Here is a 72,089-nt window from a genome sequence, read left to right on the forward strand (position 1 = left end):
TGTTATGGACACAGAAACTGAAGCAAATTTTAATAATAATAATAATAATAATATAATATAATAATATTATTATTATTATTATTATTATTATCTTTTGATGCAACAAATGTGTCTTTATTTTTTAACTGTTAATCTGATGATAAAACTGCATTTCAATGGATCACGTTTGATTCATTTTATTTCACTTACCTGACTACGTGCCTCTATGTTTGCACCAGCATCAATCAGAATCCTCAACACTTCTTTATGGCCTTTCTGTGCTGCATATATTACAGGAGTAGACTTGTTCTATGGTAAAGAAAAAAAATGATTAAAGTACCACTCAGAGAAGCACTTTTCAACATTATTATGTTAGTGTATCGTATCCTTTGATGCAAAATGACAACACTATATTCGCCTGGACCACGTTGATTTCATTTTATTTCACTTACCTGGCTACATGCCTCTGTGTTTGCACCTGCATCATCAGGATCCTCACCACTTCTTGATGGCCTTTTGTTGCTGCCCAGATTAGAGGAGTATACTGATTCTATTGAAAAGAAAATAATGGATTAATTAAAGTAACAAACAAAACGCTTTTCACTATTATAATGCAAGTGTATTGTATCACATCATGCAACTAGTGTTAATTTAATTTTTTTACTGTTCATCTTATTGATAAAACTACATTTTTATGCGCAACATTCATTTCATTGTCTTTCACTTACCTGACTACGTGCCTCTTTGTTTGCACGAGAACCAATCATAATTTTCACCACATCTCTATCGCGCTCCGGTGTGCTGCCCAACATAAGAGGAGTGAACAGGTGCTATCGGAAAGGGGAAAAATTATTAAAGAACCAATCAGAGAAAACACTTTTCAAAATTATAATGTAGGTGTATTGTATCCTTTAATTTTTCTAATGTAAATGTAATTTGTTACTGTAAATCTGAATGATACACTACATTTCCATGCAACTTGTTCAATTCAATTCACTTACCTTATCACATGCCTCTTTGTTTGCACCCACGTCAATCAAAATCCTCACCACATCTGCATGGCCTTCCTGTGCTGCACAGATTAGAGGAGTACACTGGCGCTGTGGAAAAAAAGTTCAGAAAAGTACCACCCAGAGAAACACGTTTCAAAATTATTATGTAAGTGAATGTTATCATTTGATACAACTAACAGTTTTATAAATTTTTTTACTGTAAATTTGAATAACAACAGATATTCCAATGCACCACGTTTGATTCGTATATTTCATTTACCTCACAACGTGCTTCTTTGTTTGTACCAGCATCAATAAGGTCATAACCACTTCTGGATGGCCTTCTGTTGCTGCAATGATTAAAGGAGTACACTGGTGCTACGGAAAAGAACAAATGTGCAACTCAGAGAAAACAATTTCAAAATATCTTTGCAGTAGTATTAAATCCTTTTACGCAGCTAATGTTAATGGTGTGTTTTACTGTAAATCTAAATGATTAAACTATATTTTAATGAATGACGTTGAATTCATTTTTAGCTCACTCGTTTGAACATGTGGGCTAATGTAATAGCGATGTATGTCTGTCTGTGTGACGGATTCAAGTCAGAGTTGGTGCACTGGTACCATATGCTGCATTTAAGAAACTGATTAGATTTTGTGTTTGTGTGATTTACATATAATAAAGTTATGCAATATCGGTTTTTTTCCGTACAATGGTTTCTCTATGGAGACAGTAATGACAGTATGTATATATATATTTATATATAATCCCATGGTATTTTTCTCTGTTTGACGAGCCGAAGGCGAGAAGTTGTGCGGCTCCGCAAAAACCACGAGTATACGATGACGTTAAACAGAGAAAAATACCATGGGATTATATATTTATCACATGAACAGTCTTCTTATTTTTCTTCTGACGTGAATGGATCAAAATTATAGTAACAAATTGCACGAAGTTCGTCGCGATTTGTTTTTACTTATGCGGATTACTTTCATTAAAAGAGTAAGCGGCCCATCACCCAGGAGATACTTTCATTCATAAATCCCATCAAGCTGAAATTGCTACATTAAATGGTATCTCCACCAACCAGACATACGGATTCTGTCACGTGAACCTGTCAATCATTGTCTCGTGCTGTACTGATGCCAAGGCAAGTCGGCCATCGGTACGATGGACATAACCTTTATCGTGCTAGCGACGGATAGCCATAGTATTCAGAGTTATTCAGAATATTTACAAATAGATTTATGAAGTAAATGCAACGACACGATCGAAACAGTAATTCTCATCTCAGAGATTCCGTGGCTTTTCAAAATATCACACAAGTTTACAACCGTAGCGAGCGCGAAAGATTCCGTTCGATACACATAGAGTGTACCTCATTGCATGTTTATGCCCACAACGCTGCCGTCACCGGCCGGTCTCTGCCATGCCGTGTCAACTCGTTAATCCGATCGTCAATGTTTGACTTTGATGTTTGCAGGTGACATATATCTCACCCGTAGATACATCCTAATTTACTTGACGGAAACTCTGTTTTGTGTGCTGTCTGAGTCAACTTTCGAAGTACATCGGATTCCACAGCACTGCAAATGCATATACAGCTCAAAGTGATGTCTTCGTTATAGCGCTACAGCCTTACTAGTCCAGGTGGCTTAGCAACAAAAAACAGCAAGATCGTTACACGAATGACAAAAGTGCCAAATTTGCTACAGAGGTTTACATATGTGTGTAGATCAAAATTAGCTATTGCTCCAAAAATTTTGGCCACCGAAAGGCTCGATGACGTCATAAATTCAAAATGGCCGCCATTATAACGCTTAAAAATGGTAAAATACAGTTTATTCAGCCAGTTTTCACTATTCTTGTAAATAAAGTGACTCAAACTTTCTCGATCGTAAATAAACATTGAATTAATGCAAATTAAATCTTATGATGACGTCAAAAGCCAAAATGGCCGACCAAATTCAAAATGTCCGCCATAACATTGTCTAAAATGTTAAAACACTGTTAATGAAGCCTGTTTTCAGCATTTTATCACCTGAACTGAAATGAACACCCCAAATAACACACAAAGCAGGTAATTGATGCAAATTAATTATTAAGATGACGTCATAAAACCAAAATGGCAACCGAAAGTTACAAAATGGACGATTATGAAGTTTACTTTGCTTGGTACAGTAGCCCATTTACGTGACAAAATGATAGTATAAGGTAATGTACAATTTGCATTAATATTCCATAAACTTAAAATAAAAGATAAATGTATCAAAACTTAGCCAATAAGTTCAACACATGTAAAAACTCTTATGAGATTATTGATTACTAAAAATGGTTTGTGTTTGAAAAATCGAATCGATATAAAGGAAATGAAGGCAACTTCACACACTGATTCTACCTTTGCTTGTCAGTGATACGGTATAGTGGGTAGATCAATGTGGTTTCGTGATAAGGGAAAATGGTGAGAAACCAGTGAATCGATAGTGCTTTGACCCTCGTAATGTGACCTTGGTCCGGAAATAAGGTTTTATGTTGGTTATTCCTCCTAGCGGCGTTTCGGGCCAAAGTGGGGTCCCTTCTTCAGTCACTTGAATGGTTTTGTATTCCCACATGCTCATTTTAATGGTAGCCATTGTTCATCAAAGAGAGATGCTAAAATCATTATGTTTTGGTCAGAATTTTGCGTGAACTGTTGCTCAGACCGTTCTTTTGTACTCTCCTTGTGTTTGAATTTTGCTTGAAGGAGGATATATTGTATGTTTTTCTTCCTTTTATACGTAATTATAGGTTTTCTGGAAAACCATGGCCAGCGTTTAATCGCCCTTCATAATTTTCCAGATTCTTATCACATTGTTTGATTAGGCTGGTTTTGATGAGGTTGTGCTGACTAGTATTTTGTTACATCATTACTCTTACTTTCGTTGATGAAGGATGGCTGACGTTTTGTTACATTCTTTTTATACAAGCTATGTCTTTCTTTTTGTAATCTCTTTGTTGAAGATTTTGCGTTGAGAAATTTACCTTTTTATGAAGTCCATATTGTTGTTGCATGTACATATCTGAGTAATTCACCTTCAATGAAGCATTTGAAAGTCAGTGGTAGATAAATATCGCCAGATGGTTTTTTGTGGGTTTTAAAATCGAGCCATCTCTGTCAATGTAAGGTATGAGATTTTGTCGATAGAATGTTCAATTATGAATTCCCAAGTTGAACGTAGAGTACAAGGTGTTGCACTCCTCGACAAATGTTCTGAATGTTAAAAGTTGATGTTCAATTCCTGTGTAAACCATGAACATGTCACCTTTTAAATTTCCATACGAATATTTGACCGGATTTGGGATTTAATATAACTTTCTCCTTTTCATGGTATATGATATCAGCTATTTCTGGTGAGCCCATACTGCATCCATAGATTCGTTGTATTTTTCTAAGTTGAATTAAAATATGTTGCGTTTCAGAATAATCGACAGTTAAGGCTTTCATGTACACTGATGGTTGCTCTTGAGTTCATGTGTCATGTAATTGACCTTTTTTCTTTCTTTTTTTTCAAATCGGGTAAATAAACAAAAACCAATCATACCAGTTGGCAGTACTGTTTCAGAGTCCAACGCTACGATCGCTGCATTTATGGCTTCATTTTTGGCATGTTTTCCTACATTGATACCACGTCTTATGTTACAAGAATAGAGTTTGCTTGTTTTTTTAATTGGTTCTAACTAGAGAATGAAGTTTTTTGTGTCCCTGGCATATATAAGTCGTTTTGGACGATTGGTTTTATGACAAGGTCTAGAAATTCCGACATTTGTTTTATTGGGGTTGAGCAGCCATTTCTATTGAGACTTTTGGTGATGATTGTTTCTTCTGCTTTGGTTTTGTGTATTTTTGGCAGGAGATACCATCATGGTGTACAAATTATTCTACTTATGGAAATGGGGAAACTGTAAATCACTTCGTCAATGATCTTCTTGTCGCAGATAAATGATTTTGTATACAATATCCACTGTATAGTCAATGTCGCCAAGTGTATTAGTGAACATTTTTCAATTCACAGGTGTCTATAACTTTCTTTAATGTCATTTATCTTATTCATAATTGCTATGCCTCATCCTTTATTGATGGGTTTCATTAGATTTGTTTGTTTTTAGACAGATTGTTCAGGGCAGTCTTTTCTGCCAGAGTCATATTCTTTCTGAAGTGGGTTGCGAATGGAATTTCCTCTATCGATCTAAGTTGCTTCGAGACAGTTTTACAATTTTTGGGTTTTCCGCGGTTACTAGTGTTGAGCATGTACTTATCTTAGAACAGATGTCTGATTGATTGATTGATTGTTTCTCATGATATCGCATAATCTTATGATGCGAATAAATTTGTTGATATCTCATACGACAATTTTTCTAGACACTCCGGAGAGGGAATAAATATCAAGCCTTTACTTAATGCTTTGATTAAGGTTTGATTTGCAAGATTGTTGATGAATCTGAGAATCTTTCTGAGTTCTTATCTTTGTTTAACCTTCCATTTCTGCTTATGTTCTTCCTGGTGTTTTTTTATGTTTTTTATGTTTGGGTTTCCAAACAGCAAAACTCGTCTGGTCACGTTTTTTGCAGTTTCCTTCACCTTTGAATTCCTAACCAGTCTGGTAAGTGAACAACGAAAGGCAAAGACGCTTTTCATAAAATTCACGAAAGCTGCAAAAACGTAAGCTAAGCTAGATTCAAGAAGCAAAAAATAGTCTTCTTTTGGTTCATAAAACCCTGACCGAACGATCTTTTTCAGGCCGGCACATCCTCCAAAAAGGGAACTACAGTAACTGTAGCACAAAACTATGTCACCACACATCGAGACATAAAAATCCAAGAAAATTCAAACGAAAAAGGCTTCTGAAACAAAGGAAGCAAAAGTCTAGACCAAAATCACAAACATAAAACGCTTTTTCAGGGACCAACGTCACATGACCAGGGTCAGGCATGATTTATTTACCGGTTTCTCGCCATGTTTTTCGTTATCATGAAAACACATCACTATTGATCTACTCACTATAACGTAACACTTTCAAAGTAGAACCTATGGGTAAAGATAACTTTATTTCCTTAATATTGGTTCAGTTTTTCAGACAGAGGTCATTGTTAAAATAAATAATTTTATAATAGTTTGTAATTTGTGTTGGGCTTATTGGTTAAGTTTTAGTACATTTATCATTTATTTTGAGTTTATGGATTATCAAGACAAATTGTAGATTACCTTTAAAGTATTATTTTGTCACGTAAATTGGCTATTTTACTAAGCACAGTGAACTTCATAATAGGTCATTTTGTAATTTTCGGTCGCCATTTGCTTTTATGACGTCATCACAATAATGAATTTGTATCAATTATATGTTTTGTCTATAATTTGGGGTGTTAATTTCAGTATAGGGGATAAAATGCTTGAAACAGGCTTAATTAACAGTATTTGAACATTATCAGATGATAATGTGGGGGATATTTTGAATTTGGTCAGCCATTTTGGCTTTATGACGTCATCATAATAATTGATTTGCATCAATTTTATGTTTATTTGTAATTTGGGATGTTTGTGTCGGTTATTCAAAAAACATTGGAAACTGCCTGAATTAGACGTTTTTTACCATTTTTAAGCCTTATAATGGCGGCCATTTTGAATTTATGACGTCATCGAGCCTTTCCGGTGACCAAAATTTTTGGAGCAATAGCTAATATTGATCTACACATATATGCGAACACCTGTAGCAAATTTGGCACTTTTGTCATCTGTGTAACGATATTTTTGTTAAGCCCCCTGACTATACGCCGCTACAGGTTTGATTCCGAGCAAGAATTTACAGAATTGTTTTGTGTGATGAAGGAAATTTATCGTTGTTAGTCGAATGACTTTATGCTTGTGCCTATATGTCGCTTTCCCGAAGATTATACTGTACTCTTTATTCAGTTTAACTTTCGTTGTGGTGAAGATTTCAGGTTTATCGCTAACCGGGATCGCACGGTACGGACGTCCACATTGAGCCTTACGAGGCAACTCGACTGGATCGGGGGGTATCCCTATTCGATTCTCAGGAACAGCTATAGTTTTAGCGACTTGAAATTTCTCTGGACATGCCTTCTATATTTCCATGTGTGGATTTATCGGGTCACCTTTTTTGAAAAAGTGTCATGAGAGCAGGGCATCGATCACGACAAATCGGTCTATGTTCATGTCGCGACCCGCATGTATGAACGGTAGCATGCAAGAAAAAAGTTCTGGTTGATGACGTACAACAGGGGTAAATTCGGATTTCTTATCCGTCCTGTTCTACGTCACACAGGTGGGGAATTTGGCCAGTTCATGTGATATATATATATATATATATATATATATATATATATATATATATATATAATATATATATATATATATATATATATATATATATATATATAATATATATGTATATATATATATCTATACCAAAATTTCATGAAACTTGTCACAGATTACAATGTCAGAAGATTATCATGATGCTTTGAGTGTCATGTCAATTATCTGCTCATTTGCACATTTAATGAACCTTTGTTATTGGTGACATATAACTCTGAAATTCCTGCAACAAACGTACTGATACGTGCAACAAACGTACTGATACGTGCAACAAATATTGATCTGATATATCTAATTATACGTAGAAGCTTGCGCAGTGTCAAGTTAAGAAATAGCTCATTTGCATATTTAATAAAGTATTGTTATCAGTCATATTACTCAAATGCAACTGCACCAAATGTGATGAAATCTGCTGCAGATACTGATTCGACTGATATCTATCTGTGGTGTAAAGCATTTAGCGGTGTGAATATTGTTTACAGGTGAAAATGTACGTTTACCCATATGGTTCTAAATATGGCCTTATTTGATAGATCTCTGTAAGAAAAGGAGAATGCACTTTACCTGATGCAAATCTGACATTCCTTTCAAGAGATACCAGAATCTTAAACTTTTAAATAATGAATACTTATTTGGATGATAGTGTACAATTGTTAACCACACTCATAAAGGAAAGACAATGGCATTGAAGTGGCACTCATTTATATCGTTGTAATTCCTGGTAATTGTCAAGTTATTGTTGCCAAACTTTCTACAAATTCACACAGTTTGATTGTAATGACATTCATGATGCTCAGGTAACATAGAGTAGTAGGAAAATGTCCATGTTACCATGGAAGCAGACTAGGGTCACACATTAGAATCAATCAACTGCTGTTCATGTTTCTTAGTAATGGCAGGCAGACATGATTAAACCTCATACAACTACATAGTAGGATGCTGTAAAGTGAATTTCAAACATTTTAGCTGTTACTATGGCAACAAACATAACAATCATCAAAACAGTATAAAATTTTAATGTAGCAGGTAATTTTGGTTCAATGTATTTTACTGATAAGACTTTCTCTTCTTTTGCATAGGCAACGAGATCATAAATCTCACCCTTACTGATGATCTGATCCGCCATTTCTATTGTCAAAAATCTGAAATATAATAGATAAGCAATAATGTTACTTTATGATAGAATTAATTACTATTTTTTATTTTGTATATGTTAAAATAGAGAATCAAATAAAATAAAATAAAGTGGGAGAACGAAATTACCAATTTTAAATATCTTAATCACATTTGCTTTGACAAAAAAAAACTATACCCGGTGGGAAGGGTGAACAAAAACAAATTTAAAGTACTAAGAAACAGTATCTAAAAAGAAAATGATGACTCACAAAGTTATAGAATTCCGAGTATTGACACAGCACATGTTTTCTGGTGTTAAAATTAAAGAAAACCAGAATTGGACTTTCGTTTTTACACCTCCCCATAGTAAATACATGGGAAAACGTCCCCAGTCGGCCATAGGCATTCCATACGATGTACGCAATATCCATTCTCCCATAGAAAATGCATGGGCTAAACGCCCTAACCGGTAGTATACAAAATCAACGCTAGTTCTCCATGCTACTTTCAAAATGCTTGCTCAATTTCCTGACTGAAAATAGCCATGATATCCCACATTTAGACTCCTGAGTAATCTGAACATCACAGAAAATCATGCTATGCACAAATTTTACAAAGTTTAGCAAGAATTACAAAGAAAACGCTTACCGTTTTGTTCCGAGCAAGCGAGTGCTTCCACGCTTCACCGGCGGCTAGCAGTTGAGGTACCCGGATGTTGTTTACTTCGAACACAACATTTCAAAAGAGGGTCGTTTACGGAGTCTACGATCGTCAAACTATCGTCAAAATGTTGTCATTATATGAGTTTAATACTTAATAGATATCATATTGAGGGCCGTTACGCTACGATTATGTTTAAATTTCGTCGAAAAATGCTGTCAAATTCTTATTTTCAAGGCCGTTTCGTCAATTCTCGGCAGATTTTGGTATTGACCCCTCATTTTGAGGGCTTATGCCCCTCCCGCCAAATATCCTATTTTCATAATGGTATCAGCCCATCATAGACATCCGGCGGCCACGTTCAATTACGCGTATACCGAGTGATCTTATGCGTAAGCGAGGTCACGTCACGTCTCAGTGGAGGGGCCGATTTTTGCAGCTTTTGAAAGGTTTAAGTGCCATACCTCGAACTGACCACTTGCAGTAGGCTCAAACTGTCACAGGTTCGAATTCATTTATTTTGTTTAAAAAGTTGAGACGTCCTTGTTTTTATGAATAATGTTTTTGATCTCGTGAAAAACATGATAGAATAAAGGATCAGTGGTGTTTTGACATGGCGTCCAAACGCATTTGTCACGTAACTGAAATTGCTAGTGTGAAGTTAATTAAGGGTTCATTTGCATATTTAATGAACTTTGTAATTAGTGATATTACTCCAAAATTACAGCATTTCATTTGATGAAACATGCTACAGATGTTGATCTGTTATAGTATCCAATTTCTGTGTCTCTTTTAGTGTTTGGAGGGGAAGTTGTCATTTAATTACAGTTAATGTACATGTGTGAATGTATTTATTGAATTCAAACAGATTATTAATACTGTCATTTCATCATCTACATTGCTTTTTTGAAATATAACCATAGTGCTGTGTCATTGAAATTACACAAAAATGACAACTTTTAAAATACAATCGAATTATACTTGCCTTTACTTATTATAACAATAATATTTATTCATATGAATTCCAAAGTATATGACATAGTATGTACAATTGAAACTGCCATGCCAGAAAATCTGTTTTGTTAAAATAATTCTTAAATACTATATATATGATTCATACTTGGGGGTAATTGATAATATGTTATATTTCAATGCATAGAAATGTAAATAATTTGTATTATTGCATTGTAACATAAAGCCCATCACAATCTGATTGTAGGTTTATTGAATAAAACCACAAGGGCTATGACAGGTAAATATGGTCTGAAGTACACAGTAATACTGTTAGCTAGTATTTATGTACACTTACTACATAAAAGTATTATCTGTAACATAGAAATGTTTATTTTACAAAAAATGTACATGTAGATATGTGTGAATGATGCAAAATTGATTGTGTAATAAGTGATTTTGTTTTCAGAAATAAAGCGGATGAGAAGACACACAACTTAACAGTTAGGTGGCATGTAACTTCCACGAGATAGAAGAGTGAATGAATAGGTGTATGGAACACTAAAATGTTTAGATTTACTCATTTCATTCCTGCTAAATTTCTTTAGTTACACAGTGATCTCTTTTCATAAATATTTACTCATTCAAGTAACTTTGGGAAAATTACTGTATCACAGAAGCAGTAAGTTTGGTTTTCATAGAATCCCACAGATCTTTGTCAAATAAAGTTCTTTCAACACTTATATTTTTATTTGTGAAAAGCACAAAATCTCAAAATGTTAAACCAGTAACGCCCAACTGACCTTGAATTTGATAGTACCATTTTGAAGTTTCCTTTAATTTAACTCTGTTCTCATCCAAGTAAACATGGTATGATTTACCCTGTGCTGCTTCATTTGAAATTTATCTTAATGTTTAAAACATATTTAATTTCTAGCAACCACTCAACCTTACTGCAACAGGTACAGTTAACTTTGCCATCAGGCTTGCTCCAAGAAAGGGAAGATCAGCTAAGATGATAAACCCTGAACTTGATATTTAGTACCCCTGTGCCTTTCACAAAATAAATATTCATAATACACGTGTTTAGCTACAGATTCATGTTCTACACCACATCTGATTGCATCTGATGATTGACAATTGGAAGCTTTGTGAAAATTTTAGAAACTAAATAATGATTTTTGCCTCTCCCTGTATAATTACAACAGTCATAAAATTACTTGCAGTTAAATGGGCTTGTCTGTAATCAAACCAATCCTGTAATCTCTTTGACCAATGGTAAAGTCATTTACAATGGATATATGTTTACTGTCAATATTGTCTTTCAAGTACTCAATGAAATTTAACTCAAAAGAATTTTTAAAATCACAGACAAAGTCTAAAATTGTTTTGGGTTTTTCATCCAGGTCATCATCATTTGCAGTATCAAGGGTCTCTAGAAGAAGGGAATTTGATCCAGCACAAGTATATACTTAACAGATCTGATCTCTTCTGGTGTTAATAAGGGATTACTAATTGCAGGGTTATATGTGTCCATAAGTGGCTCAGGTTGTAATGGTGTAGCTCTATTGTTCCTGATGTCAATCTCATCAATAAGCAATGGAACTGACTCCCTCCTAGGTTTGTCCCACGTACATGGTGTGTCAGTTGCTACTTGAGTATGACGATCCCTATGACGATCTGTAAAACTGCTCAAGCTGAATAGAAGTGTGACACAGTGCTTACATGTACCATCATCCCTGAAAAATAAAACATACATTGTCACTTTTTCATACATATCTCACAACACTTATGATTATACTTTGAGATAAGTTTAGGATTTCAACTTATTAGATTAATCAGCTACATTTCAAAATTACATTCAATAAAATTATGATATTTAAGCATAATTTACAGATAACTGAAATGCCAATACTGTTTTGAGCTGTATGAAGTTGTAGCTTGCATAGTCCAAAGAAAGATTTAGGGGGTGTAGGGAGACTGGGCTATGAAGCAAAATAAATGCGCCCACTGAAGGTGTAGGGCTTCCTACTTCCATTGTGTCCATATAAACAATGTATCTATGGCTCATGAATATGCAATTGACCAACCCGAACAGGCGGGCGCAAATAGCGTGCTATTGTTTACATTATCAAAAGACACTTGTGACTGAAATCTTCGCCTGGATTTTCTGTTGTAAATCCCTTTCTGGAAATTTGTACCACCGTAGTAATCGTGTCAGTACATTTATAAGGCTTCGGTACTGTCAAATCATTTAATGAAAGAACTGAAATAAAGAACTAGTACTTACGCGACGCAACACAATCACAACCAGTTGACCATCAGCTGACATAAAAGTCCATGCTTCGTAAGGCTTGTCTAACTGATGCGTCTCACGAACGCAGCAACATTTAACGTACATGAAGGGGTGTCTCGGAACGCTGTGAATCTTCACACCGTAGACATGGCCGTCAACAAATAACTTGTGTCCGTTGTCCTTACGATAATTTAGGAATCGTTCTTCGGACAAGTTAGAAAAATTCCGAACATATGAACTTATTCGTCTCAAATCAACATCTGGCAGAATATTAAGGTTTTCATTTCAATTTTTGATGGATCGGATGTCGACTAGTACAACTTTGTCACCGTGGATATCAACTGTACGGCGTTTCTTCCGCCCTACTTCAGAGTCGTCCGGTTTCGATTCATTTGGGAGATCGACAGCATTTTCAGCTAGCTTTAAAAGAAAGGCCTTGGTTGCACCTTTCCTGGAAATACCTCTGGCTTTCAGAAATTGCAGAAGTTCCGTCAATTTTACCGTAATCAAATCACCGCGGACAATTTTTCGGGCCGCCATTGAGTCGCCTGGTACATATGTGTGGACGACGCTGTATCACCCCAAATGTTAAATATAACCAATATGTAATACTAACCCAATATGTAATAACACTTAACCCAATATGTAATACTAACCAAATATGTAATAACACTTAACCCAATATGTATACTAACCCAATATGTAATAACACTTAACCCAATATGTAATACTAACCCAATATGTAATAACACTTAACCCAATATGTAATACTAACCCAATATGTAATAACACTTAATCCTATATGTAATAAAAAATGAATTTGGGATATAATACTGACCAAAATAAGACTAAAATATGCATAGCAACCATGATCACGCCCCTTCACAACCTGCAGCATTTCTAAAATTTGATAATTTTTCAATTTTTTTTTTACCCATATGTAATACTAACCATGTAAGAACATTTCACCCAATAAGTAATAATATTCGATCCAATTTGTAATACAAAACGAATAGGTAATAAAATTCTAACCAATATATAATCCTAGCCCAGTACGTAATAGCATTTAGCCAAATACGTACATTCGCATACAAAATCACTTCAACGTCCAATCCTCGGGACATTTCTTCATTATCTTCAAATTAAATTCTCAACCTTCAAGTGCTTGTGACATATCAATGGAGTATGTTTTCAAAGTACATAACATTAATTAATGAGGTACTATGGAATCGATAGAGACCGTGAAGTTGATATACTGAAGATACACTGTGGTAAGCTTAAGTCTGGCTGTTTCGCGCCTGAGACGACTAAAATAATTTTGGCATGCGAAAGCCAACAAATGTGTCTGCAAACAATGAGTACAATACGACAAAATGAAACGTTCTGCAGAACATAGAATAACCAATGAACATAGAGTACTAGTGGCAATAATATAAATGCCAGCTTTTATATTTCCATTTTATTTATTGAGTTTATTTTTATATAACATTTGAGAGCTGTAACATTTGCAACAGTTAGTTCAACTTCAAAATTTTATTGTGAACCAAGTAAACTCGGTTCATTCCATCGATAAAAAATCCAGTAGCCAGTCATCCGCCAGAAGTATGTGGTGTTTTACGTAAACACTTTGTCATCTGTATCATGCATGGTGATCACTTCAAGTCTAATGCAATGTAGTGTTTCTTCATGAAATGTAATTAGGAAATCGTAATGTAATAAATGTAATAAAATTTCCATGCATTCTCTATGGGGACTTTATTACATATTGGGTTAACCCAATATGTAATAAAACGTCAATGCATTCTCTATGGGGACTTTATTACATATTGGGTTAACCCAATATGTAATAAAACTTCCATGCATTCTCTATGGGGACTTTATTACATATTGGGTTAACCCAATATGTAATAAAACTTCCATGCATTCTCTATGGGGACATTATTACATATTGGGTTAACCCAATATGTAATAAAACGTCCATGCATTCTCTATTGGGACTTTATTACATATTGGGTTAACCCAATATGTAATAAAACGTCAATGCATTCTCTATGGGGACTTTATTACATATTGGGTTAACCCAATATGTAATAAAACTTCCATGCATTCTCTATGGGGACTTTATTACATATTGGGTTAACCCAATATGTAATAAACGTCAATGCATTCTCTATGGGGACTTTATTACATATTGGGTTAACCCAATATGTAATAAAACGTTCCATGCATTCTCTATGGGGACTTTATTACATATTGGGTTAACCCAATATGTAATAAAACTTCCATACATTCTCTATGGGGACATTATTACATATTGGGTTAACCCAATATGTAATAAAACTTCCATGCATTCTCTATGGGGACTTTATTACATATTGGGTTAACTCAATATGTAATAAAACGTTCCATGCATTATCTTGGGGACTTTATTACATATTGGGTTAACCCAATATGTAATAAAACTTCCATGCATTCTCTATGGGGACTTTATTACATATTGGGTTAACCCAATATGTAATAAAACGTCCATGCATTCTCTATGGGGACTTTATTACATATTGGGTTAACCCAATATGTAATAACACTTCCATGCATTCTCTATGGGGACTTTATTACATATTGGAGAATACCAAAAATAGTTCAATGAATTTTTCTTTTTATCCAATAAAGTAAGACTTATATACGAAAGGCCGGTATTATCATTCAATCGAAGTTGGTCACTTCAGCCTTTCAGAGCTACCATGTATAGTTTCTTCTCTTTATTAATCCGTGGAAACATTTCTGTCAGGATAATATTCCCGTTAATTTGCCCATAATGTTGTGATATTACACATCATATTAATATATCGGTAGTCGTTTTCATATTTACCATAAATTGTGTTTGGTTTTACGAATGTTGACAGCCATAAGCGTTCCGCATGTAAACAAACAAGTAAAAATTTGAACCATTGCTGTTATTTTCTGATTGTCGTGTGGTCAGGAACAAGCAATATTGGTGAAACTTTTCATTCCGTCATGAAATTATTGCTAAATGATTATAAGAAATGTGTGTGTTTTCAGGTATTTTCCGCTGTATGAAATTAAGGAACAATTAAAATTAAATTTAAATGCTCGCCGACGGCTTGATTATGGTACGTGGGCGTTCCTAGTTTTTAGCAAGTTTACTGATCTCAATAATTGTCGCCGCTTTCATCTACAGTTTTGAAGTGTTTTGGCCACACAGGGATGTGTTGATGGTTGTTAGGCATTTTTTTGTATTGTTATGCTTAGTATTATATCCCAAGTTAATTTTATTACATATTGGGTTAAGTGTTATTACATATTGGGTTAGTATTACATATTGGGTTAAGTGTTATTACATATTGGGTTAGTATTACATATTGGGTTAAGTGTTATTACATATTGGGTTTAGTATTACATATTGGGTTAAGTGTTATTACATATTGGGTTAGTATTACATATTGGGTTAAGTGTTATTACATATTGGGTTAGTATTACATATTGGGTTAGTATTACATATTGGGTTAGTATTACATATTGGGTTAATTATTACATATTGGGTGATACAGACGCGACGTTCTTGACTGTTGATCATTTTAGCCCTACCAAACAGCGCCCCGTACAACAAACAACCCATAATTTCTTTCGTTTTCATGGATCTCGAATATGGCGTATTCTTACCGTTGAGCTGCGAGAATGCACTCCTTGGTGAGAATAAAGTATCGTGCTCAAAGAACTGTTCACTCTTTGGGTATTTCCAACCATTGGTATAACCACTTTCATAATATAATATAATATAATATAATATAATATAATATAATATAATATAATATAATATAATACAATACAATATAATATAATATAATATAATATAATATAATATAATATAATATAATATATATAATATAATATAATATATAATATAATATAATATAATATAATATAATATAATATAATATAATATAATATAATATAATATAATATAATACAATACAATACAATACAATACAATACAATACAATACAATATAATGTGATGTCATGTCATGTCATATAATATAATATAATATAATAATATAATATAATATAATATAATATAATAATAATATAATATAATATAATATAATATAATATAATATAATAAGAGCTATTTTGAGTTTGAATTGTACTGGATAAAGGTCTATAGAGAGTCACTATTCAACGTCTAAAACGGGACTATGTTCTCTATCCCGGTGATGATTTATTGATATCACTTCTGTGAACGTCATAAGGCTCTAACAGCGTGAGTAAAATTCCTCTACCGTCGACATGATACTCGTGATCAGGAGTTATCTGTCAGAAAGTTTCGTGACCTTTGAATGGAATCACTAGCCCAGTGAAATCAGACTTTCGCAGAAATTAGTATAGAGTACAGACTCCTAAATTTTTGAATGCGAAAAACTATTCTTCTAACACTAAATTCAATAGTAATTTATTTTTATAAACAGTTACATGTACTCGTTAAAAATTTGTGATGTTTCTCTTTGTGATGACGTATCTGTATAATCTGTCGAAGCATTTTTAAACAGACAGAATTTACCAACAGACTTTCATGTATACTTCATTTCCTAAAATGTTGGTTATTCTTCCAACATATATAGATATGTTTTCTACTAACATTAATATTTTGCATTCAGTATCTAGTATAATAGATCAAGTACTCATGCAAAAGCTTGCACAGAGAACTATATACCCGGGTTGGACAGAAAGTTGGTCTAAATGATATAAAAATAAGTCATCTTTCTTAAAATGTTTGTGTATTATCAATCTATGCCAACTATTGTGAAGATACCATGATAATTTTTAAGTTTCATAATCTCACATCCTGGCGATCGACCTCTTCACTGTGGACTGACTACCGTATGCATATGTGACCTTTAACCATGAGGGCATGCGGCAAGTGACCACTGTGTCTTAACAGAAGGCACACTCACTGATACTCTCCGCGTATTGTTCAGTCTTCCTTACAACACATGTATTGCTAGTGTTTTCGTTGATTATATCAATATCACGTTTCCCAGTTGGAGCAACAAGTTCAACCTGGTGCTTTCTCCAGACAACCATTATTTCCAACAGTAAGTAGATATTTCTGTATTTTGTGGAGGGATCGTGACTCGACCCCAGCTGTTTCTATCTGACCCTGACAATAGTATTAGTAGCCTGCTTGTGAATGTGTAATCACATCAAACCTTACATGGTAGGATTGTGCATATTCTTAATCCTGAGCTTGTTTGTAAATTTAGTAAGTATTGAAATGCAAAATTGTCACCATTTATCGCCTCGTGTGTCGATCCTATTATGTTGGACTAGTTATGTAATCGGTGTGGCAATGTTGAATATTGTGCCTGTAAGTGTAGTGACCCCGCGGATAGTGAAAATGTAAAGAACGTGTTGGCAGTCTTATTATTCAATGGTAGTCTGACATTCAACAGCTGGTAGTACTATTTTCTTAGAGGGGTATGATTCAATTTACTATAATTTACTTTGAGTCACCTCTTTCGGGGAGGTCGTTATTATTGCATAATTAGTCATTCTCATCAAACATTACAACATTATTACATCATATATTTTTACCTATATGCTATACCTATATATCTTAGTGGAACTGCACCAGCCCTTACTAAGTTGAACTGAAAACTTTTTTCTTGATGAAACAAACATGTACACTAACTGTATACATGAAGAGCATACTTGAATATATACTGGTTGAAAGTTTTTCAGACCCGAGTAGAGTAGAGTACTAGACTTGCTTGTTTATAGAATGACCCAGAACATCACTCCATGTTAATCTCTGTGTTTGATATTTATGAAAATAAACAACTATATTACTCGCAATACTGGCTTACATACTGTATGACTGTACAATTGTCATTGTTTATGATCAATACGTTGAATAACAATTTCTGTACACTTTACAATTTGCAGTGGCTGCAGAGCAAGTGATCTAAAAGAGAGCGCCAATGTTTTCCCAAGCACAGAGCTGTATGCAACAACATTGCAAATCAGTCTCCTGAGGTCACAGAGGTCGTCCAAGATGGTCTACCCTTGGAGGCAGTAATCAGTGAAAATGGCACAGTGATCAAGTGTGGCAAGCTCTACACTACGGTAGGAATTACATTTTAATGTAATAGTATCAAGACCGGGAAAGATGACCCTTCCTGTTCTGGGTAAGGCTACCATCACAACTCCAGTGTCAACAGTTGCTTTATCATCATACAATCCTGCTAACAGCATAAAGAATATTGCTGTGGAAATCAAGAGAGATGCATCGAAGAATTTAATGACAGCTTTGCAAGTAGAAACTGATAAAAACTACTCCACATTGTTAGGAGTTCAAGCATCTTAAAAAGTACAATATGGATCGCTCTCCAATGTACAAGAAAAACATTTCAAATATAAGTTTTGAATGATTGAGTGGTATGATAGCAAAAAAGGAACAATTCAGTTTCTCGATTATAGAAATTTCAGAATAATATGAGTGGCATACGTCGCCACTCGCGGAAATGAATGCATAATTTCTGATCGAAAAGTTTTGCGTGAACGATTGCTGGGTCTCACCGCCCTTTGAAAGCGTAAAGTTATTAAAATGACTCTGAAAAATTTGACAGACACTCTATGCTGCTGAAAATGATCACGACACGATTAGTTAATGATACCGTTAAATCTTAAAAGACATATTTTTTGCGACATTAGGCCTACAGCCCAAGATGACGATGAGTTTTGCATGGCTGTCGTAAAACGGTGTACATCGAAACAATTTCAAGCCCTACTCTTGGCCTCTGAGAGTATATACGACGGATCGTGCAACTCGACAAAACTGTTCAAAATTGTTATGATAAGGCCACTCTGTTTTATAAAATGTACACTTGTTATCACGTCGATATATCATGCTAACCAGTCGGCCTTGTGAACTTTGGTTGAAGATCAATGAGCAAGCAAGATGTTCTATAGCGGTCCACAAACAAACATAGTGAAACGTGAACTTGATGTCGACTGCAGGTGTCGTGTAACATCGGGCGTAGTTCAAAACCATGGAGGTAAAAATACCTACATATTCAAAACCAAATATGTTTATTCAACAGCACTGTACTCATAGTAGGTTTTTTGTCTTAAATTCCTCTATGAACTTTTATGTTTTGAACGCTTCAATTGAAAATCAAAGCAAAGAAAACGGAGTCAGTTTGATAAAATGAAGGGCTGCATTGTGTACATTTGTGTACATGTATATTCCGAATACTTAAAGTGTGGAACTAGTGAAGTGATTCTAGTGTTGTTTTCATATGATCCAGATATGCTAACATTGCCAGGGTTACACTCACTAGACGAGTATTATAATATTGTATCGCATTGTGCACCAAAATCGATCCATTCCATTGCTAGAATCTGCATGCACGGACGTAATTCATACTGATCTGCATGTAATCACCTGCACCTTGCTATGCGCTTCGATCGGAGGAATTAGACTCTTCGTAAATGTAAAACGTCGCAAGACAAAACATAACTTTGTTGCGACATTGTCACACCCCCCTCCGGTCTGGCGTACCATAGATCGAATTCCCCAGGACACGAAGTGCGATCAATATCTCCTGTTGACCCGCACTCCCATGGTGGAAAATATTGCAATTGATAGGTGCATGACATTCAAGTCTGAATCACATGATTCAAAGTCAGTCATCATCTGCATCTGTTACAGGTCTTGACGGAGGAAATTTCGCCATCTATTCCAAATTCCAGTCGGTCCTAAGGACCGACATGTTGCTAAAAACTTTCGGCCCGACGAAAAATCTGTCGGTCTCGGGCCGCCGGACCTACGTTAATTTCGCACACTGCATGCAAATATTATTAATTTGCTATGTTTCTTGAAACAATTAAAACCAGTCTAATTACAAATAATCAAAATGTAATATAAAGATAAAAACGTCCTACACCAAACTTTGCAGTCAAAAAAATACAAGTTATCCCGTCTACATTGCACTCCAAATACATCATAGCTTACCTGATTACATGCTTCTTTGTTTGCACCAGCATCAATCAGAATCCTCACCACATCTGTATGACCGTTTTCTGCTGCCAAGATTACAGGAGTGGCATTTTGCTACGGAAAAGGAAACAAAAGAAATAAGATATCATACAATGGTTAACAATTCATCATTTTATTGCATATACACACGATATCTTCCCTCTGACTAAATCAGTGACATAATTGGTGAGCTAAACCAAACACGTACACACACTTACAATCATTATCTTTAAAATACCTACCAAATACTCGAAGCGTATCGAAAGATACAAACGTACACAAACGTAGTTGTTCTCTTTTTGGAAAATTTGTTGGTCCTGAAAAGGACATTTGCATTTATGTTGGCCTACCTGAGCCGTACATTTTATAGACAGGAAGGCCTATACTGTGACTTATGCCCAATGTAAAGTACGTCTGGTATGTTCGGGTAGAGACCACAGACAAGTACCAGCACAAATTCTGGCATGATCTCTTACTTTGTCTACACTGTCTGTCTTCTTTTCAAATTTCAAGTTTTACCTTCTATTCAATGTAATGTTGAAAGCACAATGCGTAACTATCGCTAAGCTGTTTCCAAAAGAGATATACATTTTCTTTCCCACCTTAGCCGTGCATGCCTATATAACACAAAACGAACAAAGTCAAATTCAAAAAACAGTAGCCCCCAGAATCCAATGTACTGTCAAAACTGGGATTCTTTTAACGCCTGCTATCACCTTCTGCATGTTCGGTTCGTCACTGCGGGTCATTTGGGGCTGATCAGACATAGAATAGACAGGCGTCGCCGGCGACAGCTGAGGTCACCATACTGAACAATAGTCCAGAAGTTGCACTCAAATGTCCGCGCTCGATCCCCATCACAGCTAGCTCCAATTCACTCCTGGCAAAGAAAATTCCCGATGGCTTTCACCAGCTCATCAGTGACCGCTATCCTCATAAGGCCAGCTGACATAGTATGATGGCAGTCTGACTCTGACTACCACGCGTTTGTTATGAACTTGTTACGTGCAGAGGATACGAACAAAAGGGTGAACTCAGCAGTTTACGTTTAAACAAAATTTATTACAAAAATAAAACTAATTGCTAAGTCAGGGATAAAAGTACAAGCTTTAAAAGTGTACAGACTACTTATCTCAGCTGGGACGGCAAAGCTCCAGTCTCAGAGTTGTAACAGTCAGTCGGATGAATGAACAGTCCTTTGGCTTGCAGGCTTGAAGTTGCACAAAGTCCACAGTATAAATCCAGCGTTGGCAGTGAAGGTCTTGAAAAGTCTTGAGAATGACTACTGCTGGAGTTTAGTAACACACAAGAGACACGATCCCAAAAGTCTGACTGCAAGCTGCTGTCCCAGTATTTATACTCATGTGTTTACATAAGCATATAAGAACAATCTAGAACTTTTATTGACATGCTAATTACTGTTCTAAAATTATCTCTCTTACACAACTAATCAACTTTCCAGAACATTCAAACATGACTCATTGAATTCAAGGTTGTGAGGTCATTAAGGGCAGTGACCTTGAGAATGTTCTAGACTAATTGAACTCAGGTCATGATGAGTGTGGGGGAAATGACCTACATAACACACCCCCTCTTCAAAAAAGAAATTTTTCAAAGAAAAATCTTTCTTTTACAAATGTAATCTAAAAGTGTGAACAACAATAAGTTCTAAATACGAGAGAGACAGTCTGCAATTAAATTGTCTCTGCCTTTGATATGTCTAATGTCAAGATTAAACTCCTGTAACATTAAACTCCATCTTAGCAATCTCTGATTTTTGCCTTAAATTTCTGCAGAAAAACAAGAGGGTTGTGATCAATATAAACCACTATTGGCTGATTTGAAGAAGTAACATAAACTTCAAAATGCTGTAAAGCTAATATCAAAGATAAACACTCTTTTTCAATTGTAGAGTAGTTTCTCTGGGATTTGTTAAATTTGCGTGAAAAATAGCAAACAGGATGATCTACACCATGACTATCCTCTTGCAATAAAACAGCACCAGCAGCCGTATCACTAGCATCTACAGCTAATTTGAATGGCAAAGTGAAATCTGGTGCAGACAACACTGGAGCACTTTGCAGTATGGCTTTAAGTGTATCAAATGCCTGTTGGCATTGCTCTGACCAAACAAACTTTACTTTCTTTTTAAGTAAGTTGTCAAAGGCTCAGTAATTGTGGAGAAATTTGGACAGAATTTTCTGTAGTAACCAGCCATACCGAGAAAGCGCATCAGTTGTCGTTTGCAGTTTGGTATGGGAAAACTTGAAATGGCACAGATTTTGGCATCAACAGGTTTTACCTCACCCTGTCCTACAGTATGTCCGAGGTAAGTCACCCTCGCCCAGCCAAACTCAATTTGGCAAGGTTGACAGTCAACATTGCTTTACTCAGTCTCTCAAAGAACTTCCGCATGAGCTTGATGTGTTCCTCCCAGGTGTCACTATACAGGACGACGTCGTCAACATAAGCTGCACATCCGTCTAGCCCGGATATGACGTCGTTGATCATCCGTTGGAACGTTGCCGGAGAGTTCTTCATTCCGAATGGCATCACCTTGTACTGGAACAATCCGTCTGGCGTAACAAAGGCGGATATTTCACGAGCACGATCCGTCAGAGGGACTTGCCAAAATCCCTTCAGTAGGTCAAATTTCGTCACATACTTGGCTTTTCCCACTCGGTCGATGCAGTCATCAATCCTCGGGATTGGGAAAGTGTCTGTCTTTGTTAAAGTGTTGACCTTCCTAAAGTCCGTGCACATACGATAACTGTGGTCTGATTTGGGAACAAGTATGCACGGCGAACTCCAGTTACTTTTACTGGGTTCAATAAAGTCATTGTCCAGCAGGTATTTGACTTCTTCCTGGAGATATTTCGCTTTTGTTGGATTCAGTCTGTATGGATGTTGTTTTACAGGCTTACTGTCCCCAACATCAACGTCGTGATAGATGACGTTTGTCCTCGTTGGAACATCTTGAAACAGGTGTTTATATTCATGGAGCAGTTCTTTCACCTGTTGTTGTTGTTCTGGCTGGAGGTGTGCCAACTTTGTAGACTCCAGCTTCTCCAGGATTTCTGAGTTCTGAAGCTTGACCGAGCCCAGCTTTGAGTTTAGAGTATTTTCACTCAAGTCAGTTTCAGTATCACTATCTTCATAATGGTTTGAACTGACTGCACTGACAGGCTGAGTTATAGTAGGATTATCCCTATCCAAATATGGCTTGAGCATATTTATGTGACATAGCTGTTTTTGTTTTCGCCTGTCAGGTGTTATTATGATGTAATTTAAATCACTCAATTTCTTATCAATTAGGTATGGCCCAAAGTAACGAGCATGGAGTGGTTTGCCAGGAATTGGAAGTAGAACAAGAACTTTTTGACCTGGTTCAAACTTCCGTTTTGAGGTGCTTTTATCATATTGGTTTTCATTGACTGCTGAGATGACTCAAGATTTTCTCTGGCTAATTCACATGCTTTAGAGAGTTTTGTACGAAAATCTGACACATATTGCAAAATATTCAGACAATCATCATCGTCTGATAGGAATTTCTCTTTAACGAGCTTAAGTGGGCCACGGACTGTATGTCCAAATACAAGCTCAAATGGGCTAAAACCAAGAGACTCCTGAATTGACTCTCTAACAGCAAAGAGCAAAAAATGAATTCCTTCATCCCACTGCTTCTCTGTGTCAAAACAGTAGGTCCTAACCATGTTTTTCAAAGTTTGATGAAATCGCTCAAGAGCACCCTGACTTTCTGGATGATAGGCGGATGACCTATACTGTTTAATGCCTAGCTGATCCATTACTTGTTGAAAAATACCAGACATAAAGTTTGGAGCCTTGATCGGACTGGACACATTTAGGGAGGCCAAATAAAGTGAAAAATTTGACTAAAGCTCTCACTATAGTCTTTGTCTTTATGTTTCTCAGTGGTATGGCTTCTGGGAACCGAGTTGATGTACACATTATTGTCAGCATGTACTCATTTCCTGATCTTGTTTTTGGTAGGGGCCCAACACAGTCTATTAGTATCCTACTAAATGGTTCTTGAATGCAGGAATTGGCTGTAAAGGGGCCTTTGGAATGGTCTGATTTGGCTTTCCTACCATTTGACATGTGTGACAAGTTTTACAGAAATGTGCTACATCCTGCCTGAGATTAGGCCAATAAAAGTGACTGAGAATTTTATGATAAGTTTTCCTTACTCCAAATGACCAGCCCAGGGCGTTTCATGGGCCAGGCGCAATATTTCAGCACGGTAGGGCTTTGGAACCACAATTTGATGTTTTATAGCCCAATCGTCATCAACCAAACTCTGGAGGTCTCCATTTACGCATGAGAATACCAGATTTTGTATAATAGGAAACAGAGCTATCTGAAGTTTTACCTTCATCATCTACCCTGTCAACAAAGACAAAATATCTGGGTCTTTGTGTTGTTCTGCAATGAGATTTGATCTAGAAAATGTCTGACTTTGGTCAGCAGAAGTTTTACTGGAAGTTTCAAATCCACGAGGGATAACGGAATGATCCGTGTCAAACACCTGACTGAGAAAGGTGTCATTTAAGTCAACATCTGTGACATTATTTTGAGAGTATTTTGATTCTCGGAAGTTTTCTTTGACATGGCTCGAGTAATAGCACATGAAGGATATAAATCGGTATACTCTTGTTCAATTGGCTCTGGATCCTGATCTAAAGTAGGATTATCAGTCACAAGTGGATTAGTAATGACCTTGTCCCCAGCAAGGTCGTTTCCAAGAAGAAGGTGAATCCCTTCAAAAGGCAAAAAAGGCCTAATACCTAAAGTCACAGGTCCAGAAACAAAGTCCGAAGACAAATAGACATTATGGAGAGGAACAGGAATGTAGTCATTACAATCTACCCCCTTAATAAGAACTTTAGAACCTGAAAATGACTTTTCAGAAAACGGCAGGGTATCTGCCAACAAAAGAGACTGGGAAGCCCCGGTATCTCTTAAAATTTTGACAGGGGTAGCGGAAGAGAAATCACTAGAAAGTGATATAAAACCATTATGAATAAATGGCTCGAAAATACCCATAATGCTATCTTGAGAAGAATTGACCTTGACCTCATTAATTGGGGATAAGAGGGGTTTAACCTCAGAAAATGTGTTACACACATTATTAGACTCTAATTGAGATGATGAAGAAATAAAGCCGATCGGCTTAGATCCACTTTGACCACTTTGACCTTCACGTTTCTTTTCAATTTGAAACAATCTGACATTAAATGGCCACCTTTCTCCAAGAAAGTGTACCAAAGTGTTTGCCAGATGGAGATTGAGACTTGGGATCTGATAATGCGGAAGCGTTACTTGAACTCTGTGAATTGTTGTCATTTGATTTTCCTACTCTCCTTTGAAAAATTCTTGGATGAAAAGGAGGAGTTAAATTTACCTGCATTGTTTCTGTATGAAAAGGACTTGGATGGTTTGCTGAGAAATGAAGATTTGTGGGTCAATGAATAATCATCGGCCAAACGTGCAGCAACCTCCCATGTATCTGCCTTTTGTTCATTGATAAACGTCTTGATGTCACTCCGGATGCACCTTTTAAATTCCTCAATCAAAACAAGTTGTCGTAATTTTTCATAATTCTGACTGACCTATTCAGAAGAACACCAACGATCAAACAGTTGTTCTTTTGTTTGAGCAAATTCAACGTAAGTTTGATCTTTCATCTTCTCATAATCCCTAAATTTCTGACGATAAGCTTCAGGCACCAACTCATAGCCCTTGAGAATTAATTCCTTCACAGAATCATAATTTGAAGCCTGCTCTACTGACAACTGAATGTAAATTTCTCTGGCTTTACCCTCCAAAGCACTCTGCAAAAGCATAGACCAGGACTCCTTAGGCCAATCCAGACTCTGAGCAATTTTCTCAAAATGAAGGAAATATTTATCAACATCCTTTTCTTGGAAAGGGGGAACTAACCTGAAATGCTTAGTGATGTCAAAATTGTCTGAAGGGAAGAATTTTCCTGACTTTCCAAGCTCTAAACGTCTCATTTCTAACTGCAGTCGGTGTTCTGCTAATTCTCTTTCCTTTTCTTTTTCCTCTCTTTCTTTCTCCCTTTGTCTTTCTTCCATTTGCAATTCTTTTTCTTTCATTTCCAATTCCCTCTCTTTCTGTCTTTCTTCCATTTCTAATCTTTCCTGCCTATCTTTCTCTCTCTGTCTTTCTTCCATTTGTAATTCTTTCTCTCTCATTTGTAATTCTAGTTTCTTGATCTCCAAATTTGTCTGCATTTCTAATTCTAATTTTCTGAGTTCAGAGGTAGACTCAGGCTCATAATCTTTTAAGGCAGACTCCTCAAAATGGCCTGATTTAACTAAATGTTTTGCAATCTTGAACTGTATTTCTCGCTGCTGCGCATAGATCTTTTGACTTCTACTTAAGGAAATTGGCCAGTGTTATGAGGTGTCTTTTCTGAGGGAATCAAATGTGTCCTGATCAAGGTAATCCATTTCCTCTGGTTTAAATTCCGCCATGATTAAATTTCGCTGAGTTCACAGTATATAGTAGTTTTGAAAAGCTGTCAAAATGTTGTCAAACGGCTCAAAATATTCGTATCCCGGACGAGCCCCCAATTTTGTTACGTGCAGAGAAAACGAACAAAAGGGTGAACTCAGCAGTTTACGTTTAAACAAAATTTATTACGAAAATAAAACTAATTGCTAAGTCAGGGATAAAATACAAGCTTTAAAAGTGTACAGACTACTTATCTCAGCTGGGACGGCAAAGCTCCAGTCTCAGAGTTGTAACAGTCAGTCGGATGAATGAACAGTCCTTTGGCTTGCAGGCTTGAAGTTGCACAAAGTCCACAGTATAAATCCAGCGTTGGCAGTGAAGGTTTTGAAAGTCTTGAGAATGACTACTGCTGGAGTTTAGTAACACACAAGAGACACGATCCCAAAAGTCTGACTGCAAGCTGCTGTCCCGTATTTATACCATTGTGTTACATAGGCATATAAGAACAATCTAGAACTTTTATTGACATGCTAATTACTGTTCTAAAATTATCTCTCTTACACAACTAATCAACTTTCCAGAACATTCAAAACATGACTAATTGAATTCAAGGTCGTGAGGTCATTAAGGGCAGTGACCTTGAGAATGTTCTAGACTAATTGAACTCAGGTCATGGTGAGTGTGGGGGAAATGACCGACATAACAAACTAGACTGCGTGGAGAGTGTAGAAGTGCAAGTGCCTCAATTTTGGCGGGATCGTTTAAAGTAGAGAAATACTAGAACTCACCATTTTATAAGGAGGGATGAACTTTGAAACCAATGCTCCGAGAATTCATGCAAATTGAAGCCAGGGAAATAGTCGTTGGTACCCTCCCATCCGACAGCGTCGAGTTCATGAGACAAAAAAAAAATTGTAAAGAGAACTACAACTACCATCCACGACACTGGAAAACTACTTTTTATAATGTAGACACAGCCCTGCCACGCTGAACTAAGGTCGAGTGAGGAAAGGATTGTTTGAACGACAAAAGCTCTACAAAATTTGGTTGACAACTGGCCGTTGAGCATCGTGGTAAATGTCCAACGTCGTCCATTGAAATAACCAAACTCGATAAATTTGGACATGTATTGGGCGAATTTGTTGTTCTCCCAGAACTGTTTTGATTTTTCCCGTTCTTTCCTGAAATGCGGCATTCTAGGACGACATTTGGACAAACGGTGCTTTATTATCAAGGCAAATACGACTGCAATCAAGACTTCCTGCAAGAGTGGTGTACACTACGACCGAGAAAACCCGATAATTGATCAGACCTGGCAGTAAAAACTACTAGTTGGATTTCTGCATCGTTTACCCGTTTACAAAGATACGGATAGCTATTGCCACTGTCATGATACGCACTATGTTGAATCATTCTAAAACGCGCTGAATACAATGACAAATGCTGCGTTTTCGAAGGAGAAACGTACACCATGAGAAGTAAGGAGTGTCGATCGCCTGGCAACGTCATCACGTTTGTACCGACGAGCGCCGACCTCTGCTCCAGTAAGACTTAAAAAAGTCTATGTTCAAGACAAACCTATGGGCAAAATGAGTGGATGTATCGTATGGAAAGTAAACCAAAAAATTTGGTGAATATAGTATACGTAAAGTCACCGTGCAGTCAATGTTTACATTATGTGCGTGCACACTCTATTTTTGGAGGTGTTCAACCAGCTGTTTTAAATTGCTACTTTTCTTTTCACAAAGAAACACTTTAGTTATGTTTTGCTCCACTCATTTTTATCGATTTCTCTCGGTAGGGCCCTCCGAGATTACTCGTTATAAAAAATGTCACAATCTGATTAATGAAGTGTAATATTTGTATTTGTTGAGAAGACTGATAGTTAATAATAATTCAAGGGGCATTTTTTGGCTTTATTCATTCAATTTACTTCTGATAACAGGAGCATGCTATCAGTAGTATACATTTATTTCAGTGCAAATATTGCAGACTGGAATGAACTTAAAACAAGTTTTTATCAGCCAGATAGACTTGAAGTTTGAAGTAACTTTGTGCTTTTGAACGTACCATTCTAAACTTAATCCGAAATAGTCTTTTACAAGAACCGCAGTCAGAATTTAGGTACAAAGATAAAATTATGAGTCTCTAACTCACCACTTGGTGAAAATAAGTTGGAGTCATGATGAAAGACACCTCTGAAGCAGCACATTTGGATTTAATGTACACAAATAATTGCATAAGCGCAATGGCGCATCGTGCACTTTTGCTTGATTCAGCGAAAATCAAGACGCGACACAGCTCTTTAAAATAAACTAGCATTCCTTGAAACACAAATAGATTGACACTTCACTATATTGGTATGTCAGATATTCTTTGCCAAAGTTTTGGCTGAAACAGACGAGGATGTTCCATCGATGTAGACCAAGAAGTTCAAAATACAATAGGATTACACCTGGTGACTGCGACGAAGGTTGACATCAAATGCAACAAGAGTGGTCAACGTCCGACTGTCGCTGCATCAGACAGCACACTCTGCAAAACTGTTGATCACAGTTGCTGTCATCCCAAGTCGGATTATTTCAAAAGTACGTGTTTACTGGTACAGTGAAGTCGAAATTATCCACCATTCCATTAAAAAATAGCACATCTATAGATGCATTGGTACAAAATGAGACAAATCTATTTTTTTTGCCAAAACAGCCAGAACTCTTGTTCTTATGAAAATTTACGAAAACAATTCTTACTTTTTCTTGTGATTTGAACTCTTAACACATTTTGTGTCTGTAGCATGTCGCGAGCTAGTTTTTGCATTGCATTTGAATAAAATTCAATGTTCATTAACGTAATGCGTATTTTATCATATAATACTGTGTGCGCCTAGTCTGTTGTCAACATAATCCAAACATGAAAGGTACATTTCTATCCAATTAACACTTGCGTATCAGCTCGTGCTATATGTTGCGCATTGTACCAAAATCTTGTAATATGTAGGCTAGCATTATTTTGGTGATAATACGTTGTTGCCATTGTGTCAAAATATAGTTAAATGTACTACAGTACTATTGTCTGTCATCATTTTTTTGGAGAATTTATTCACTTGTCACTGGCTAATAATTGAAATTTTCTGTTTTGTTTCCCTGTAATGATCTTACTTGTAGATATTGTTCTAAAATATGGCACATTGTGTAATTCTTTATATTTAGAGCAATATTTTTGATGTTACTGAAAGTAAATAATAATAATAGAGTTTTAGAAGCTCTGGATAAAATATGCTGTGTTAGTGTCAATATCATTTTTTCAGTGAACAGTGGTAAATATACTTTTGAAGTTCATCACACATGAAGATAAGATTTACAAGAATAAATCATAATAAATACACAGCAGCCAACTGTACTATATTTGTCCTGTTTAAGATCACAGCGACTCGTTACCTTTTGAGTTGTGTCATACGCACGCTGCAGCCTCTGAAGAATTCAGGTACTATGAATAGTTTGCACATACAATCTTACTCATGAGAAAGTCAAAGGTGGACAGTTTGGTAACATCTACACTGTAACGGGTTACATGCCAACAAACCAAACAGTTATCGCTGTTTCTTACGTCAAATAAATCATTTTCACGGTATCATTACCAATCAGTGCGTCTATTATTTGAAAAGGAGTATAATTTCGCTGCTGGAACGAAGGAAAACTGCTCTGTGTGCAAATATATATCAGTGACGTCAAAATAGATTTCATGAGTGCTGATTGGCTGTGACGTAAATATGTGCAAATATATATTGCAAATGTCTTGACTGTTTCATGGCATTAAAATAAGACGTATGCGTATAACTAACTAAACCTAGTACTTGTGTAACAATTTGTGAAGTTTGGAATATCTTTTTGATCATTTTTTTCATATTTCAGGGATTTTTACTGAGGTTGGAGCACGAGTCGTACACGGTAATGTGCAGAACGTAGGCTTTCAGATGAACCACGCGCCAGTTGTCCTTTGATAGCTGCCATTTGAGTTTGATTGACGTACAGTGCAGTTTTCTCTCATGTATCGTCTATATCCATCCTTCGTATTTTATATTAGAACGGCGGCAATACACTAATTTAAAGGTCTGGTGAAATGGTCCGTTCGTGTGACTGACTATCTTCCAGGGGTCAATACTATTACACTCGCAACAGAATTGCAACCTAAAAGTACGCGCAAGTGTTAATTTTTTTGATATTTCTATGCGCGGCCTTCATGGGGTCATGGTCACGCCCATAGCGGGGATAATGGTTGGCCGTCTGTGACGTCACTGGTGTGTTCATTTACATCGAATAGCGGTCCAACGCCGCCTTATCTCTGCCCGGTATCCGCTAACAAAACACTGTTCGCGCTGCCCATTTGCCACGTTCGCCAATGCGAATCGAAATCCGACAAGTGGCAAAAAAAAAATCTATCCTATTTCGCCACAGCGGCGACACACTGATTTTTGATTAAAAAATATGGTAAACAAAGAAAACACGTGGGGTTTTTTAGTCTTTTGTTTAATCTGCGCTTCTCTCTCGGCGATTCGCAAAAACTGTGTCTACTTCCGTATATTATTGCGTTCTTTCCGTCGTACATATTTGCAATCGAGCCAAGTCTCGCGAGAGATTTGACGTCATTTAGTCTAGTGGTGTACAGCATGCATAAATAACTCTCGCGAGAAGTGAAACTTACACACACGCAATCAAGCCCTCGCGATAAATTTGACGTCATTTTGTCTAGTGTACAGCGGGCATAGAAACGCTCGCTCGCGAGAATTAAAACTTTTGCTATACATAGCAGACATACGCATTTTAATCGAGGCAACAAGGTTCGGTGTTGCAGTTGATTTACATTGCGGTCTAGATGTTCTGTGTTGTGCATTTTAATCACGGTCTTCAACATTCCATGTTGCGGTCGATTTGCATCGCGGTCCTCGTGGTCCGGCATTCCCCGTTGTTCTTCAATTTAATTGCCGTCCCAACGACGCGTTCCGTGTTGCTGTCGATTTGTATCATGGAGGACTCTACCTCCACGATTTGTATCGCGATCTCAACGTTCCGTGTTGTTGTTCGTTTTAATGGCGTTGTTCCGTGTTGTTGTTCGTTTTAACAATTTTCTTTCATTGCACAATTTACTGTCAGATAAACAATCCGGTTTCGTACGTTCCACTCTTGTCAAACAGCTTTGACTAACATTACCAACTCATGGTACCAGGCAATCGATAGTGGAAATCTAATAGGTGTTTTACTCGTTGATTTTAGAAAAGCCTTTGACCTAGTTCATCATGGTACTTTACTTAAGAAACTCAGACTTTATGGTTGTTCAGAGCAGACAATGGGCTTTTTCACTTCATACCTCGCAAACAGAACTCAGTTGGTGTCCTTTAATGGAACCCTGAGTGATTCTCTTCCTGTCAGTACAGGTGTACCGCAGGGATCTATTTTAGGGCCCCTGTTGTTCCTACTTTTTATAAATGAGCTGTTCTGGCTTCTGAAAATTCTGATATGTATATGTATGCTGATGACACAGCAGCTCAGGTGATCAGTCCCAAAATTAACGAAATTGAAACCAAGCTGAGCAGAGATATGAATCTGATGACACGCTGTGCGATCAAAATAGCATGTGTGTTAATTCACAGAAAACTAAGTTATTGTCATTGGTACAACGCAGAAAAAAGCCAGAACGAAAAATCACATCAATGTTATGTGTGGCAATGATCAGCTCGATTGTGTAACCCATGAAAAATTGTTGGGTGTAACCATTGACGACACCCTAAATTGGGAAAAGCAAGTAAATTCAGTTTGTAGTAAGGTAGCCTTTAAATTGCTGCATCTAAAACGTATTCGTCCCTTTTTAACTCAGAGAGCTAAGATGATATTTTACAATTGTTTTATTTTACCCCCATTTTGACTATTGTTCTAACATATGGGGTCATTGTTCCAACAAACTTTTACTTCGTGTTGAAAGACTACAGAAAGCTGTAGCCAGAGTACTTTTAGACTCAGATTTTAGCACTCCTAGTCGTAATTTATTCGACGTTTTAAACTGGTTACCATTTAGAGAAAGGATTGTTTTTAATGAATCAGTCTTGATGTACAAAGTCCAAAATAATTTGGCTCCTAATTATTTGAATGTTTTTAGAAGTGTCCAGAACGTCCACAGTCGTAGTACAAGATCTGTAGACAGAAATGAATTATATATTCCAAGACACAGAACTCAAATTTTTAAGAGGAGTTTTACGTATAGCGGTGTCAAAATATGGAATAGTTTACCAGCAGATGTCAATTTTGCTCTACTCTTTCATCTTTTGGGCAAAATGTAATTTTTGAGCCATTTTTGGAGTTTTTTTTATATTTTGTCGTCTGTTTCTTGCTCTCTTAGTGTTTGTATTTCCCTGTTCTATTTTTTATATATTTTTTAACGTACATATTGTAATTTTCTTGCATCTCGACACTGTTAGAAGAGCCTTTGGCTCAGCAGTCTATCGAGCTTGAATAAAGTCAAATAATAATAATAATAATAATAATGGTAGTCTCAACATTCAGTGTTGCTGTTCATGCTGTTGATTTGCATTGCGGTCCCAACCTTCTGTGTAGCGAGGCAGGCTCAGCCGAGGGACCGTGGCCGATCGTACGACCAGCTGAGACAAGCACATTATGGTTCAAACACTCAATACTTGACGGGAAATTGAAAAGTTTACAGTTGAGCCGTTCATGTTCTTGCCGCTGTCACAGCCACCAAAACAAAAACGTTCTCCCATAGTGAAGGAGGACACTGTCCTGATCATGTAAGCGGAAACCCTAGAAGTTACCCCCCGTGGGGAGCTTACGGAGTGTGGAATTACTTTTCTTCCCGTTATGAGATACGGCGTCAGGCAAACTTCGGAAAGCCGAAAAAAGTCGACTGGAGAGGCTCGGGGACACGCCCACATTGCATTTTTCTTTTGCCATATTTCATAATCACGCGCGCTAAACGAAAAAGAAATGAATGTAACTGTTTTATAGACCATCAACTGTATTTCTGTGATTTTGCAACATGGCATTTCAGACCTTTAAATACTATTTTTACCATCAAATGGAAAAGTATACATTTATGAATATTAATATCCATGAACATGCAAACACGGAAAAAACCTGTTGCAAAAGATCGAGTTATAGAGTTCGAAGTAACTTTGTCCTGTATGTGTTTGTGTGTGTTTTGTGTCTGTTGTTTTGGCTGTTAGTGTGAAAATTAACAACTTGTTTGTCAATTAAGCTATTGCAAGCATTGTAATAAGGAAAAATTTCGTTACGAAGCAAATAAATTTTCCCTGGTAATCTTTTCATGCATGTACAACTATTAACTTTTGATAATCTAAATATAGACAAGGCTCAGCTTTTGAAATTTCACAACATATTGCTAGTTATATTTTAAAAAGTAACTTGAGAAAACTACATGTATCTAACAAACATATAATCATAGCCAATTTGATGATCATTGAAAATTAAGCTGACATCAAACATTCAGGGTCAGACTGGTCAAACTAATGGTTGAGGTCTGCACCCTATCATGACTATGATGAAACAACTGTGACAGTTAAGTTTTTCCATGAAGATGTTCAAACATGGTCACCATTGTCAAGTTGTCTGCTAATAATGATGACAATGGTCAATCAGCAGTACCATGGTCAATTTTGGCAATGATCACAGAAAATTTGGCTGTGATCATGTTCAAACATGGTCACCATTGTCAATTTTGGCAATGGTCGCACAAATATTTGCTGTGATCATGTTCAAACATGGTCAACATGGTCAATTTTGGCAATGGTCACACAAATGTTTGCTGTGACCATGTTCAAACATGGTCACCATTGCCATTTTTGGCAATGGTCACTCAAGTCTTTGACACCATGGTCAGTTACCATTATCATATCATCGACAACCACGGTTGATCATGGTTGTTGATGAAAAACCATGGTACCATGGTTTACACGACAGCGGGGTGGTTTTTATAGTTCCGACACTCGTCATTACTCATGAAGCGCACCTCATGGCTCCATTGAAAAGATAACGTGTCATTGTGTTTAAGATATACTGCAAGTTAGAATTTCAAACGTGGCTCTGGCCGACAAATGAAAATCAAATTAAATATGGCAAAATTTAGATTTAGATTAGATTTAGATATACTTTATTGTCCATAAAAACATGGAAAGTTGTCTTTAAACATCAGGACCGCTATAAAACACCAAATACGGACAACACCATACAAAACAATACAATAGTTACAGACAAACCAACACTATATTAAAAGTTCCTACTTAAAATGGTGTTTGCTCTGGTTCTCCCGGTTACAAATGACCATATAAGATCACAAAAATAGTGTCAATGGCTCTATGCTCCCATTTTACAGAGATACTAAGTATTAGTACACACATGATATTGCATTCTTACAGGTTGATTACAGAAAATTCCATTGTAAGTCCATTGTAGTCCAAATTAATATTATATCCTGGCAATATAAAACCTTCCATCTCATAAACACTTTAACATGTCTGACAGAAAACAACCCTAGGATCAAGACTATCATGTTTTAAAGCAATCCAACAAATATCTTTGGGAGAAAATGATATTTTTGACAAAAAATGGGAAAAATTGCCCAGAAAATACAAATATGAAAATTTCACTACAATTTGTGGATCATACATACAAATTTTAAAGCAATAAGAATGAGCGCTTTCAGAAAGAAGATTTTTTTGACAAAAGCGGGAAAAATTCTAAAAATACAACTTTCAAAATTTCAACACAATTTGAAGAAATGTAACAAAAGTCACTCTAAAGAGCGTGCATACCAAGTTTCAACCAAATCTGGCCAGTGCTTAGAGAGTTTTAGTAATTTGCAGGATTTTTTCCTTTTTGTCCCCTCATTTGCATATTTTTGACTTTGACATATTCATTTGAACAAATTCACATCTCCATCTCTTGCGCACCTGTCAACCAAATACTAAGATGGTAAGAGCTGCGGTATAGGAGTTTTTAATGTCGATGGACATACATCTGCGCATACTAAATAACATACATACATGTACGTACATACATACATGCATACATGTATACATGCATGCATACAATACATTCGTACATACAAACAAACATACATATATACTTACATACATACATGCATACATACATACATAAATACAGAGAGACAGACAGAAATGCATACATACATACTTTTTTGCAGCTTTTAACCTCCAACAGCAGACCAACCTATCAATATCTGCTTGTACAATTTGATCCAACTGCTTATAATAATATAAACAAGAGTTAATTACATTCTCATTACGTCATAAAAAACAGCATATCTGTAAGGTTATAAAGAATCTTCAGCTGGTTGTCTTTATCAGTATTTTTATCCTATTAACTATGCACATTATAACTCTCAAATTAACATTGCAAGTAAGTTCTGTTGAATAAGTTGAGCCTGTAGGTACTTAGAGAAAGCACACCAATGCGACAAATGTTTGCAACTTAAGAAGTTCAAGGTCATCAAAAGCATTATAAAGAATCATGTAACACTTTCATTGCACTGTTTACACAGATGCATAATTGCTATGAATAGAACATAAGGGAATCTTTTAGCCCAGCCTTACCATAAAAACCCTATCACTTTGACCACTCTTTATTTGACCATTCGAATTTTTCCTCAAAAAGTAATTTTATTTTATCCTTACCAAGTCAACCATAAATGGAAATGGAACTTTCTCTATCTCTATTTATTTGACCAACCTATCATGAAAACTATTATGAGCAATTTCTTTTAGATAACATACAGAGGACAATATATGACAATGCAGAATATGTCAAAGTTGGGATTCAGGAAAGTTGCCTTTACATGTGTTAATCACCCAAGATGGTTAACATTTTACTATGAACTGTCAAAAAAGTTGAACTTTCTAATAAGGTCAAAGTATTTAAAATCTTTGTTTTGCGTCCCCACCCGCGTAGCTTTTTAAGGTTTCCATGAAACACACACACAGTGTATTTGAATAGGAAATTTTAGGACATGACCGCTTAGCTTTTCTGAACTAAAATTTTGTTACAATTTTTTATTTGCTGCAATCAAATTATATTGTGTTAATTTTCTTGTGTGATTTTCAGCCGCTTAGACGCGTACCTTTTCCCATTTAGAGTGGACGCAAAAAAAGAATTTAATTACTTTGGCCTAATTCTACACTAAAATTATTTTGGCTTTGTTGATTTCCTAATTAATTCAATTATTTAAAATTACATTGTTTTTTTCTTGGTGAATTGATAAGGTTTATACAGTACAATAGTTATATACAATGTAAGTCAAATTCAGTTAAACATCAATTACTGTCTAACATTGCATCATTCATATAAATAACACCTCAGCCTGGAACACGCACGATCATAATCTATTCATTCACACAGGCAGTACTTGACTTTAAATGAATGACCTAATACATTTCACTTATGTACCAAATTTGAAAGCATGGCAAAAAGTACCACAAAATTTGCAAGTTTTGCCTTGAGTGCACAGAGTCATCTTCAGGTCAATCATAGCAACCTGCACACCCAACTAGAAAGTAATGGCAAAAACAGTGGCCAAAGATTTTACCAAAACTTTGCAAATTTTGCTATAATTTTGGTGAATTCTATTTTGAGTTATCACAAGGCACCTGCACACCAAATTTTAAAGCGATTTGACCATTGGTTTCAGAGAAAAAGATTTTTTACTAAAATGGCAAAAAAGAAAAAAAATCATTAAAAATAGAAAGCATCAATATTGACATCAAATCTTTATGTTTAAATATGTTGGGCCTAAGGAACCTAAAACCAAATATGACAATGATCAGATGAGTAGTTCCTGAGTTATTGATTTTTACCATTTTCGCCGTTTTTCTACCTCATTTGCATATCTATGAAACTAAATTTAAAGTTCATTTTAACAACAGCACATCTACAACATATATGGCATCACTACATCAAAAATCAGCTTAATATGTGCAGCAGTTTCTGAGTTTTTATGTTGGACGGACAGACAACCATACATACACACATACATACATACATACATACATACATACATAAAGACACACATCTCATATACAGACTTTTTTCAACCACATAACCTCCCAATAGCCATATATGTATAGCAAATGGGAGCTAAAATGAATTACAGCTGTATGACTTGGCAAAGAATGAAATGAGAATCAAGACCATTAGGACATTGACATCTTGTGTTAGCGATCTGGAGCGATGCTCTGATCAAACCAACAACTTGTGAGTCAATTTATATATTGAAACATTACGATGCAGACTGATAACTCAACTCATATTACAAATGATTATTCAGCAACTGAATAGTAAACGCTTTAGATATTTTCAATTCAGACTAAATCACTGCAATATTTTACCTTTGTCTTGAATGTATCTTACCTTCTTCATGATCTAACAGCTTATCTGAAAATGCTTGGTTTCTTTCCATGTACAATGAAAATGAAAATTATCTGGTTCTCTCTTCAGCACGTTCTTTGACCCTAAGAAGGCCATAATTTTATCCCCAAAAAATTAGAAAATGACAATTTTTTTACGTCAACTTAAATTTTTGTAAATAGGAAATCAAACTCCATTGGAGACCTTCGGTAAGGTTATCTAAATTATTTGCCGCGTATTTGCAAAAATACATCCTAAAGGTCGACAGAATATAAATCGGCAAACAATAGAAGTGCATACTTATCTCTTTCTGCGTAAGCAGATAGTTACAACTTACCTTTGTAAGAGCTTCTACCGTTTGCCTTAGCACCAATGAGAATCTCTGCAACATCTTTATGGCCTTTGTAGGCAGTCACATGCAGTGGACTAAAACCATCCTGAAGAGTGAAATATGAAACCATAAAGAACTCGTATGTGTACTAATAGTTATGAAAATAAATTCAGAAGCCGCTGAGATATAAATAATACGTATCCTTTGAAAAGAGCTGGCATTTTTGGTAGGACTGAAGGACAAAAATTCTTACAAATGAAATTATGTAGGATGACTACACATGAACTTATTTTTGTTGAACTCTTATTATCTTTATCAGAACAAAACAATAGTACTCCAAATGATTGTTGTTATTGTTAGATCAATGTATCTCATATGTACATAGCAACTGCCTATCCAGATATAAATCCTAATTTTGAAAATTGGTTTAATATGCAAATTATGAACTAGCTAAAGTAATAATACTAAACGACTTTCAATAATGTTTAAATCTAGTATCTAGTTCTACCTGGTTACATATTTGTAACCAGGTAGAACAAAGTGTTATTTTTAGTGCATTGATTGCTTATTTATGTAAATGCAAAGGGCATGGTCAAATTAAGTAACAGAAAAAGCATCATTCACATGAATGTTAGATTGCAGATCTTTAAAATATCATATAATTTTAATTTTAATTTATAATTTCTACCATTGTTTTCTGCTCATTAAGTAACTTTGTTTAAATAATTTTGATTCTTTTACAACATCCTTTGAATACAATTCCTTCACCTTGTTTTTACATTCACATCAGCTCCCGCCTTGATTGCAGCATTTACTTTGTCAATGTCACCAGATCCTGCAGCAATGTGTAGATATGTATTGCCGTCCTGAAATATAAGATTTATATAAATTGTTAATATCAATTTACAACGAAAAGCAAACACATTACAGGAATGAAATTTCACATATGATTCCAATTGTTGTAATGTTTATTCAAAACTTAAGATGGATTTCAGAATAGAAATTAAATAAGTCATCATTGATGACACAGTCCCCACTTGTTAATGGGTACTTTGTTTATCAGAGATGATAGAGTCCTCTTCATTAGGTCTGTGATAAAAATACTTTTGAATAAATTCGCTTGATACATGTCCTGAGTTATAGTTCAGGACATGAAAAAAATCGCAATAAAATGGCCACACAGCAGCCATATTGGATTGTATCACAAAACAATCAATGTGCATATGTATTACATAGGTCAATGTCCTTGTACCAACTTTGGTTGAGATATGCCTGAGTTCTGGTTCTGTACATGAAAAAAAATCATAACAAAATGGCCACACAGCAGCCACATTGGATCGTATCATAAATCAAATTAATATGCATATATAAGAATTGGTCAATCTCCTTGTACCAACTTTGAATAAATTCGCTTGATACATGTCTGAGTTATGGATGAGGACATAAAAAAAAGGTAACAAAATGGCCACGTGGCGACCCTATTGGATCGTATCACAAAACAAATCAATGTGCATGTGTATGACATAGGTCAATGTCCTTGTACCAACTTTGAATAAAATCGGTTGAGATATGCCTGAGTTATGGCTCTGTACATGAAAAAAATGTAACAAAATGGTCGCACGGCGGCCATATTGGATCGTGTCACAAAACAAATTGACATATATATCTATGCGATTGATCGATGTCCTTGTACTAATTTGAATAAAATTGGTTAAAACATGCTTGAGTAATGGCTCTGTACATGAAAAAATCGCAATAAAATTGGCGCCTGGCAGCCATATCGGATCATATCACAAAACCAATTGATGGGCATATGTATGACATAGGTCAATGTCCTTGTATCAAGTTTGAATAAAATCAGTCGAAACATGCCTGAGTTATGGCTCTGTACATAAAAAAATCGTAATAAAATGGCCGCCTGGCGGCCATATTGGATAATATCACAAAACAAATTGAAGTGCATATGAATGACATAGGTCAATGTCCTTTTACCAAGTTTTGATAAAATCAGTTGAGATATGCCTTAGTTATGGCTCTGTACATGAAAAAAAATTGAACAAAATGGCCTTACGGCGGCCATATTGATCGTATCACAAAACAAATCAATGTGCTTATCTATGCCATTGGTCAATGTCCTTGTACCAACTTTGAATAAAATCGGTTGGAACATGCCTGAGTAATGGCTCTGTACATTAAAAAAATCGTGATAAAATGGCCGTCCGGCAGCCATATTGGATCGTATCACAAAAAAAATCAAGTTGCATCTGTATAACATATGAAGTAATCTTTGTATCAAGTTTGAATGAAATCGCTCCAGGCATATCTGAGATACCTGCGTGAACGGACGGATGGACGCACGGATAGATGCACGCAAGCACGCACGCACGCACGCACGGATATGACCAAACCTATAATTTCCCCAGTCACCGACTAACAAGCGAACCTATGGGCTGAAAGAGATTCGGTGTATTATGTGGAGACTAACTATTTGTGACAAATCTTTTGGTGAATGTTCAACATTAAACATTAGGAGAAGGAAAACCCAATACATTATGCGACACAAATTGATCCAAAAAAGACAAATTCAAACACAAGTCTCGATGGAGTCCATGATCCACATACAACTAAGAACACAAATCGACAGATTTGAATTCTTACATAAAACATCAGGCCACCTGAAAGCTACGCTTTAAAAGCCTGATCAAAGGCGAAACACTAAGATACATCAGAACTTGCAACACAAAAATGACTTTGTTTCAAAGGTCAATACACTTTATGCAAGATTAATCGAACATGGCTAAAACGACAGGAAATCTCAAGTCAATCGCAAGCACAGTTCGCCGCACGAGTTATGCAACTAGAACACAAGCGAACAAACGAAGAAACAAAGAAAACACTAGTCTTCACAACGAAAATTATAGCAACAATATATATATGAACACAAGCTATAAAAAGCAGCAATGTGCGAAAACTGGGAACACATAGACAAGGACGAAACACTAAGCCTGAATGAAATATTTCAACAACAACCGATCATCGCATGCAAAAGAAATCCAAACATTAGCGATATACTGATACAGGCCAAAGTCCACGGCATTTTTGTATTAGGAAAAAGTCAATGACGAACGAACGAACACAAGACGATCCAAACATAAATATTCTGGCTTCATTGCTAGATGAACAGGAGATCAACAATATCGACGTGACATAAAACAATAAGATATACATATATCTTAGGCGACTGAGGAAGAGACCGCTCTGGTTTCGAAATGTGGGGATAAAAAGAGAGTCAAGGTTGTCAAAGACACATCTGACTACGCCCACGTCTCGCCATGGCTTATTTTAAAATTAACGATTCGTTTGTTAATTTTCACACTAACAGCCAAAACATTTCAGACACTAAACACACCAAAGCACATACAAGACGAGATGAGTGATGTGTGAAGCCACTTTCCCTTTATTACACTGCGATTTCTCAACTTATTCTTGCCTAGCAAGTTTAAGACGAAAGAGGGCATGCACGAGAATACCTGCATGGGTATCCATCAACCATCAAACAAAAAGTGTACACAATCACCGTCCCTCCATCCACGGGGGACGATGACACAATAAAACTCCGAGCTGTACACACTCGGCCGTGGCACTACAGAACCAGATTATCCATATTATCACATATGGAGACATCACTTCCTCAGAGCTTTTATATGCGACACGAGGATCGTACGACAGCACAAACGAGCTAAAGTCAACAACAAAATAACCAATCACAAACGCTCAATATCAACCAATCAGAAGGCAAGTAAAACAGACAAGTCGACCAATGAAAATGACGAGAAGTCAAACACAATCGACTTAACACAAGATAAATAGTCTTCAAACACAAGCGATTTCAATATCTCACTACGAGCGGCACGAAAGCTGTGTCCTAGGCCTTCTTGATCGACATTAGCATTCAATGGGCTAAACCAGACGAGACAGACATCGATCTGACGCTCCAGTCATTTGCTGTCAGTCAGACACTAGCATAGCGCAACTCATCACAATAAGTAAGATCAGGAAGTCTTGTAATACCAGCTTGATTCACTCTATTTGTTACAGGAGGCGATAACTAAACAAAGAGAAGTATTAAAACGCTTCTTCAACACATAAACTACACCAAGGAGCCTACAAGTACGCCTTAAAGCATACTTACCATGCCATGCCACTACCTAGTGCTGTTATCATCAAAAAGTGACAACATCGGAGCACCACGGTGACAAATTATTTGTCACCTTGAGCTTTGACTACATTCCACTACATCAAGCACAGCACAGCCAAACAAGAAAGACATTCATCGCCAAACAATAAACAGTGATTGACAGTTGTCAAGATCCCACAACACGAAAGACAACCAAATGCCTCCAGAGCCGATATAATTTATTGGCTAAACGAAAGGCTATACACAACCCAAAACACAAACGTCCAGAGGGACGAACAGAATCGGGTCTGTCTTTGAAACCCATAGCAGACGGCCTTTTTCAAGGCCAGCAAATTCTCCAAACAATAACTACCGTAACACAAATGCAAAATACAAGTTTACACAATACGGTGTCACCAAACACAGAAACAGGAAAAACGACAAAATTGCCAGAAAAAGACGGTACAAGACGAGACACAATATTATCTCAAACACAATGAAACTCCGTACAAATGCCGAACATAGCATAAACATAAATAACAACATGAATCTTAGATTCATCAAAATCTATTATTACACAAGTTCACAACAGCAAAAATCAATGCACTGGGTAAGGTTAAAATTCATACCAACACCAAATTGTCCTCACAGAGTTCATCTCATACAAGACGCAAACATTAGGGGGAGGAGAATCAAATAGATTATGCGACACAAATTGACCAAAAAAGACAAATTCCAACACGTCTCGATGGACTCCACATACAACTAACACAAATCGACAACATCAGACCATCTACGCTTTAAAAGCCTGATTAAAGGCTAAACACTAAGATACATCAGAACTTGCAACACAAAAAATGACTTTGTTTCAAAGGTCAATACACGTTATGCAAGATTAGTCGAACGTGGCTGAAACAACAGGCAATCTCTAGTCACATCGCAAGCACAGTTCGCCGCACGAGTTATGCAACTAGAACACAAGCGAACAAACGAAGAAACAAGAAAACACTAGTCTTCACAACGAAAATTATAGCAACAATATATATTATATGAACACAAGCTATAAAAAGCAGCAATGTGCGAAACTGGGAACACATAGACAAGGACGAAACACTAAGCCTGAATGAAATATTTCAACAACAACCGATCATCGCATACAAAAGAAATCCAAACATTAGCGATATACTGATACAGGCCAAAGTCCACGGCATTTTTGTATTAGGAACAAGTCAATGAACGAACGAACGAACACATGACGATCCAAACATAAATATTCTGGCTTCATTGCTAGATGAACAGGAGATCAACAATATCGACGTGACATAAAACAATAAAGATATACATATATCTTAGGCGACTAAGGAAGAGACCGCTCTGGTTTTGAAACGTGGGGATAAAAAGAGAGTCAAGGTTGTCAAAGACACATCTGACTACGCCCACGTCTTGCCATGGCTTATTTTAAAGATTTTAAAATTTCGTTTGTTAATTTTCACACTAACAGCCAAACATTTCAGACACTAAACACACCAAAGCACATACAAGACGAGATGGGTGATGTGTGAAGCCACTTTCCCTTTATTACACTCTGAATTAAATAGCAGAAGCTCAAACTACAAAGATTACTTCTCAACACAAAATCGATTAGTGGGTGATTAACTGCTACAACTTTACTTCACAGTGTGCTGTAAACTGTGTACAAGAGACTGAAGCAATGGATGTGCACGTTTACGAGTATTTTGGGGGTCGTAAACAGATTTTGTCCTCCACTAGCCTGCTCCAATAACTCAGGTCCAAGGAAGATTATTCGAATTATGTAGAAAGGATGTGCTTATACTTTTATTCACGATAAATACTAACGGTAAAACTTTCTGTAAAATGCGAAAAATGATCATATTAATGTGGTTCAAAAGTCCTACACTTTTCCTTCATTTACAACAGCAGGCAACTCTACATACCTTGCTGTACGGATGGAAATGGGTGAACTTGTCAGAGGAAGATCATAGCATTGACAATATCACTCAAATCCCAGATGACAACAATAACGATGAAACTGTAACAGTTGATGAAGTGAATGGTACTGATGAAAATGAACATTCCAGTAAACACAATCATATCCTCTAAATTATATACCAAAGACAGTTTCGTAGATTGTTCTACAAGTTTTTCACTCGATAAGGCATGTAGACTCATCTGTTATTCTATAGACAGAAATGCAGAATAATAGGCAGAAAAGGAATCCGTAAGCTTTTCTGTCAGCTGTATTTATCCCAGTAGAGTAAAAGCCAACATGGTCTTGTTTTGTGTTCTGCAGCACATACAGTCTGCTTCGGTCAGAGTGTTTTATTGGCATATTTATGGAGATATGTTCGTTCAAGAAAAGGGCTACACTCGCTGTTTCATACAGTTCTAAATTATTATTTTCTGTTTATTTCATATTATTTAGTTTCAATAACATGATTTCATTTACTTTGCAAGCAGTAAATATATTTGAATAAATAAGTGAAAAATAATTCTTTTCCATAAACTATTATTAGTTTCTGGTATTTCATAAAATGTGAGAGTGCTGATGAATTGAAGGGAAAGTCACTATTTTTGACATTACTTTCATTTCATCTTATATGTACCGGTACCTAGTCTAGTATCATCTTTGGATTTCTTGACGTTTAACTCAAGTTTAGTTTTGCACTATTGCTTCCAACCTGGTACTGGATAACCAACCATAGACATTATGCAACTGGCTTACCCTGGAAGTCAATCAGAGAATATGACCCTCTGTTGATTGGATTTAGGATAATAGTGCAGGCAGGAGTTACCAGTAACTAATTATGTCTATCAGAGTTACACCTCACTGATCAAGTCATTACTGGTATGTACAATGAGTAGAAAAACAGTAACTTTTGTTGTCTTCCATGGCAAGTCCTCTTGCATTCTCCTCAGTATGCTTTCACTGGTATTAGGTTGTGAACTAAAATGCAAAATGCTAGAATCTGTTTGATAACTTAAAAAAAGACTGAGGACATGCTTGATTAATGTGTTACACACTGTCCACAAACATGATTTTATTCTCAGTTTTGCAAGTTTTGCCATTTTGATCAGTGCCAAAAACTATCCGTGCCAATAACCCAGGGTCTTCAACTACTAATATAGCATACATGCAATTAGTAGACAACAACAACTGTATTGATTCATCAATTATTCCAAAATAATAAATGAATGTGACAAGTCAAGCACTGTATCTTCTTACATGTTAAATGCATGTGCTGAAAGCTAGCAACACTGGGCCATACTGGCTGTTCTGACGGTGGAATTATCCGCTGACCTTAATTTTTTTCCAACTTTTTCCAATTCTAATCAACAAATTAAACTTCCCATTCAGATTGTGGTAATGTCAAACACCCTGTGTCAAAACTCCCCCCCCGTTTGCTGCCTCATCTAAGTGAGACATCCCAACTGGTTTGTGTCTTGCTCATCTTCTGTTTTTTTCTCAAACAGGTGGTTCTGTAAACCAAAAGAGAGGCTGTCATGAGTTATAAAATATTTTAATTTTGATGATATATGTCAAGTTCAGCTATAGATTGTTGTGAAGTTACTGAGTACAAATTTGATTAGTTTCTGCTAACAAGACAGTTACATTACAACAGCTAGCTATGGTTACCTGTACTTTAATTTAAAATTTGGAACCTCTAGAAAAATACAGGAGCAGAGAGAGGAAAAAGGGAAAATGTCAAAGACTATGACAGGCTAATCCTGATCTGAACCTTCACACAGTACATCATGAAAAGATATTCATTTAATTTTGATTTAAAAGTCGACAAGTTTGACTGTTTCGAATAGATGGGCAATGGAATTCCATATATTCACAGCATTAATAAAGCTGATGATCTATGACCTGTAGCTATTCTTAACATTGGTGGGTGAAGGTTACCATCATTAGCACAATGATACATATAATTTCTCTATTATAGTGTTCACTGCCTTTTAATGGCTCTCTAATTCTCTGCTAAATAGTAAAGCTCACACAAACATGCACATGATGCACAACAAATAGCAAGCACATTGATATTTTGGAGACTTTTTTTCAATAATCCTCATCTTGAATGAAAAGTGACATACTTTAAATTATCTCTATGTATATGCAGGACGCAATCTGACACAGCATTATGCATTCAAGTGTCTATGCACAGTTCATTTCATCTCAGATGCTCAAACTGTAATAATTACTTCAGCACTAACAACTCGAAGTAGGTGAATGACTGTAGCTGTAAACCTCCAACAAATTTGAGCTGTACAGTGTACAAGAGACTACATGCATCGCTTGTCTGCTGTGCAGTGTGTAAGAGAGTTCTTGCAGTATTTCAGAGCATTGGTAGCTCCATGTTCAGAGGCAATGCATGTGATATCCTAAACCCACTAAGCGATTCTGTGTTGAAGTGATCTTTGTAGTTTGAGCTTCTGCTATGTAATGAACTATATGCATAGACACTTGAAACACTGCTGCATACTATGATGTTTTTTATTTTTTCCCAAATCATGCTTCTCAACGGTAGAATCAACCAAATATGTACTCACCAGAGCTTTCAGTGCAGGCTGTCATGGCGGCTGCCATCTTGAAAATACCCACAATGTAACATGTTTTTTGCTCATGTAGAGCGTTTTCACGCTCAGCCTAATGTTATTTCTGCTTTTGTGGGGCGTTTTCACGCTCAGCCTAATGTTTTTTTTTTTGCTCATGTATGGTGTTCACATGCTCGGCTTGACTCTCTATGAGAGCCCTGAATTATGTTGACCCACAATGGCAAATCTTGTCCATTGCACAAATTATACATCTGAAGATTTCAGCACAATTTAATTTAACATATTTGATCATCTCTATGAACTAGTATATTAAATGTCAAAGGTATTGGACAAGCAGGTTTTGTAAAAGAAAATGTTGACAAAAGTGGCAAAGGTTGTCTTTAAAATACAAGTTTCCACAGTTTGATCAAATCTGAAAGAGGTCATCGCCAGGGACCTATATCCTAAATATCAAAGCCGTCTGACCAGCAGTTTTGAATAAGAATATTTTTAAATGTTTTGGACCAAATATGTAAAAAATTGGCTTAAAGATACAAATTTGAATATTTCATCACAATTTGAATATATCTGATCACCTCTGCGGACCATTGTACAAAATATTAAAGCTGTCAGATAAGCCGTTAAGGAAAAGAGGAATTTTGCCAAACTAGCAAAGTAAGTCTTCAGAATACCAATTGGCATGTCTTATCAAAATATGAAAGAAATCTGGTAGAGGTCATCCCTGGTAACATGCACTCTAAATATAAAAGGATTGGGTATGGCCGTTTTGAAGAAGCAGCTTGGAATGTAAAAAAATGACGAACGCTAAGACAAACGACAGACACTGTCACACATCCACTAATACGACAAGCTTCGCATCGCGGACAGCGTAGCTAAAAAAAACAAAGGAAAGATCAATATTCTAGAAGATCTGGCAAAATATTTTACTCAGAAAAGTGTATGGTCCCCGATCGTCAAATTATTATCATAACTATCACTCATGTGGACATTACATTTGCTACAAACAATATCTGACAGCATAACCAAGTATGATCATGAAAAGTCTTCAGGAATAAAAGTCAAATCGTCCTGTCACCCAAGTGATTCATGGAATGTGGAAATTGATAAACCTATGACACATGTTTTGTGATAAATCTTAAATATATCAAAGGTCTCACACACAAGAGAAGTAATGGTGTTTCTAACTTCATGAAGTTTAAAGGTAAGAAAGATCATCATGGAAAACACATTAGAAGAGTGGTACTTCTGGAGACTAAAGATAATCATTAGGGAAGGAATCATCAATTCATTGACTAAACGGTTGTCAGTATTGCTTACATATAGGAAACTGAACAACAAATTTCTTTAAGTACATTGTAAAAACAATCAAACTACTCTATAACAATACTTCATTGTGTCGTCAAATGTAATCATTCACAGATGCATGGTACAACTGCTCTCAGTATCTTCAACAGCTTTTCTGTGTTCCCTGACTTGCCACACTTTTAACTACATAACCAGCCTTCCCTGATATTACTACTTATAATCTTGGCACACGTTTACTGATCAATCTAATTTATAACTTCTATAACCATTATGACTCCAGCACGTCAAGATTAAAATGTGCCTATGTGTTACATGTGCGACTCACGTCGGTCTTGATTTATACCAGTAAATGTTTGATATACTGATAACAGTTGAGGAACATGACATGACGGAGGCTAATCTCGCACTAATTTTCCACACCTCATCTATAAAACAGTACATAATATCACTGTTCGGATCTTAAAGTCAACTTTCTATCAGGCAATGTGTATCACTTTTCCTGGCTATAGAACCGGCAAGAATGAGAGTCAGGTGTGTAAACCCTAAAGCAAACTAAGTCAATATTTTATTTTCGCTGTCCAGCCAGCATCTTAACTTAACACTGGAATAACCTATTTTACACCTCTGTAAATAGCCTGCCTGTATTCGTGCAACTGTGAGTCAAGCATTTCCGCTTACACACACAGCAGACAAACTTTCCTCCCATTCAGTTGCAAATATTATTACTGCTGTCATGTCACCATGGTGAGGTGTGTTTCTTCGGAGGCTGCACTAACAACGACAATTCAATGGCTTTCCAGCTCAGACTATCTGTACCTTTTTTAAGGCTACAAATCTTCAAAGCATTGAATGTTTGTGAGTTCACATTTAACTGGTCAAAAATCCCCCGACAGACTTGAGTCAAAGGTGTCTCCTCATGAATGACCATGAACAAGTGATTTTACCTGAACTTGTGACATGGTAGGCACCGTGGCTCAGTGGTTAGGGTAACAGTGTCACTATCATAGGATGGTGAGTTTGGGACCCGGTTCAAGACCCAGATTAGTCAAGAAACCTGCAAAATTCTGTATGATCATCATTCGGCATTTGGATGTTTTAACTCAATTTTTTTTTTGGACAAAGTAATTCAGTAATAATGTACGCCAGATTCCATGTGTTGTTTTTTGCCACCATCATACGCGTATACGGATGGCTTTAGATCAAAAACAGTAAAAATATTCAGTGCTCGTAAATGCGTGAAAATATTTTTTTGTGACTGTTTACCGCAGTATAGTCATCAATACGACACGGATTTTCCACCACATAACAACTGTAATCCCTCATCAATAGTCCATACGAACATTTTGTGCTGAATCGAAGGAGGTGAAAATTATGGTAGGAAAGGTCAGTCCATTTTCTGTCAAAGTTGTTGATCTGCAAAATCTTCCCTTTGCACAAACTACATGAGTGGCTGTTATGAGTCTACACATTCTAAGTGCTTTCCACTGTTCCTTGTTACGATCTATGTTCAAAGCGCGGAGTTACAGACATTGGTGAAGTACCAGGTACATTGATTGTGTTCAAAACCACTACATATTTTGCTCCTCGTGTTTTTCTGTATCCCTGACGTCGACTGGCTCTATTTGCGTACACACATAGCAGTCAGGATTAAGACTTCCTGGATAAATAGATACACTCAATAGTTTATTCCGTCTCTGACGCAAATATACACAGTTTTACATGTGCCACTCCTAGGCCCTGGGATTGATTACCATACCTTTAAAGCAAGTTAGCAACACAAAATATCTTAATACATGCAAATAAACAAAGCAGGCAAGAACATAAGCCTAATTTTGGTAAATCCGTTGACATTGCCAAAATAAAGCCCCTCTATTGCAAAAATTACTTGTGGCAACAGTTTTTCAGGTTGTTATAAGGTAGCTAGATCATACCAAATCAGTCATTTTTCTGTCAAATTTAAGTAAGGCCTATCATTGAGATGTGTCGCTAGTAAAAAATAAGAAATGGTTTCCTTCGTATTCACGATTTTTAAAAATCAAAACAAATGCACATTGCTATCCTACATCAGATCTGGGAGTGTTTGTAAACATAGTTGACTCACTTTTGTGCATGATGCATAATCCCCATGCGGCAATAAAGACAAACCAATTCTGTAAGATCAAACCTTGAATGGCAGACAAGGCAGAAAGTAAAAAAAAAACCAAGAGATCGCAAACAACGAACAACCAAACAAAGGTCTATAGAACTTAAACACAAGTAAACGTGTGTTGGCGTGACTATCTCTTCATCTTTCACTCCTCTCTTGTATGAAAAAAGTCAAAAGTTTGAAACACATCAAAGGAAAACTTACGTAACAAACAACAAACAGTTATGCATGCAAGGTCACAAAAAGGTCTGGAGGGAAGCTGCAATCAGGATGAAGACTTCTGTGCGCACTTGAAAATGAAGTTTAGCTGCGCTAGGCTCATACCCTAAAATAGGCATTATTATGGCCTTATGGTGTAGTTATTCCGTGATCCATTCACCAGAAACTTGCCACTGTGGCATTTTCTTGATTCTTGTGGAACGACAAGGCCGACCATCGGGAGATGGATTTGCAGTTGAGTCGATAACAACCTCAGAAGCATTATTGTGTTGATTTTGTGAGAACTGACTGGGCATATCCTGAAGTGGAATCTGTGTTTTATCACAGATGTGTTTTGTGATTACACCTAGCTATCTGCCTTCCTTACATCTTCACTGTCATCCCCTTAGCCAATCGGCTCTTCTACCCATGACTGTTATCAATCCTCCTTCCCAGCCAATCAGCCACGTTTGCACACGACACTACATAATCAAGCCTTTGTCTCATTGCTCCCATTCATTCATTCATTCATTCATTCAGCCGCTGGGTTCATGCCATACCAGCTCAGCCTATTACACTACGTCCTGAATCGTTTACGATCCCTTCCTTCGAACAACCATGCCGGCCAAAGAACGTCCAAAGACAGCCAAGAAATCTGAGTGTCCGAATGCTCAGCCTGCTTCGAGACCCCGTGCTCAGCCCTACACAAGACCGGCCACTGACCTTTGTCCCGCTCCGCTGCCAGTGCACGTTGGATCTAGCTGCGAATACGGAGCACGCCCGCGGTACTAACGTATTATTACTCACAATCCTTCTGATCGGCCTCAGGCGAATGACAGTCCTGGCATTCAAACCGAGCTCAGAACCAGGTCTCCTCCTAAGTTCCATTGTCTGCAATGGTTCCTTCTGCCAGCATTTCGGCGGGCAGCGTCCCAAGCCAACATTCCAGAAGATAGTTATGTAACACTTCCATAAACATAGCTGCAAGACTCGGTCAACACGATATCCAATATCCTGCAACAGCAACTTCGACCAGCGGCCACTAAGTCACCTATGAACTCTCTGACGTCACTTCCCGAAGTTCCACTCCGGAACGTAAACAACACAATCCAAGATGGCGGCGCCCTACGTTCCAACAACGTCGATGTCATCCCCTCCTCATCGTCATCCAACACCTTGCTACAGACCCGCGGAACGCCTTCAGAAAGCCTACCACATATCGAAATGGTGTCTCCAGCGATTTGTCGCGATATCCTGGCAGGTAAGGATGGGAATCTTGCCTACTCATTCCCGCTATGGTTCAAGCCACGGACTTCTGCTGCTTATCCACACCTTCAAGCCGACAACCTGCATATTTCCATGCGTACATGAATGAACATACATGCCACTGCCAGGCAAAAAGACGACGCTCACGAAGGCTCCATCGACTTTGGCACGTCCTCGTGTTCAAACCATAAGTCATCGGACTCATTACTTTGCTATAAATATCTGGCATCTTCCAGCTCGTCAAGCGTTTGTACCAATTTGAAACGTACTACCGCACATCGGAACAAGCTGCAGGCCGACTACTGCCCAAAGACGTGGGACTTTGGCACATCTTCGAGTTCAACCATAAGGCATCGGACTCTTTTATTACTCTGCCTATTTCCGACATTTCTTGCTCGTCTGTACGTTGGACAAGTTGCAGGCTGACTACGAGTAACCATAGACTGACTTTGCTTGGCCATATACCGCCCATGGCGATGTTTTCCTGGCCTATGTGGAGCCCGGTTTTTCTGTCACGTCCGACCGCTCAATCCGACCCATCGTACCAATCTAGCGCCAGCTCCGCATCCGCAAGAATTTCATAAGCATTATTCAGATCACTGCGGATCAACAGGACACAACAGCCATACGCCGTCAAGAAGCGAACGTAACGACGGCCAGAGTGTATACCACATTGACTCCAGACTGGGTCGACCTGCCTGTTTTGGTGGCGGGGCCAGAAACCTCATCAAACCTGATGTCATCAGTTCCTATCACGTACATCGTATCACGTCCAGCAAGAATCGACAAGAGGATCAGTTGACTGACCGACGACTATATCATCAGTTTCCGTTTCAGATTAGTAAGTAGTCGTGCGTAGCCCGTTATAAGACAGCTTGCTGCACAGGGAAAACAACAGACCTTGACCCTGTGACGTCAAACAAACTCAGTCTTAGGACCAAAGATGGCGGCGCCCATGGTGTCAAGTTGCCGCAGCGTCACTCAACTTTATGTCGAACAAAGATCACAGGCGACTATTTAAGTAACATCTGCATGATTTCAAGCATACTAACGAGTCCTTCCGACCGGCAGTTCACAACGATCTACACATGGCCTCAGTTCCTGTTTGATTAGCATTTCCTGTTTGACTGAAAGCGAAACAAGGTACAGTTTCAATTCAAGACTCAATTGAGTCAAGACTCTGTTTACGCGGTCAACCAACAATGACTAGCATTTGCTCCGAGCATGTAAATATGCGGCAGCTCAAGGCTAGCCCTACCTGATGAACTTTCAGACTGTTAAGCGAAGAGTTAGATGCGTATCAACATGACACTCCTGCGTTTGCGGACAATCAAGTCTGACTAGCAAAAATTCAGAGCATACATATGCGGAAGCTGAAGGCTAACTCGCTGTAAAGCATCCTATCGGTGACCTACTTAACAGTCGTCTCACCAATCGGACGTAACCTGCTCCCAGCTACCTATTGGATTTTACAGACCAGTTTCACCTGTCAGTTAATGTGTCACAATCGCAGCTGCTGGATGTCACCTGATGATCTCTCCTTACTTCTACCTTGGATTACGCTGCGGTGCCACAAGAAAGAACCAACAAACTACAGCTGGAGATCGAGAACGACCGGTCATCCTATATCGCCTTTCAGACTGATGTTTGCCATCTCGTTGGCATGTTCTGTCTGCTGGGGTGGACTTGGCAATGAATCTTGCCGCCTTCGTTTTTTGTCTTATGCTACGATAAGGCCCTGACTTACCTTTCGCATTGAAATTACTACTTATTAGTAGTTCAGTTTTGCTAGCATTCGCCTACCTGTCGCTCATTTATTTACCTGTTTGCAGCTCATGTTACCTGGCTCTCTTCGGTTTGCATGCATTATCGTGCCCCCCTTTTTTCAGCATGTTGATTTGGCCATCCTGCACAAGCGTTTTCCCAGCTTTGCATGTATTGCGCAGTCTGCAGTCTGGCCTTACATGCGGCCCACGCAATTTGCTCTTCATACAGCGTAGCAATGTCTTTCACATTTCTTTTTTCCTTTCATTTTAGATGCACCGTTTCAAACTACTTTGTCACTCCCTGGATCAAGCCTTTGTCTCATCGTTCCCATTCATTCATTCATTCATTCATTCATTCATTCAGCCGCTGGGTTCATGCCATACCAGCTCAGCCTATCCCACCACCATCCCCTGTCTCCTCCTCTCTTTTTCCCTTTCTTTCAGGTGTCCGGGCTTTGGATTCCATCCTGACCCCCATTTCTCGGGAATTCCACTCCTTTCCCACATTGCGGCCTCTCAGGATGGATTCATCATCAAGGTCATTCAGACCTTGACCCCAAGGTCACCAATGACCGTTGCTCGGTTGCTTGACTGAAGGGGCCCTCTCCCATATATTTTGCTCATATTTTATTGTAGGTTAGTTTGCTACTTCTATTTTGACTGTTTTGTATTGTAAGTTTTGATAGTATTTAGTTTGAGATCTGCGAGGGCACTAGTTCTATGCCCTTTACTGCTTTATATTTGCCGTTTCATCTTGTGCTTTATTCTTTACTTTGTTGGCGTTTACATTCTCTTTTTGCAACTTAGCAGTGGTGTGTTCACAAACTTGGTTAAGTGGCATAGTTAGCGGCAGTGGTGGTGGTGTTGGTAGAGAAATATTCTCTGCCAGAGTTGTAGGTTTGGGAATGATTTGTGGCTGAGGACGGAGTGCAGTTGGCACATTGCTGGTGATAGCAGAGGGATGTTCAGGTTCAAATTCGTCATTGTCATGGAGACCTCGAATCGGCCCTGTCATTTGCTCCAGCGTTGTGGGCTTTACACTGTAACAATCCGAGATGTGAACGTCGTATTCCTTTGAGCAGAATTGTGACTTTGTGAATTTATGAAGTTTACAGCGGTTATCTGAGGTACCGGTGACTATATATCTATTACAAGCACGATCGAGTCTTGTCTCTAAATATACAAGCTCACGAACCGTGATCATACTAGGGTTTGTCTCAATAGAACCACGAGCTTTGGACTATGAGCTGGAGGCGTAGTTGTGTACTCGTTGGAAGTGTTGCTGTACTATGAGATGTCTGTCTTCTATAGGTAGCTATTCCCCCGTTACCTGGTCATGGTGCATCCAGATCTCTCGGGAAGATACACCATTCCTCTAATTTTGGCATTCATATTTGCATGTAAAAATATTTTTTCTTACAAAATTTTTTTTCTTTATATGAGATAAATTTTCTTGAAAAAAGAAAATTGAAACAACGTTTTCTAGCAAGATCTTATTTGATATTTAGCTGAACAAGTAATAAGTATTTTTTCTTCATTTGGGAAAAATACTCTTGATTCAAGAAAAATATTCTCAACGTAAGTTTTATTCAGAAATTGTTCGTCATTTAATTTTGCTAACAAATAAAATTTCTTATATTAAGGAAATCATTATCTAGATTTAGGATCATGCTAACCATTGAAGTAAGATCATGTTAAGTATTGAGCTGACCCGTGATGAGAATATGTTTCTTGATTCAAGAAAAATATTCTTGATTCGAGAAAAATATTCTTGATACAAATATTCTCAATATAAGTTTTATCAAGAAATTTCAATTCTGATAACAAGATGAAATTTCTTACATCAACACTTTGAGGGCCATTGTAAACTTTTGAAACTTACACAAAACAGACCACTTTTTATATGCTATATATAATAATAATAATAATAATAATAATAATAATAATAATAATAATAATAATAATAACGTATGTATGATAATTTTATGTTTGATAAAGTTATTTTGACTAAAGTCTAAAATCAGTGAGATGCTATACATTGTGTGCCAAAAAAAACAGTGTCAAATAAAAATGAAGAAAATATGATAAATTTTGCTGCAAAAGTTAGGTAGTAAAAACGCGGTGGTCCAAGAAAATCAATATCTAGATTAAGGATCATGTTAACCTTTCTAGCAAGATCACGTTTAGTATTTAGCTAACAAGTAATGGGAAATTTTTCTTGATTAAAAACAAATATTCCCACTATAAGTTTCATCAAGAAATTGTTAGGTATTTGATGTTGCAAACGACAAAATTTCTACCATTGAGAAAATCAAAATATACATTTAAGATCATGTTAACCAATTTTTTGGGAAATTGCAATATCTTTGAAAAGTCTGTCCAAACAGTTGCACTTAATCATTTATTGCATTGGGGTCATGGGTGATCTAACAGGATATTTTCTAGTGAAAGTTTGTGTATGCCTTTTCCTCTGAAACCACATGTTAGATTGCTTTGAAATTTTATATGCAGTTCACTTTGGGTGACCACACTTACGTTTGTTCAAATCGCGATGAAATTTGCATATTTGTATTTTTTTTGCGAGATTTATTTTGCGGTTTTTGGTTAAAAAATGTTCTTGTCTGAAGCCGATTGTCCGATTGCTTTGAAATTTGATATATAGTTTACTCAGAGTGACTTCAGTCAGATTTCTTCAATTGTGGTGAAATTTGCATATTTGTATTTTTAAGGCAATTTTGGTCGTTTTTGATAAAATAATCTTTAAAATCTATTTCTTCAGAACTACAAGTCAGATACCTTTGATATTTGGTACATAGTCCCTAGGGATGATCTATTTCAGGTGTGTTCAAATTGTGCAAAAATATGCAAATTTGCATTTTAAGGCAATTTTTTCCAATTTTTGGTCAGAAAATATGTTTCTCAAAAAGTACTGGTTTGAAAGCCTGAATTTGGTATACAGGTTCCTATAGATGAACCAGTCTGGATGAACTAAATGATATTTATTGAAATTATGATGAAATCTGCAATTTTGAATTTTGGGGGCAATATTTACTATTTTTGGTCAAAAAATGTGTGTCTCAAAAAGGACTGGTCTAATAGCGTTTGAATTTTGTATACAGTTTTCTACAATGAACCAAGTAATATATTTTGAATTTCTGGTCAAATCTGTAATTTTGTATTTTGGGGCATTTTTTGGCCATTTTTGGCATGTGTATTTCCGAAACTCATCTGATAGCTTTGAAATTTGGTACACAGGTTCCTACAGATGATCTTAATTATATTTATTGAAATTATGATAAAATCTGCAATTGTTAGGGCATTTTTTTTCCATTTTTGGTCAAAATGTGTGTTTCTCAAAAAGAACTAGTCTGATAGCTTTGAAATTTGATATACATGTTCCTTCTGATAAACTAAATTATATTGAAATTATGCTGAACTCTTCAATTTTGTATTGTTGGGGCAACTTTTGCCATTTTTTGGTAAAAAAATTTGTTTCTCAAAACCTGCAGTCAATAGCTTTGATATTTGGTATACAGGTTCAACCTTTTTTTCTGGCCATTGAAATGAGCTATCAAAGATTTCAACCTTCTTCATAAACATGTGCCAAAAATAGTTATTCTCTACATAAACACAGCAGAGTCATATCAGCCGTTAGGGAGCTTGTTTACGAGTACATTTACAGATTATTTTTTTCTCTTTCAAAGTGCTATTTACATTTGTGAGGTTCCAACTTCTTCATCAACATGTGTCAAAAATAGTTATTCTCCACATAAACACAGCGGAGCTATATCAGCCGCTATGTCACTTGTTTACAAGTTCATTTACAGATTAGTTTTTTTTCTCATTCAAAGTGCTATTTATATTTGTGAGGTTAAAGTAAGTAATCTTGGCTCTCGTATTTCTACTTTGAAGGTCATTTACTTTGATATCCACTGTATCTCCAAATTTTCTCTAAATCAAATCAATACAGCATGTGAAAATGAAATAATATGAGAAGGACCGGGCATTTGAGTTGGTCATTAAATGGCTTAATATAAAGGTAGTGTCTTTTCATGCCATTTTTGGAAAACTTACTGTACTGCTAAAATTCTCCTGTGTAAGAGAACCCATTCTTGATTTGAGAATTCTTTGAGAAATAACAAACATGCATTATGTAAGTTTTGTTGCTTGAATATTTATTATATTCCTTGATTTGAGATTTCACTGAGAACTTCATCTCAAAATAAGAAATGAACCTTGTTAATTTCCTTGTTTGCCTGTTTATTGCATTTCTTGATTGAAGAATTCTCTGAAAACTTCATTCTCAAAATAAGAAATGCACCATGTTAATTTTCTTGTATATGTGTGCATTGTATTTCTTAATTTAAGAATTCTCCGAGCAAACTAGTCTCAAAATAAGTAACACACCCTCTTAATTTTCTTGTTTGCGTCTTTGTTGTACTTCTTATTTTCTTGTTTCCATACAGTATTTTCAAACAAGATATTTTTCTAGCTATACTCCCAAATTACTTGTTTCCAGAAAAGGGAGAAATCTTAGATTAAGAAAAAATCTCAATTTAAGAATATTTTCTAGAATGCGTAAGATTTCAGGATTAAGATTTTTTTCTTGTTCAAATAATGATTAAGAAAATAAAATTCTTGATTTGAGTTTTATGTTTTGTCTGTTCTTAAAATAAGAAATTAGTTATCTTGAATTAAGAGAAGTGTAAATAAAATGAGAAAAAAAGTATCGATTATAGGAAAACATTTTCTTATTCAGCGTTTTCCGCTACAATTTCAAAACTTGCGTACGATTTTACGCTACTGGGTTTTTTATTTGCGTAAAATGTATTCAAAATGCGTACGGTAGGAATCAGTATCTGTAGTGAGTTTGGCAGTCTTTTCTGTACAACTTGGGGGGTTTCCTGTAATGCGCATGCTTTATTAACAAAAACAACAACCTGGGGGCTTCAAGGTGTAGCTGAACGCTTGCCATGCCGTGATGCATGTCAAATATATGATCGTTGAGCAGCCCAATGACTTCATGTTCAAAGGAAATACCTTCAGACGACGAAATTAGTGTTTTCAAAGGGCCAACAAAAAGTGCTGCGGTCTGCTAAAGTCTAAAATGTTGCAATATCATGATAAATGTCATTTGCAAGCAGGTGCATATGTTCTACGGTATGATGCGTAAGAGGTACCACTACTTTTGAGTATGCGCTGTAGTAAGTTGGAGTCCACATGACTACGTCACCGGGTGAACACGCTCGCAAGTGAGCTCTGCAAAGAACGTTTGTGTTAAGGGCCTTCTACATCTACGTTGAGGTAATTTTTCAATTGGGCGCTTTAGTTTAGGCTTATGAACAGGTACCCTGAAGACGAGCGTTGATATTGAGCAATACAAGGCAAAAATTGGGATATTTGCCGGCAGAGATCCAGCCCGCCAACGAAAGTTACCAAAGAAGGCCACCCTGCTAGTTCCATTGTTCAACTGCAAGGTGTTACTCACAGTAAGACTATGCCTATTGAGATTACTTGTGTTAGGCGGGAATGTTGAAAGGAATCCAGGCCCACCAAAGCTACGCTCAGAGACACAGGAGGCGGCAACGAAAGAAGACGTGGCAGGCATTCTTGAAAAATTGAATTTGCTGATCCGTGACACTCAAGCCATAAATGTTAAACTCGACTGTGTGCAAACTAGGATGAACAATATTGAAGACGAAATGCACGAACTTAAAGTGTATGCAAACCAGAACAGGGACAAACTAAATTCATTGGAAGAGAAACAGAAATGTCTCGGCGATATTCAAGGCTCCATAGAACAACTGAAACGAGAAAATGAGTAAATTCGCAGAGAAAAGGATGACTTAGAAAACAATAGTCGGAGAAACAACCTGTATTCTACGGAGTGAAACCGGATAGTCCTAACGAGACATGGGAAGAGTCGGAAAAAAAGTTAAATCTCTTCTAGAAAATGAGCTGAATATGACAGAAGACATTGAATTTGAAAGATGCTACCGATTCAAGAATGCACGTGCTACCAGAGGACCCTTGCCAATTATTGCAATGCTGTCCAAATTCAAAGACAAAGGTAAAGTCCGGAAAGTGCTCATAAACTACGTAGCACAGATATTAGTATCGGTGAAGATTTTTCAAAGAGAATTAGAAATGTACGTCAAAACTAATTGCCTACCGCAATTCTCTAACAGACAGCAATAAATCTTTGAAAACTTTCGTTCGATACGATAAACTGATTTGTATTGATGAAAGTGGAAGAAGATCTGAGTTTATAGTGAACGAATCAACGGGCCAGGTAGTACAAGCTCATAACCAACAATTCTCTCCATAGGAGTGTTGCCGAAGCCCTGACCTCGAGGAAAAAGAACTTTCATTGCTATTCTGGAACAATAGAGGTCTAAAGGCTAAGAGAAATGACAAGGACTTTATTTATATTTGCAAAAACTACGACATTGTTGGTTTGTTAGAAACGTTCTGTACAGAACGTGATGATATATTCAGTCATTTGCTAGACTTAGAAGTTTATGTCATTCTTTAGCAATTGAGGAAAGCGACATCTGGGAATTGACCCCATTCATAGACGATGCAGTATTTGTAAAACACAAAATATTGAAGATGAATACCATTTTTTACTAATATGTCCACTTTACGCACGATTGAGGAATGAATATTTACCAGCTGAAAGTTATGTTGTCCCTAACCTTTATAAATTCAAAAGACTTATGGATTCATCAGATACAGAAATTTTAACAAATCTGTGCAAATTTGTCCACAAAGCAATGGCACTGAGAAACGCAACTCTTGCGAATTTATCGTAAGACATTTTTACTGTTATATTTTTGTAATTTTAGTATTTACAACTCAAAATTTAAGAATGCTCTGTATACATATGTTAGTGTGGATCTCCACTTGCACATGGGCCGGAGGCCTTTAAACGCAATGAACGCATTCTCAGTAGTAAGTTTCTGCCGAATTCACCTATGATTAGGGGAGAAACTCCCCTGTATAGCGTTCAACCCCACTCACACGTTTCACATGAAATATAACACAAATCATCACGTTCAGCCCACTCAACATTCACAAATCACCCCCTTGCTCAAAGTCTAATTCACACTGTACAATACAGATATTGTCTGAACAGTCCGGGTCAGCTCCAAAATTGGAGACTCATTATGATAATGTATTCCGGCATTCAGCCAATCATCGACCAGATTACATCATTAATAAAGTACAGGTCACGATGGGTCACAAATTACCCACCAAGTGTGATCGGCAGTTTTGGGCCGCTTATTAAGCCCCTGTCTTGTGAATTTCGACGAATTTCGACAGTCAACATAATCCACGTGTTCTGCAGAAGGTCATGTCCAACAAGGAGTCCGATTAGTGAACAAATATTCGAAATATTGACGATTCATTTCTACCCCAGTTTATCGATTTCGCTCAAGTAACGAGAATCATTTGTGGATGTTCGTCATCTCTATTAGAAATACTGTATAAAGGTTATTTGTGTAGGTACGCGTATAACATTTTGCAAGAAAGAAGAGCAATGTCAGAGCTTTAAAACGATACCTGTTTTTGTAGTTATCAAACGCAGACTAAAATGGTACGCGATTTTGAAAATGTGTTGACAGAGTGGCCACACAACTGAATCCGTGGCATTATTAGGCCAACCGAATTTGAATGTCGAAATCGAAGAAGGAATTCTGAATATCGTGATATTTCTCTCTGTGATTGTCGTTTTAGAGTTGGCATTCCCAACATCGGATTTTACATGTAACGCCGTGCATTACGCGGCCAGCTTATATATGATAACGATATTAGAGAACGAAACGCGTATTAGCTCGAAATCCAGCACATGTGCAATGTTCGCACGAAACAAGTGAGAAGATGTAAAGGCCATCGCTTTGCAATATGCTAGGAATAAATTGAATATCGAAATTTGGTGTAGAATAGGAAGTTAATACGTTGTCAATGTTTCATTTGTAAAGGCGGAGTCTCCTTTTAAAAGGGCGCGAAGCTGTGGTTGCGTTCACTGTGTAAGTGGACACCAAATAGGCAACACGCGAGCACACGCTCCAGAAACTGCCACTTTCTAATTATTTTTCCAGTCGCAACAGGACAGAAAACTGTCAAGCAGTCAGCGCGAAGCTGCTGCCGATCGAACTCTGTGGTTATATTCAAATTCTAACGCGACTGGAAGATGATTTTTAGGAAATTCGAGCGTTGGTGTTTGGGAATCAATGACCATTGGCGATTTGAACGGACTGTCAATCAAACGCTAACCTTGTATAAACTCTGTTTGCAGGATTAGCAAAAAGAAGAGATCAGTTTGTGTAATTAATGGTATAGAAATAAAACATCATACTGGCCAAGTGTTTGACTGGGAGGAGAACTCCACTAATGCGAGAACCTGGGATTGAAAATTGCGGCTTTAATGTTGACTTGACCTGGCGTCGCAAGTCGGACGGCTATGCCAAACGTAATAAGTTTCAAATTAAATGAAAGTTTCAGTCAGGCATATTTAATTACAAACGAGTTACTCTGCTTTGTTTCCGAAACAGACGGCACATGGTCACCATGCTCCCCCCAATCCCAATAGAGCTGTTATTGAGTTGCGTTTGCCAGAGTGGACAAAGTTTCAGGGTACCTACTTTTCGGCTAGATGCGTTCCTTATTCAGAATAAAATAATTGATGAGGGTTTATAAACTCGTAATTAATTTGCAGTTCTCTACAGCTCGATATCTTTTCTTACTTTCTTTTTTCACTTTTCACCTTTTTTCACCTTTATGTAACTATCATCGACTGACAGCCGTTCTAGATCCATAGCTGTCCTTGTGCCAGACGTCGACTTTCAAATCAGCCTCAGGCTGAGTTAACAGCGGCTCAGCGTAGACACTAACTTTGCAGTTTTATCAGAAAGTATCACAAGGGCAGGAAGGAGCGCGCTTTTTACATGTAGACACCAGCTATTGAGGAAACCGTTGACAGTATAGGCGCGGATGGATGTTTTGTCTAAAATGTATCAGTCTCAGTGAGACGGGATTATCACTAAAAATGTAACATTGTCGGGTCCAAACCAATATCGAAAATCGCATATCGGAAATAAGGGGCTGTGTATCAAATTGCAATATTCGATTTTGTTTCACGCATAAGACAGAACACGTCGCACAAGAGCAACTACTTCATGCGCAATATTGCTGGTCAACACTCGTAAATATCAATTTAAAGCCGATTCCACACAATTGTTTTTCTCTTTCCAAACTAGGAAGATGCCTGGCCGCCAAATGTATCGCGCACCTCGCGGAATTTAAATTTTCGAATTTGTTCACAAAATCGCAGCGGTTTATGTAAAATTAGCTGGTAAACGTCATTTCCTTGGGTCTGAAATCTGTGACGAAATGCAATTTAGACATAATTTATCATGTCTTTCTCTGATTTCCACATCGAAATATGGTTGGCCTAATAATGCCACGGATTCAACTGTTCCCCATACGGTAGAATTTGTATCGCTGCCATCTCCGATACAAATGGGGTATTCTGAACGATCTGTGTAGGTACACGATTTATATTTCGCAGGACTTCAAGCCAGAGTCTAGGAATCACAGCGATATATGGGGTTTGGTTGTCTTAGCCAGAATAAAACTGGTACGCGATTTTGAAATTGTGTTTTGACAGAGTGGCCACACAACTGTTCGACATATGACAGAATACGGCGCGGGAGTTCGACACAGTATGGCGTACGTAACGAAGGACGCATGTGGAGGTTGCCAGGAAATACAATTTTTACTGATGGCGCGCTGGTCGCTGATTGGCTAATGAGAGGGGGAAATATTATGGTATAGCGTCTCCAATTTTGGAGCTGACCCGGACTGCTGAAGTGAGGCACGTCGCACGGCGTCTGACATAAGCCTGACCACAGTCCCTCTGTGCCTCGAAATACTTTTAACGGTAGTGGCTCAAAAGCCGCTATGTTAATGGTAATAAGCACAGTCCCTTCAAACACAATAATGAACAGAAATAAATCGGGACTTTTAAATTATGACACGGCACGAAAATACGTTGTGATTGGTACAATATCAATTTATTATTGTTGGAAAAGTATGAGGGGTGACCTTGAAAGTTTAATTTATAGAAAATAACTTGGTTTTGACTTTTAGCTTCTACCCCACTAACCATTTTAAATTATTTAATTTGAGTCATAGATTCTAATTATTTCCTTACTGTGAGACTTCAAATTCCAATGACACTCAATAACAACAAAATTCAACACAGCGTAGGAAAGTCGAACTTGAATTTGGAAAGGAAGGCAGCGGCATAGTGTCAAAAGTATGCGCCGTAAGCTTATGGCTTTTCAAATTTTAGAACGTAGAGCGAGCATGGAGGTCTCTTCCTACCTCAAAGGAGCGAGTAAGGCACTCCTTGACAGCAAAAATGTTCGTGGTGTATTGCTGCCAACATGAAATATTAGTGCTGACTGTTAGGGTTAAGGAATTTGTGTGGATCGGCTCTCATAAAGTAAAATTCGCGAGCATTTTCGGTGTATTGTATATCATCGACAAACTAGATCAAGAAGACTCTCGTTATCCAATCGAGTCTGCGTACTTCCGCATTCATATCTTACAAATAATAGGCAACTCTTGTAGTGATAATTTTGGATTATGAACATTGAACTTGATCGTCAGTGAAACAAAAGGTTGTCTCTCCATATCAACAGGGTATACATCGATAGTTTATGGGTCCATTTACATAATAGACATGAACATTTGGATTCATGATCCATGATTTCTGATCCCGTGGTATGACTGACTGACTTCTTTTCGTGTATGCCCCCTGACCCGAGCGCCACCAGCCGCGAGCCTGTGCAACGCCTACTAAAATCAAGCGTAAATATAATGTAGAAGCGTTGGAAATCGACCATATTCATCTTAAAAACGAAAGTCTAAAATGCACATATTTTTCATGTCTGAGAGTATTTTGCTTTTGAACTTGCTGAACAGACTTTTGTGCTGTTGTCTACATCGCTGATCGCGATTTCAGGTTTGTTACTATAATTGCACACGCGCGACTTTGTTCGTTGCGCAGCTCTGTGAAAAATACGAGTATACGATGACGTCCAACAGAAAAATACCATGGGATTATATACATTTATCACATAAAGAATCTTCTTACTTTTCTTTTGACGTAGATGGATCAAAATTATTGTAACAAACTGCATGAATGTCAACACGTTTTGGGTTTTACTTACACGGATTACTGTCATTTAATGAGTAAGATGTCACTAGGAGATCCCATCAAGTTGAAATTTCAATAAATCGATTGGCTTCTCCACCACCAGACGTACGAATTCTGTCACGTGAACGTGTCAATCAGTTATTTAAAACATTTAAAACCCCAGTATTTCTAACTTTTTACAATTTTTTTTCATATTTTTGATTGAAATGACATCCTCAGTATGTGAAAGTAGACCATAATTAATATTGAATCACATGGTTTGCATGCCCAGCCAGCCTCGCAAATGCGTACAATTAACAGTAAAAGGAGTGAAAATAACTTCTTGTCCGGACCAGAAGTCAGGCTTTGTTGACACACGAAATGAAATGTACTCACACCACCGCGCATGCTCAATCACATCTACGCAAGTTTTCCGCTGCGTCCATAGAAACCTACGCTCTTCAAAACGGTCTGGTCAATCAAAACTGGAGACTCAGCTAAAAACGCACGAAAGTTGGGTGAAATACCGGAAAGATATAAATACGTAAATGTTTACAGATTGTTCCGAATATAATGAGCCTTGCAAACAAACGTCTTGAACAGCTTAAATAACGATGGAGACAGTCAATAGTCAGCTTCAGCACTGCATTGCACCTTGTGACCGACGGTACAGAGATCAAGTTTGCTGAATTCAGAATTGAGAGAAAAAACATACATAAATAAAAATTCAATAATTCACCACCGTAATCATTGAACTAGTCGTTTCTTCCATTATGGAGAATAGTGAAAATTTCGTTGAAAAATAAATGATGGGAATGATTCTGCTCCATTTACTCAAACAAAGTTTAGTGTACAGCCGGGCTATGCTGCAGGCAACACGACCTACGTTGCTTTAATTGAAAACGCTCAGAAGGGATAAAAATCTTGAATGCAGTACAAAGTCATACGTATTAAATTTAAAAGTATTTCCAAATAATAGCAAACGTAACAGGTATCTAATCTTCACAAGGACTACAGAACTGTGATCATGTAGCTCCAGGCATGGTAGAAGTTCGAACGTCGAACACAAGAGATCACGGCCTCTCTGCAATTAGTCGTCCCATTCTCGCTCAGCCAAAAAGCAAACAAACCTTTTGGTGTGATTTGTTGTTTACTCATTTTTTGTAATTAATTTCCGATACATATATCTGACTTTAACAACTGCACAATTTGCTAAGGACTGTGATTTTGGCTGTAGTCTAGAGATGATCGGTGAAGCTAAGGCTGGCCCCTTAATTGCATGGACAATGCTCGGGACAATTATACACGCAGCTCGATGAGAAAGTCGTTCAAACATTAACCTAAATGAATTGATCAATGCAAAACTTTTAAACATCACTTGTTCTGAAAATTTATGATCAGTGGTTCTGACCTACGGATTTTACGCTGCGGCGTTAATTGTTTTCTGCATTTGGCCGGCGGCTACTTGTCCTCAGGTAAGGGTGTACTACATGGAGGTAGTAGACTGTACAAGTGCAGCGGGGCTGGGGCCGAGATTGGCGTGGGGCCTGCAGCAAGGTAAAAGTTGACAGCGTCCGTATTGCTGAATGCCCACGTGTTCGCCTTTTGCGTTTGAAAGGAAATTCACTGCTGTATTGAGAATGTCTTTTTACCGGTATAAAAGCTCAAAAACTGATGCACCAAAAGCCAAGAGTCTGTAAATTTCTCAGCAGTAGCTTCATTGTTATTTCTAACTTTTAACTGAGATATCAGCCGTGCGTATACTGGTTCCGGTCACTCAGACCCAAGCGTACACAGCTGTTTAGGGAGCCGTCATTATTTAGGACCTGGGGGTCTGAGGAATTACGACAGAAACTCCGAAATTTTGAGTCACACCGCAGCCAACCTTGATGAATTTGAGTAACCCCCCTCTCTTACACAGAAATGTTGGCTTACCTGAGCCCATGTAACAATATGTTGATATAAAACCTCACCTAATAACCATCTCCGACCATATAGTATTGTTTAATTTGGATGGGTAGCATGTCATTACAGTATGGTTAAATTTCCAAATGGTTGTTGACATCAAGTCAATAAAAATATACATTTCTTTGATAGTATAAAGGATGAATTCACAACAGTTCAGTTTTGTCCTACATCCTATGCACTTTAATGATATCTGTCAAGAACATTTCTCCATGACTCAGCCTCTCCTTCCAGCTCTGATATCGACTGTAGAAAACTACTGTGTGACATCACCATCACCACAGTCGATCCCCATCTTCACTGTCGCTGTAGTGAACAACGATATCATTCTCATCGTCACTATCTCCTCTTTCATAATAAGTATTGCTATTATTAGCAGCTATATAGTTTTTTGCCAAGCTTCAGGTAGTTGATATTTATTGTTCTGTTAAAGTATTTATTTGCTTTTTATTTAACATGTTTCAGAGTAAGATATACATTATCAACTAATCATTATGTCTTTGAAGACAAGAGTAGACAAAGAAAAATACATTTTGAGCACCCTTTATAGCTTTCAATTTTTGAATGACCACCCAGCTCGTAAATACTGACGGTTCCCTTACTTGCTGCCAAAGGCCATTGCGTTCACTGGATTTGATAGTCTGCTATACATTGCCAAAATATGTTGCTTCGATTTTGCAATCACCTTGCCGCTAAAGCAACAATCAGCTGAAATTTATTACTTCCAAGTTACTCAAATTTGATAGTATTTGCCTACAGAAGTGTATACAGTGTCGTCTTGATTTTACATCATTACCGGGAGTTCCTGGTGACCAATTGCAGGGTGCGCGCATCAGTACACTGCCAACTGCAGTTTGAAAAATCCGTATATACGCACACTGTACCACAATAGAATGTCACCTCCTCTCTGCCAAAGTTCTGTATCCTCTGCAACACAGTAGCAGGACGTATTTGAACAGAGAAAAACAAAATAAAATCATTCACAGGCCATTCAGCCAGCAACCATGGGCGATTGCATGGCAGTGCGGCGTGACATGGCGTGGCCCAAGATATGTTGCAAGCTCGATGATGTAATCAGTATCGGCGTTCTTGGTCACGTGCACAGCCTACAAGTTGTAAACAAACCCGCGCGGCAATCCGACTCGATCGGGCAATATTTAATGTTTGTATGTCACTACTGGAGCACAAATTTGCCTTATATTTCTTCACTGAACAACATTTCACGATTGATGTAAGGGAATAACATGTAATTTCGAACATAAAAAGGTTAAGAGTTAGAAATACCGGGGCTTTAAAAATAGATTGATGAAGTGAATGCAACGACACGATCGAAATAGTATTTCTCATTCTCAGAGATGCCGTGGCTTTTGAAATATCACACAAGTTTACGACCTTGGAGAGCGCAAAACATTCTGTTCGATGACACACAGAGTGTACCTCATTGCATGTTTGTGCCCACAACGCTGCCGTCACCTGTCTCTGCTGGTGTCAACTCGTCAATCCCAATCTCGGTCGTCAATGTTTTCGTCTTACAGACTTTGATGTTTGCAGTGACACATACCGTATCTCGCCCGTGGATACATCCTAGATTTGTTACTTGACAGAAACTCTGTTTTAAGGTAAAGGGCGACGAATTCGGACGCGCACACGCTTTAGAACGTTTCTGCGCAGATTTAACTCCAGCCTGTCGCAAATGGGTTACTTTGTAGCGCATGTATTTAACATCACCTGTCATTGTTGAAATTGCGCTTTTACCTAATTTTTTGACCAAGTCTCTTAGAAATACATGTGACCTATAACCTTGTCATATTTTGACCCCCTAGGAAGCTGTTTTTTATTCAATATGAGCGAAAAATTAACATTTCCCTCCCATTTACATGGCGCATATTACCCATTCACCTGGAGATATTGTAAAAAGTAGCATGGGGACACCCTTTTATTAAAAGTGTAAACTAAATGGTATTATGTCAGGATTTTATTCGCCAAGTTTGGTCAAAATGACACCATTCAAAGCGACAGGAAGAAAGTTCGAAAAATATGTAGTGATATAATTTCGATATCGTCATTTTGTAATTGATACTTATGTAAAAATTTCTTTACAAACATCATGAAAACTATACATTCGATAGATATGGATCTTAAGTCTTGGTATTTATTAAAATTAACTCATTTGCTAAGCTTTTTATAATTGCTTTCTTTAGTTTAAGTGAATTATATCATTTTTATTTATTTCTAACGACGCCATTTTAACGTCCGTTTCCATGGAAACGAGCGTGGTGACCCCCATTTTTTATTTTATTTTTGCACTTGCACAACTTCCAAGAATATTTGTGCAAAGTTTCAAGAAAATGACACCACAACTTAATTTTGACGTAATTCGTAGTACTTCACCTTAAGTGTTGTCTGGGTCAACTTTCGAAGTATATCGTATTCCACAGCGCTGCATGGCAGTGCGGAGTTAAGGCTTAAATGTATATAAGCTTACAGCTCGACAGAGTATGTCTTTGCATCTCTAGATTCCGAGCGAGAATTAAGGAATTTTTGTGTGATGAGGGAAATTTATGCTTGTGGCTCCTAAGTCACTTTCCCTAAGATTATACTGTACTTATTTACAGTTGCAGTTGAACTTAAGCTGATGTGTAGATTTCGGGTTTATCGGCAACCAGGACTGCCAGGTACGATAATCACATATTTAGCCTTACGACTCGACTGGGGCTTAGCCGTGATGTTACTGAGCCATCAAAATAAAACGATCGACGATATATGCCAATTCGATTCTCGGAAAAGTTACAGTTTTAGCGACTCAAAATTTCCGTGAACAAATACATGTGAACTGGCCTGAATCGCCCCTGTGTGACGTAAAACAGGATGGATAAGAAATCTGAATTACCCCATGCAGTTCCCGGCCCCATTCTAAGTCATACCGTTGATACATGCAGGTCGAAACACATACCGATTTGTTGTAATCGATGCCGTGCCAGCTGTCATGACATTTTTACAAAAAATGACCCAATAAATCGAGAAATGGAAACATAGAAGCATATTTCTGAGAAAGCCCGAGGTGCAATCATTGAGCTAGAAACAGAATGAACTCAACGCGGAAGTACACATTATTTTAACAGGCTATCCAGAGAGAAGCACGGATCGGCATATGACTAAAAATGAACCAGTATTTTATTCTTGTTTTATCACTTTGCTGGGATAAAAATTCATTTTGCCACTTCAGTTTTCTATTCACATTGGTGAACGTGATGAATTTGCAGCGCTAGGCTAGTAAGACATTGTACTACTTACCAAAAGACACACATCACACATCACGTTCTGGAGCGACCATGCACATGTGTACATATTCAAAGGTTTTCATTCTGTCGGCACAACCACTATCTGTCAAATACTTACGTTTATTCCCGCTCTTATATCTTTAAAAGTGTCGGTATTTGCTGAGATTTGTCGGCACAAAGGGCAATTACAATACAATGTCCATTAGTCTAAACATCAACTGAAAAAAATATTACACGTAATAGTATTCATTAGAGCTGTTCTGGCAATTCAGTCCAGTCGGCCATATGAATGTGCATCACGTCACCTGAGCTGCGGTAATCCCTGCCAAAAACCATCTACTAGTATACTGCGGGACGTATACCAGCCACGTTTCCAGACCGGTGGATAGAGGGACTGTGGTTCAACCTAACAGCCTTGTCAACATTATAGGCAAAACTAAACCGGCCCTCAGGGAGACGAATACATTGTTACTGTCAAACTCAGAAGGACGAAACAGTTCCCAGTGGTCTTGTTGTCAACCCATCAGCCCTAACTATTAAGTGTACTGGGAAGAAATGTAGAGTACCCGTGCAATTGCAGAACTTTTCTAACAAGACAGTAACTGTGAGGCCCGGGGATGTGATTGGTGAAGTGCATGCTGTTACATGGGCCGGATCACCTTCACAATACCAGCTTGGGATTCAACAACAGATGACAGTGGCCGGAGAGGATAGTAATTGTAGTGATCACCTGGGTGCTAATGTATCACTGGGCAGAGATATAGACTTACACCACTTGAGTGCTACGTAATGTCAGCTGGCCAAAGAGCTACTAGCGAGGAAGTCTGATGTATTGGTTATTGTACAGCAGTACAACATGAGATACCACTCAGTGATGCCAACCCTATTCATGAAAGGCATCGACGCATACTCCCTGCTATGTATGATGAAGTAAGGTCCCTCCTCCAGTGTATGTTGGCAAGTGGAGCCATACGCGAGTCCAGGAGTCCATGAGCAGCCCCCATAGTGCTTGTTGAGAAGAAGGGTGGGTCAATTCGCCTGTGTGTGGACTACAGACAGTTGACCGCCAAGACCGTCAAGGACTCATATCCCATGCCAAGAATAGAGGAGAGTATGGATGCCTTGAAAGGGGCCAAGTAGTTTTCAACAATTGACTTGAAAGGCGGCTATTGGCAGATTGGAATGGCAGAGACAAAGATAGACCAAAGACGACCTTTATCAAGCCCTTCTGATTCTATCAGTGCAATTGCATGCCATTCGAGTTGACCAACACTCCAAGCACATTTCAGAGGCTAATGGAAAAGTGTTGGGAGACTATAATCTAAAGATATGCCTTGTGTATCTGGACGATATAATCATATTCTCATCCACTTTTGAAGACACCTTCAGTGGCTTGAGGCAGTTTTTGATCGTCTCCAAGAGATGGGCTGAAGGTAAAGGCATCCAAATGCCAACTTTTCAAGAGTCAAGTCAAGTACCTTGGGCACGTGGTTTCAGGAGATGGC

At 37.3% G+C, this 72,089-nt stretch overlaps 1 protein-coding gene across 1 annotated transcript; it reads right to left on the reverse strand.

Moving 5' to 3' along the window:
* Positions 1-427: 427 nt before the first annotated feature.
* Positions 428-39,886, reverse strand: LOC139128403 (ankyrin repeat, PH and SEC7 domain containing protein secG-like). Its single transcript, XM_070694179.1, has 7 exons — positions 39,878-39,886; positions 39,476-39,562; positions 38,703-38,802; positions 1,252-1,349; positions 981-1,079; positions 708-809; positions 428-529 (listed from the first exon to the last, which is right to left on the reverse strand). The coding sequence occupies exons 1-7, from the start codon at positions 39,884-39,886 to the stop codon at positions 428-430; spliced, it is 597 nt and encodes a 198-aa protein (XP_070550280.1).
* Positions 39,887-72,089: the final 32,203 nt, after the last annotated feature.

The sequence above is a fragment of the Ptychodera flava genome, unplaced genomic scaffold (genome assembly GCF_041260155.1).
Source record: "Ptychodera flava strain L36383 unplaced genomic scaffold, AS_Pfla_20210202 Scaffold_52__1_contigs__length_894533_pilon, whole genome shotgun sequence".
Lineage (NCBI taxonomy): Eukaryota > Metazoa > Hemichordata > Enteropneusta > Ptychoderidae > Ptychodera > Ptychodera flava.

What these genes read in the sequence shown, in the direction of transcription:
- LOC139128403 (XM_070694179.1), bottom strand. An exon ending in CGGTAGAAGCTCTTACAAAG is followed by an intron (nt 1,350 to 38,702) that starts GTAAGTTGTAAC and finishes TCTTTTCCGTAG; the next exon opens with CACCAGTGTACTCCTTTAAT. An exon ending in ACAAAGAGGCATGTGATAAG is followed by an intron (nt 810 to 980) that starts GTAAGTGAATTG and finishes CCTTTCCGATAG; the next exon opens with CACCTGTTCACTCCTCTTAT.